The 71,571-nt window shown below is 36.6% G+C and overlaps 6 protein-coding genes, 1 long non-coding RNA gene and 1 other non-coding gene across 10 annotated transcripts; 5 read left to right on the top strand and 3 right to left on the bottom strand.

The window, feature by feature from the left end:
• Positions 1-11,726: 11,726 nt before the first annotated feature.
• LOC125581223 lies at positions 11,727-11,833 on the top strand. Its single transcript, XR_007318923.1, has one exon. It is a non-coding gene; the product is annotated as a small nucleolar RNA R71 (small nucleolar RNA).
• Positions 11,834-23,855: 12,022 nt separating this feature from the next.
• On the bottom strand, positions 23,856-24,587 carry LOC106373224 (protein ARABIDOPSIS THALIANA ANTHER 7-like). The gene is made up of 2 exons (XM_013813433.3): positions 24,263-24,587; positions 23,856-24,164 (listed from the first exon to the last, which is right to left on the bottom strand). The coding sequence occupies exons 1-2, from the start codon at positions 24,443-24,445 to the stop codon at positions 24,009-24,011; spliced, it is 339 nt and encodes a 112-aa protein (XP_013668887.2). The 5' UTR covers positions 24,446-24,587; the 3' UTR covers positions 23,856-24,008.
• A 1,385-nt stretch (positions 24,588-25,972) lies between these two features.
• On the top strand, positions 25,973-27,374 carry LOC106373223 (pollen-specific leucine-rich repeat extensin-like protein 3). Its single transcript, XM_013813432.3, has one exon. The coding sequence runs from the start codon at positions 26,051-26,053 to the stop codon at positions 27,221-27,223; it is 1,173 nt and encodes a 390-aa protein (XP_013668886.1). The 5' UTR covers positions 25,973-26,050; the 3' UTR covers positions 27,224-27,374.
• Positions 27,375-28,337: 963 nt separating this feature from the next.
• On the top strand, positions 28,338-29,380 carry LOC106376174 (early nodulin-like protein 2). The gene is made up of 2 exons (XM_013816236.3): positions 28,338-28,649; positions 28,766-29,380. Exons 1-2 carry the CDS (start codon positions 28,463-28,465, stop codon positions 29,209-29,211), a joined length of 633 nt encoding a protein of 210 aa, XP_013671690.1. The 5' UTR covers positions 28,338-28,462; the 3' UTR covers positions 29,212-29,380.
• A 13,209-nt stretch (positions 29,381-42,589) lies between these two features.
• Positions 42,590-44,260, top strand: LOC106376171. Of its 3 annotated transcripts, none has more exons than XR_002655153.2 (4): positions 42,590-42,882; positions 42,980-43,089; positions 43,226-43,423; positions 43,549-44,260. It is a non-coding gene; the product is annotated as an uncharacterized LOC106376171 (long non-coding RNA). The 3 variants fall into 3 exon arrangements; XR_001275416.3 differs by having other exon boundaries at positions 43,226-43,464; XR_001275417.3 differs by having other exon boundaries at positions 42,591-42,882; positions 43,226-43,313.
• A 2,840-nt stretch (positions 44,261-47,100) lies between these two features.
• On the bottom strand, positions 47,101-48,567 carry BNAC01G20890D. Its single transcript, XM_013816235.3, has 3 exons — positions 48,237-48,567; positions 47,896-48,121; positions 47,101-47,734 (listed from the first exon to the last, which is right to left on the bottom strand). The coding sequence occupies exons 1-3, from the start codon at positions 48,459-48,461 to the stop codon at positions 47,286-47,288; spliced, it is 900 nt and encodes a 299-aa protein (XP_013671689.1). The 5' UTR covers positions 48,462-48,567; the 3' UTR covers positions 47,101-47,285.
• Positions 48,568-60,265: 11,698 nt separating this feature from the next.
• LOC106373222 lies at positions 60,266-62,275 on the top strand. The gene is made up of 4 exons (XM_013813430.1): positions 60,266-60,308; positions 60,532-61,457; positions 61,691-61,857; positions 61,972-62,275. Exons 1-4 carry the CDS (start codon positions 60,266-60,268, stop codon positions 62,273-62,275), a joined length of 1,440 nt encoding a protein of 479 aa, XP_013668884.1.
• Positions 62,276-66,018: 3,743 nt separating this feature from the next.
• LOC125579847 lies at positions 66,019-67,243 on the bottom strand. The gene is made up of 3 exons (XM_048743720.1): positions 66,834-67,243; positions 66,188-66,773; positions 66,019-66,108 (listed from the first exon to the last, which is right to left on the bottom strand). The coding sequence occupies exons 1-3, from the start codon at positions 67,241-67,243 to the stop codon at positions 66,019-66,021; spliced, it is 1,086 nt and encodes a 361-aa protein (XP_048599677.1).
• Positions 67,244-71,571: the final 4,328 nt, after the last annotated feature.

Below are 71,571 nucleotides of genomic sequence, written 5' to 3'. Positions count from 1 at the left end.
AAGTTTCAGTTTTTATATCATTACATGCTAAAAGGAAAGTCAAAATCAACCACCAGCTAAAAGAGAAGCTGATTCCAAGTTAAGTGTTGGAGGTGGGTTACACACACTCATCAATGCCCGATCCAACTTATTTAAGTTCCATTAGCGGCCCAAAACTTGGAAAGCTAGCAGATAAAAGTAAGGAACGACATCTGACCAAGCGAGCTCGAGCCCATACTCTCGACAGGCGTGCTGACCGGTCAGAGAAGTACGGGCGATACAGTGATTCACATTAAATGCCTAGGGACGAAGTGAGCTGAACTCGCGTCGCAGCAAATATATGACCTCATTCTGACAAATACCTAATATCAGTGGCGGAGCTAGACATTCATTTTATAGGAGTCATAATTATTCTTCATAGCTAAGGGAATCATAGATGAGTTTTGAACTCAAGACATGGGAGTCAAAAAAAAATTTCTGACCAATTTACCACAGAAAAAACATTGGATGTAAGCCTAAAAGTTTAATTTTGTAAATTTCATAGGGGTCAGACTTACAAAGTGGCTCCGCCACTGCCTAATATATAATCTCATCACGAAGGACGGCGAGCTGTCTTTTGTCTTATCTGGAGTGTCTTTTGGCTATAAAATAAGACTTTTGCTAATCGAGCAAACGACAGACTTTTCTCCTGAGCGAGCAGAGAATAGAAAATACTTAAGTGATCTCAATACTTTTGTGAGAGCGAGCTCGATTCAAATATCGAATCATTTCACTTTTGTGACCCTTTTTTTTTACTTCGATTTATTTCTAATATAAACGAGATTTTCAACCCATTTTGTCTCTTAATAATTTCTTAAATATAAACCCGAACTCACTCTTAAACATCAAGACATAGAAGAACTAAAACGAGTCAAATCATATGGCCAAGCAACAAAAGGGTAGCCGGGAATAGACCAGATCAGATCAAGGAAATCTCACAGTAAAAAAAAGAATCAAATAGGTAATTAGTACCTTCATCTTATGGAGAATTATCTCTGCCTGCCACTCTAAGAAAAATTTGAGACGGTTCTTCTACGTGATGGTTGAGGTGAAACAAGAATGGAGACCGATGAAACAAAGCCGAAACATAGAGAGAGGAGAGAGAAACTTTTTCTCTCTTTAGTCTCTCCCATCCGTCGCTGATGTTAGGAGTTTTCAAGGCTCCTAATCAAATGTTATAGTATAAAGGATGTCAAACCAGATCTAAGTGATTCTAAAGCAAAGGGAATGCAAGATCATGCTTAATCTAAGTGCTATCAATTGGTGAGATGATTTTGAACTAGAATACTACTAAAATGTAATAAAGAACAAAGCTTTCCTTTCTTATGGAATGGAAGAACTCATGGGCTAAGAGAATTGACCTTGGGTGATCAAGTTTCAATCTAAAGGTGATATCTTTCAATCAATCTATTAACCTTAGATCTAGACACAATCCTAAACAAACTCTATCACTAGATGAATGCTCATTCACTAAGATAACTCAAGCATCAAATCTCTTTGGTTGAATATTATCTAAGCAATCATTAATTTCAAGCCTATTAGCCATCTTAACACCTTTAACATCAAATCTCTTTGGTAAAGAGTGTTAAAAGCATAGTAGAGCTGGTTCAGGTATTTCATCGAACACCTATCGGGTGTGAAATGCCTAAGGCTCAACTTTAGAGAGGCCAACTCTAAAATTGCATTAAAATCACTCTACTAGCAAGGAACAAGATGGATCAATACTAAAACACCTTAGATCTAGCTTAATCACCCTTAGTCTCCCTAACTCATGAATCCAAAGATGACTACTCACTAATCTTCATGATAAACCCAAGAATCAATGGTGATTTGGTGTTAATCATGATTAGTGATCAGGTTAAACAAGCAATCACAAAAGATAATGATCAAGATTAGATCTTTTTATCTAAGAGTTCTTTTTGATTAGATAGAAAACAAGATAAGTCCCAACTTTGGGATTACAAGAGTATTTATATGTCTTTGGTAAACCTAATGGTTCCCATTAAAAAGTCTAAAAAGCCCTTTAAAAACATTAAAATTCGACTAAGGATAAATCTCGACTCGGGTAGAGACGATCGGATCCGACCCGCGTCACTCTCCCCGTGTCGGACCGTCGTTACGCCTGTTGATCACGCGAGCGGGTACAGCATCCCGCGTCGTCGTCCCCACGTGATCCATGGATATATTCTCTTCGACAACGCGGGTAAGGGAACCCACGTCGCTCCACCCCGCGTTGTGGTGTCGTTACACCTGCTGATCACGCGAGCGGGTACAACATCCCGCGTCGTCGTCCCCGCGTGACCCATGGATGGTTTCTCTTCGACAATGCGGGTAAGGGAACCCGCGTCGCTACACCCCGTGTCGTGGTGTCGTCTCGCTTCTCCTTATTTGTGCGAGCAGGTACAGCATCCCGCGTCGCACTAGCCGCGTCGGAGCTCTCCGTCGTTTCATGTCAACGCGGGTTAGTGAACCTGCGTGGTACAGCCCGCGTTGCAATCATCTATACTCGACCAAACTTCACCCTTCGTCTCTTTTCGAACCACAATGCTTCTAAACACCTCCAATCACTCTATGAGATACTCCATTACCTGATTAAGACATATGAATGCAATATGGATTCTAAAGATGCTAAATTCCTAATCTATATGATCAATATGTGCAAATTGGAGACTTAAAATGATGCAAATATGCAAGATATCAACTCCCCCAAACTTGTTCTTTACTTGTCCTCAAGTGAACTTGCAAGAACTCATATAGGAGAGAGGTTTGAAGGTGGGAACTCATAGCCAAAAGTAACACTTCCTTGCACTCAAATTAACATCCTAAAGAAACATAGCAAATAGCATGAGCAACTCTCTTATTATACTCTAGCTTCTCTAGACCTATCCCTACTCTTATGCCTCTACACGAGTTGCAATACTCCTCAACTAACAAGTCCCTTCAACCAGCTCTCACATTGATTAACACACACACAGGGTGAATTCTCACAAATGGGCACATGATCTCAATCATTTGGCTAGGTAAGCAATGGTCTAATATGAATGAAAAGAGGGATTCAAATGTTTTCATTTCAAGGTGGTTATCACTCAAAAACAAGGAGCTTGATCATTATGAAAATTTATCTAAGATTAGAAGCAATTCATGCATACTTAGATTCATTCTCATCATTCTACCCCCTTTGTTATAAGTGATCACAAGTTCTACCTTTTTTATCATCATCTCAACACCAAAATAAACCCCTCACATCACTCACCCAATGAACAACTCTTTTTGACTCAACCACTATGGACTTTAATTCACTTTTTACAAGCTTTAACCCTTTCTCATTTCCTTCCCCACCTTCTCTTTGATTCTTTTTTTTTTTATAAGGGGGAAGGTTCTTCGTTACATAATCTAGAGCTTCATACTTTCCTTTTTGTCCCTAGAGTTTTCTTTTCTATTTATACTCTTTTGCTCATCTCTCTCATCTTTCTCACTCCCAAACCCAAGATATTGAAATTTGGAACACACAACCCCTCTCACCATCCCCAAATGCTAACTCATTGTGTTAGCAAGACATGAGAATAAACCTATGTCGCCTCCAATACTCTCAAGATTTTGCACATGACAAGCTATCAAAAGAGGCATCACTCATGCAATTTAATGTTTGGTCTCGACGAATGGTCAGGGTTGTAGGGTGTGGAGTGCCATTTGGGTTAACAGAGATTGGTATAAAGGAATAAGATAACCCAAATGTGTATGAGATCCATGATCAAGTATGCAAATGCCCATATGCAAGAGAGATTAAGTTCATTCAAGCCAAGTTCAGATTGGAGCTGATCTTAAGACAATGCCAATATCAAGCAAGCAAACAAGTTTCAAGAAGAGTTTTCAAGGCTCGAAGCGTGCAAGGCTTTCAAGAGATGCTTAAGCTACTTGATATGTTTAACTAGGGTGTCACTTTGAGTTCTAGACAAGAGTTACTTTACAAGTCATTTGAAATCATTGTTCCCAATGCAAGTGAATACAACCTATATGCTCTAGACTCAATCCTAAAAGTGCAAGTGATACAACTACATGTTTCTTTTTGTGTGTTTTCAAATTTTTCAAATTTTTTTTTGTTTTTTGTATGCATATATGTATGTACAATGCAATGTGTGAACCATTGGGTAAGCCTCCAAGACGTTGCTCAAAGTGGTAACGAGGAGGACCATAGAGGAGCTCAGAGTTTAAACCAGAAGTGTTTTCTTGGAACACATCACATCTATCTGCAGTCTTCTTCCTCTTGGGAGATCTCATAGGGCCTAGAGGACCATGGGGTCCAAGGAGGTGCTCTTCCCCAATATCAAAGCTAATAGCTCCTGGTCGCGTCAAGCGCGTGAGGTCCCAATTTGGGAGAAGCACTTCAACCTCCTTTGTAGACTGTAGGTAAGAGTAGACACAAGTTCCCTCGAACCTTCCACTGAAGTACTGAGCTTTCTTCAAGTAGCTTCCATCCATGAAAGCGGGACCAGTTGGATCATCTTCTAAGGGTATATCCTTGAACTTAAGCAATGGAGTTATCAAGCCACCAATTCCAATCTGAGGTTCCGAGTCACTCGTTGTCCAAGCCCACTCTTTGTAGTGGATGAGGCGCTTCACAAAGAATCCCACCATTCCAAAATTTTTGTAGAAATCAGTGCTGACAAGAGGCAACTGAGATGGGTGAACATAATGTTGGACGGTTTGGTGAAGAAGTTGTAGTTCCTCATCATTAACAGTGTATGGTTCTTTCCTTGGGAAAATGGTGTGGACAATCAACCGGTGGAGATAGCACACAGAAGGATGGCGAATGGAAGCGTTATTGTCGCGGCTGGCTTTGCGACCCTTCCCCGCCAACACCTTCCAAACCATTTTGGCAATGTTCTCCTCCTTAGTTGCATCATAAGGTATGGGGATGGATGATTCCTCCAAATCTTTAAGACCAAGTGCTTGTCCAATCTCCTTGAAGGTCATGTAGTAAACCTTCCCATGGATCTCGAATTTGATCTTTCCCCATCCTTGCCGCACATGTTTGGTGGTGTGAAAGGTGGCCTCTAACGATGCCAAGAACTGACATGACTCGTCTTCATAGGTAGGGTAGGCCATAGTGAAGAAGCTCTGCATGTTCATGTGATCCAACATTTGCTTAATGTCGTCACCTATCTCCAACTCTTTCATAATCTTGATATCCGCAAATCGAGTTGGAGGCCACAACACACCATTCTTCAAATGCCCATATAGCTCATCTTCAGTTGGTGTCTTGGTTCTATCCCTCTCAGTATCAACCTTCTTCCCTTTAGAAACTTTGGCTTTCTTGAGGGGAGCTTGGTCTCCTTCAGTGATGTCTTCATTTTCTTCCCCTTGAGAAAGAGCTATCCCCTTGTCCTTTGGCTCCTTAGACCTCTTGGAAGGGGCTGATCGTCTACCACTAGCATCTACTCCCTCGGCAGTTACAACCCGCTTGCCATCTCTCTTCTTTGCTGCCAAGGCTTGTTGCCTAGAAGTTCATCCCGTTGTAGATTCGGAGGTTAAAGGCTTCCCATTTCTAGCAGTCTCTTGCTTGGCAAGTTCTTGTTTCTCGGTCTCTATCTTGTGTTGATCATTTCTCCCCATTTGTGCCTGAAATTTTCAAACCTTAGAAAATGATAAGCAAATGGAAGTAGGAAACTTGATAATGCAAATGTGAATTCAATTCATGCTCGCTTAGTTTAAGCAAAACTATCACATTGCACACAAGTTATTGATATAAGGCCACAAGAGATGTATGTAAGCAAAGAATAAGGCTTTTGAGCAAAATTTAAGTATCAAATGAGTTCTTCAATCAGAAAGTTCTCTAATTAAGCTCTCAAACACCCTAACTAACCAAACCAAGCCAAAGTCATATGGAGTTATAGTAGTTTCGAAAAATCCCCAAATCTCATGAACCATATTTTTAAAAGTTCAAATTCAACTCAAATTCACCATAGAATCAACAACCCAACAGGATATATAAGCTTTCCCTAGTCTATTTCATAAGAATCAAGAAAGAGAAAGATCAAATTTCAAGTTCAAATTTCTAGGGCTCATGAGGCCTACGAAATTGATCTTTATGATACAATACCTTGCTTTGGATGAAAGGAAATGACAAGTTGAATCAAGAAAATAGACTACATGGGCGAAAGCTTGGATTCAGGAAGAAGAATGGAGTGATTTGGTGGAGAATTGAGTGAGATATGGGGTGATAAGGTGTGGGAGGTTTTGATGTTTTGTGAAAGAGAGATCGAGGAAAAGGAGAGAGAGACGCGGGTAGGGGATGTTTTAGGGTTGAACCGGTTCGGTGTGTCGGGTTGTCGGGTCGGGTCACTAGGTTTAAGGCTAGAAATCATACCTGAGCGGGTTTGGACCTGTCGACGCGGGTAGGAGGAACTCGTGCGACCCCGCGTCGTAATATCTCCGAATGCGTCTGGCGTACGAGTGGGTAGAGGAACCCGCGTGACTTCTCCCCGCGTCAAGCTATCGATGAGTTACGCGGGTAAGGGAACCCGCGTGCGCTCAACCCGCGTGAGATCTCCGTCACCGACCAAATTCGTGCGAGCGGGTAAGGGAACCCGCGTCGCTTAACCCGCGTTGGCTTCTCTCGAGCGCTCTCCAGCTCGCGTCACGCGGGTAAGCTATCCCGCGTGAGTTACTCTTTTTTTTTTGTAGTATTTACAAGGATAGACATGGGACTTCCTCCCAAGTGAGCTTGTTTTAAGTTTCTAGCTTGACTTTGTTTTCCTTTGGCTAGGCAGTGACGGGGTCGGAGAGTGAAACCGAGATTCCTTTCTCCTCCATTGTGTTTCCCATGTAGAGCTTAACCCTTTGTCCATTGACTGTGAAGTCTCCACCATTCCTGTCCCATAACACAACTGCCCCATATGGCCTAACTTCCTTGATCTTGAAAGGACCGGACCATCTTGACTTGAGCTTCCCGGGAAACAACTTCAGTCTAGAGTTGTAGAGAAGCACTTGATCTCCAACACTGAACTCTCTCTTCAAGATCTTCTTGTCATGAAAAGCTTTGGTTTTCTCCTTGTAAATCTTTGAGTTTTCAAAAACATCCAGTCTAATCTCATCAAGCTCATTGAGTTGGAGAAGTCTCTTCTCCTTGGCACTCTTGATGTCAAAATTCAGCAATTTAACAGCCCATAATGCCTTGTACTCAAGCTCAACTGGTAAATGACAAGCCTTTCCATATACAAGGTTGAAGGGTGTGGTTCCCAAAGGAGTCTTGTAAGCAATCCTATAAGCACAAAGTGCATCATCTAGCTTGATTGACCAATCCTTTCTTGTAGTTTTCTCCAAAATAGACTTGATTTCTCTGTTGGAGATCTCAACTTGACCATTTGTTTGAGGATGGTAAGAGGTTGCAACCTTATGCTTCACACCATTCTTCTTGAGAAGATTCTCAAACAGCTTGTTGATGAAATGAGATCTTAAATCACTGATCACAACTCTTGAAATTTCAAATCTTAGAAAGATGGTGCACTTGAACATCTTGATCACCACTCTAGAATCATTGGTGGGACTTTCTACAGCTTCCACCCACTTGGAGACATAGTCAACAGCTACAAAGATGTATTTATTGCCAAAAGATGATGGGAATGGTCCCATGAAATCAATACCTCACACATCAAACACCTCCACTTCTAGAATTGGGTTTTGAGGCATCTCATTCCTTTTGGTGATGTTCCTTCTCCTTTGGCATGAATCACACTTAGAGACAAAGTCTTGAGTGTCCTTGAACATATGAGGCCACCAAAACCCAGCTTGTAGCACATTTGAAACAGTCTTGAAAATGGTGAAATGACCTCCATAGGATGACCCATAACAATGTGTAAGGATCCCATCAACTTCTTCTTCAGCTACTACTCTTCTATAAAGTTGATCTCTACAGAGTATGTAGAGGTAATGCTCATCCCAATAGTATCTCTTCACATCTTTGTAGAACTTCTTCTTGGCATATCCTTCAATACCCATTGGCTCTCTTCCACAAGCTAAGTAGTTCACCAAATCAGCATAGCAAGGACCTTTCTCTTCATTTGCCTTCACCTCTTCAAGCTTCTTTCCAGTGTCAAAAACTGCTAGCACTGCTCTAATTGCCATGATTTGTTCTTCTGGAAGCCCTTCTTCAATGGGGATCCCACACTCAATCTTCAGTCTAGACAAGTGATCAGCTACACCATTCTCAACTCCTGGCTTGTCTTTGATCTCAAGGTAAAAATCTTGTAGCAACAAGATCCACCTCAACAGCCTTGGCTTAGCATCCTTCTTGGCCATGAGGTGTCTTAATGCAGCATGATCAGTGTAGACTATGACTTTTGACCCAACCAAATAGCTTCTGAACTTCTCAAAGGCATAGACAATGGCTAGCAGCTCCTTCTCAGTTGTAGCATACTTCATTTGGGCTTCATCTGGGCTTCATCAAGAGTTTTACTCGCATAGTAGATCACATGAGTCTTCTTGTCCTTCTTTTTGCCAAGAACATCTCCCACAGCATAGTCACTAGCATCACACATGATCTCAAAGGGGAGATTCCAATCTGGTGGCTTCATCTTCCACTAACCAGCTTGTTCTTCAACTTCTTGAATGCTTCTAGACATTCCCAATCAAAGTTGAATGCAGCTTCCTTGCATAGAAGCTTAGTCATTGTCCTAGCTATCATGGAGAAGTCTTTGATGAATCTTCTATAGAATCCAGCATGACCAAGGAAGCTTCTAATGTCTTTCACTGTCTTTGGTGGAGCTAATCCAACCATCACTTCAATCTTAGCCTTGTCTACCTCAATCCCTTTCTCTGAAATCTTGTGTCCAAGCATAATCCCTTCTTTAATCATGAAGTGACACTTTTCCCAGTTCAGTACAAGGTTGGTGTCTTCATATCGCTTTAGGACCCTGCTAAGATTGAACAAACAAGCAGAAAACGAAGATCCGTAGACAGAGAAGTCATCCATGAACACCTCCACAATATCTTCTATAAGACCAAAGAAAATAGACATCATGCACCTTTGGAAGGTGGCTGGAGCATTACATAACCCAAATGGCATCCTTCGATAAGCAAATGTATGATAACGGCATGTGAATGTTGTTTTCTCTTGATCATTTGGATGTATGGGTATTTGGAAGAACCCTGAATACCCATCAAGAAAACAATAATAGAGATGATTTGCAAGTCTCTCAAGCATTTGATCAATAAATGGCAATGGAAAATGATTTTTTCTAGATGTTGAGTTTAATTTTCTATAATCTATGCACATCCTATGTCATGTTATTGTACTTGTTGGAATTAGTTCATTCTTATCATTTTTAACCATAGTTATTCCACCCTTCTTTGGGACAACATGCACAGGAGACACTCATTTGCTATCCGAAATAGGATAGATTACTCCTGCATCTAGGAGTTTTAGAATCTCCTTCTTAACAACATCTTTCAAGTTGGGGTTCAACCTTCTTTGATGTTCTATCGAAGTCATAGATTCATCCTCTAGATGTATCTTATGCATGCATAAAGAAGGTGTAATATCATCTAGTGAGTAGCCTATTGCCTTTCTATACTTTTTAAGTTCATTCAAAATTTTAGACAATTCATTTTCATTCAGTTCACTACTCACTATGACAGGGTAAGTCTCATTAGGGCCAAGAAAAGCATACCTTACACCTTGGGGAAGAGGTTTAAGCTCCACTTTAGGCGCCTTGAGTTCACTCCAGTCCTCTTGATGACTGTCTTCGTGTTGAGTAGCTGAGGCAGCATGTTGAATCCCATGTGTAAGCTCCTCATTCTGATCCTCACCACCAATCCCCTTGTGAGAATCCAACACCTTCACATAGGCATCACTTTCCTTGTTCTCAATCACTTGGACCTCTGTTTCAATTGTTAAAGCATGTTGTAGAGGGTCTTCAAGTGCCAACTCCTCTAGAAGCTCATCAGCTAGAGCATCCATTTCATCTATGCAGAAAATTTGGTTCTGGATGGTTGGCCTCTTCATCACTTCATTGATGTCAAAGTGGAGGATGTTCCCTTTTCCAAGATGAAGATCAATCTTTCCTTGTCTAACATTCACAATAGCTCCTGTTGTGGCTAAGAATGGTCTTCCAAGGATCAAAGGGTCTTGGGCTTCCTCGCCCATCTCCAACACAACAAAACCAGTAGGGATCTCAAATTTACCAACCATCAAGGGAAGGTCTTCTAAGATACCAACAGGAATCTTCACTGATCTATCAGCCAACACCAAAGAGAGTCTACACTTCTTGTATTGAGTAAATCCAAGCTTCTTTGCAATAGACAAAGGCATCAAGCTGACACTAGCTCCAAGATCGCACAGACACCGCTCAAACACCATGGGTCCTAGAGCACAAGGTAAGGTGAAACATCCTGGATCCACTAGCTTCCTTGGAACATCTAACCTCTGGATAATGGCGCTGCACTCGTGGGTAAGGATCATCATGCCCTCCATCTCTTTCTTCTTTGCAGCTACAACATTTTTCAAGAATTTGCTGTACTGAGGGACCAACATGAAAGCATCAATGATGGGCATTGTGACCTGAACTTCACTCATTTGTTTCTCAAAGAGTGCCTTGTACTTCTCCAATAGCTGTCTTTTAAATCTTCCAAGGAATGACAGCTTTGGTTCATAGGGAGGAGGAACAAAAGAGAATTCCTTCGTTGGAGTAGTTGTTTCACTATGTTTCACTGTCCTCTTCTCCTCTCCAACCTTCTCTTTACCCTTAGCTTCAACAATCTTTTCCAGAATCTCTTCATCAACCTTCTCATCTACAGTCACCACTTTATCATCAATGTTGATGGCCACCTTCCCACCTTGTTTTTCACCATCCTTGGTGAGAACTCTTGAAGGCAACTCTCTACCACTCCGTAGGGTGATTACCTTCATTGTTTCCTAGGGATTTTGGTCTAGCTTTCCAGGTAATGACCCTTGTTGTCGAGTTGGCTGAGAGTACATAGAAGCAAACTGGTTCTCCAAATTACGGATCTTGTTGTTGAGCTCATTGTAGCTTCCATCAATCTTGGAGTGAATGTTCTTGAACTCATAGCCCATTGTTTTCTCACTCTTTGCCTGAAAATCCAAGAGTTTCTTGAACATTGCATCCACACTTGTATCTGAAGCTGGAGCTTATGAAGAACTTCTTTGAGCTTGAGTAGACTGATTGCTGTGATTGTTGAAACCATGAGGGATGTTTTGCCTCGGCTGATAGCTCCCTTGCTGAGTGTTCTGCTTTGGTTGGTATCCTCCTTGTTGGTTGTTGGAGTAAAACCTTTGCTCGTAGTTGTTGTACTGAAAGTTAGGTTCCTTCCAGTACCAAGTACCATTGTTGTTGATGAAGCATAGCTCTTTTTGGCCTTCCAAACCATCGACCTCATTGACCTTAGGAGGAACCTCTTGACTGGGACCGCCTACAAAGTTCATCTGCTCCTGTTTAGCTTGGTTGGAAAGAAGCAAATCCATCTTCTTTTGCAAGGACTTGATCTCTTTCTTTGTCTGCTGATCATCACTTCTGTTGACCCTATCATGCTCCTCACTGTAGACCGAGTCACTCTTGGCCATGTTCTCTACCAGCTCCTCTGCCACTTCCTCAGTTTTTCCCAAGAAGAAACCATTGCTGGCAGTATCAAGCCTGTTTCGGTACTGTGGTAGAGCTCCTCTATAGAAGGTGCTAAGCAAACTCTCCTTGCTGAAACCATGATGAGGGCATTGAGAACAGTAGCCCTTGAACCTCTCCTATGCTTCACTGAAGCTCTCTAGACCTTTCTGTTGAAACCCAGAGATTTCATTCCTGATCTTAGTTGTTCTTGAAGTAGAGAAGAACTTGTCTAGGAAAGCTCTCTTATACTTTTCCCAAGTAGTGACAGTGTCACTTGGGAGAGTCTTCTCCCACTGGTGTGCCTTGTCTCCCAAAGAGAAAGGGAACAGCTTTAACTTGAAAGCATCTTCAGAAACACCATTTGTCTTAGACAAGCCACAATATTTATCAAACTTGTACAAGTGATCAAAAGGGTCCTCAGCAGTAAGGCCATGATACTTGTTGTTCTCAATGGTGTTGAGCAGCCCTGACTTGATCTCAAAGTTGTTGTTTTCCACTGGTGGTGCTCTGATTCCCAACCTATGACCATTAATGTGAGGTTGATCATAGGCTCCAATGGCACAAGCTTGTCGCGGTGGATGTTGTGGCTGGCGCTGTGGTCTAAGGTGATCAGCTCTTGGATCATTTCCCTCTAGGGCATCACCATCTTGAGGCAGATTCTCCATATCAAATCCCAACCTTTGCAAGTGAGCCCGTTGCTCTTCTTCTCTTCTCTGTCTTGCAATCTCCCTCTAAAGTGCTCTAATGTCTTCCACTCTTGGAACTAGATTTGTTGCACCTCTGCTTCTTGTGATCATACACCTGAAATGCAAAAGGAGAAGAAGAAAGAGAAGCAATAACACAATTAAACAAAAATTGACTTAGTCTCAAGCAAGTGACTAAATCCTATGTCACAATCAACTTAGAATTTGGCAACGGCGCCAATTTGATGTTAGGAGTTTTCAAGGCTCCTAATCAAATGTTATAGTATAAAGGATGTCAAACCAGTTCTAAGTGATTCTAAAGCAAAGAGAATGCAAGACCATACTTAATCTAAGTGCTATCAATTGGTGAGATGATTTTGAACTAGAATACTACTAAAATGCAATAAAGAACAAAGCTTTCCTTTCTTATGGAATGTAAGAACTCATGGGCTAAGGGAATTGACCTTGGTGGATCAAGTTTCAATCTAAAGGTGGTATCTTTCAATTAATCTATTAACCTTAGACCTAGACACAATCCTAAACAAACTCTATCTCTAGATGAATGCTCATTCACTAAGATAACTCAAGCATCAAATCTCTTTGGTTGAATATTATCTAAGCAATCATTAATTTCAAGCCTATTAGCCATCTTAACACCTTTAACATCAAATCTCTTTGGTAAAGAGTGTTAAAAGCATAGTAGAGCTGGTTCAGACATTTCATCGAACACCTATCGGGTGTGAAATGCCTAAGGCTCAACTTTAGAGAGGCCAACTCTATAATTGCATGAAAAGCACTCTACTAGCAAAGAACAAGATGGATCTATACTAAAACACCTTAGATCTAGCTTAATCACCGTTAATCTCCCTAACCCATGAATCTAAAGATGGCTACTCACTAATCTTCATGATAAACCCAAGAATCAATGGTGATTTGGTGTTAATCATGATTAGTGATCAGGTTAAGCAAGCAATCACAAAAGATAATGATCAAGATTAGATCTTTTTACCAAAGAGTTCTTTTTGATTAGATAGAAAACAAGATAAGTCCCAACTTTGGGATTACAAGAGCATTTATATGTCTTTGGTAAACCTAATGGTTCCCATTAAAAAGTCTAAAAAGCCCTTTAAAAACATTAAAATTCGACTAAGGATAAATATCGACTCGGGTAGAGACGATCGGATCCAACCCGAGTCACTCTCCCCGCGTCGGACCGTCGTTACGCCTGCTGATCACTCGAGCGGGTACAGCATCCCGCGTCGTCGTCCCCGCGTGACCCATGGATGGTTTCTCTTCGACAACGCGGGTAAGGGAACCCGCGTCGCTACACCCCGCGTCGTGGTGTCGTCTCACTTCTCCTTCTTTGTGCGAGCGGGTACAGCATCCCGCGTCGCACTAGCCGCGTCGGAGCTCTCCGTCTTTTCATGTCAACGCGGGTTAGTGGACCAGCATGGTACAACCCGCGTTGCAATCATCTATACTCGACCAAACGTCACCCTTCGTCTCTTTTCGAACCACAATGCTTCTAAACACCTCCAATCACTCTATGAGATACTCCATTACCTGATTAAGACATATGAATGCAATATGGATTCTAAATATGCTAAATTCCTAATCTATATGATCAATATGTGCAAATTGGAGACTTAAAATGATGCAAATATGCAAGATATCAGTTGCCAAACCCTAAAAACCTCCGCCGTGCGCCACCATTCCAAGGGGACTGACGGTACCTTTTACCGTTCGTCCCCCCCCCCTCGGTTTGTTTTCGTCTCAACCACTTCCACTGACTCTATAAACCGTCGTCATCTCCTTCTTGTCGCGTGTCTCTGGATCTCTGCTCTTTGGCAGATCTAATCGGAAGTGGTGGTGCGTATCACCCTTCTCTGGAGCACGAACGAGGCGGTGACAGATTGAGAACCTCAGTGGCCTTGCTTTCTCTCCCCTTACAGGCTGTCAGCGTCATATCTGTGTAGATCTGAACTCCAAGACGGTGACTTCAAAGCGTCGCTGCCTTCCTTTCACCTTCCACTACAAGAAAACAGGACCTTAACGACTACAGTATTAGTAGCCTATTGGTCGTAATATAGGCTTTACGACCAAAAAGCTTCGAAAAATGATTGGTCGTTAGAAGCTGGTCGTAAATAATTATTCGAGGCACATTGGTCATAAAGTTACGACTAAAGACTTTAGTCGTAAAGCAGATGTAAATGTACGACTAAGTAAATTGGTCGTAAGTTCAACGTAAAAGTATTAGTCATACATGTGACGCATATTTACGTCTCGCAAATTAGATGTATATAGGTCGTAAACTTACGACCAATTTGCTTCTATGTCGATGTTTATTTGTCGTAATATAACGACTACTTTACATCGACGTTAGATGTTCATTGGTCGTAAATTGAGCCTTTTATTTATTTATTTTAGAATTTTGTATTTGATTACGAATTTAATATATTAATTAAAATCAAATATTCAAATTTATTTTGATTTTAATTTTTAAAATTTGATAAATTTAAAAGAAAATTTCTAACATTCAGAAACATAATAGTATCCATAATATAAAACATTCATAATACTAATTAACTAAAACAAAAAAAAACTAAGTGTTAAGGTTTATTTCGTTGAAGAGGCCGGAGCTATGCTCATCCGCACGTCGCTCTAAATCTGCCTGCTCTGCCGGAGTGGGCTCGGGGACAAAGCTCGGACGTAGAGACTGCCACCTAGAGGCAAGAGCCGAGTTGATGTTTGGGGTTGTCTCTATCATCAAATCGAAAATATTTGCCATAAATGCAAATTTGTCCCTGTGGTCAGCTATGACTTCTTTGGCCGCAGTCAAATCCCTACGGAGAGAAGATTCTTCTTCCATTCTTGCAGCGTGTTCAGCTCTTGCCCTCGGGACATCGTTGACATACCTGATCGCGATAATACGTTCCCTTTTCTTCGGGGCAACCATCAATTAATAAATAGATATTTAATTAGTACATATGTAAAACTAACTTAAAGAATAAAAAATGTAAATAAACATATATATTTAAGAGATCAAATTTTTAACTTGCTCAAAAATTTTGTCTTGTTCGACGGTGGACAGCTGGACCGTGCACCTTCCGGATTTTGTTGCGACAACTGAGTCTGGACCTCCTGGATGTGAGCCTTAACAGTGTTGTAGATCGTCTCTGCTCGAGGATGCGAGAAGGTGCCATCAGAATGCTGGTGTGTCGTCTTGTAAATTCGGGCCAGAGATGGTGGTGCTCCTTCTTGGGCAGCCTGTATAAAAAAAAATTAAATTAAACTCACGCATTAAATAAATAGTCAATTAATATATATTTAATAAAAATTAAGAAAGATCGAAGACTTACAATTTGTAGTGCCCTCCCAGCGTGTGGAATCTGTCCGGAAGTATGAGGTACTGGCAGGTTACCATAATCATCACGGGTCAACCGAGCCGTAGAGCAAGTGAGAGACCTCTGAACTGACTTCGGCAAATTCCAATAAGCCTTCAAGCCCTTCCAAACGTCATTGTTGAGGTATTCTTCTTTTGCGTCGTCCCCCAAAACCCTCCACTTCTCCTTCCAATCACCAACAATGTTCTTTAGGCGAGCCATCGCCTTTTTTAGAACTCTTCCTTACCTTTTCGTTAACAGCAATGGACCAATTCCATATTTGCTACAATAAAAAAAAAATTAAATAAATAATTATTTTTAAAATAAAATAAAAAATGATATTTAAAACTATCAGCGAATCACTTGAACCAAGTCCTCCGAATGTGGTCAGGTGTAAGAGACCAGTTCGGATGCGCTTCTCGGATGTTTGTCCTGATGATATCTCCAACGCTATGTCCCACACAATTGTCCGTCGAAAACCTACAAAATTTGAAAGAATACATATATTTAGAGCAATTGTATTATTAGTATATTTAAATGTAATTAAAACTTTAATAAATTAAAAATTACCAGTAAGTGTGGGGTGGTCGATCTGGGTTGATGATTCGTAAACCTACTCGTCCCGGCATTTGGAGAAGGTCTTCCACTGTATATCTTGCATATGGTGAATTTGGTGGCACCATCAAATCTGGATTAACAAATGCATGAGCCGGAGCAGCTGCGGGAGCCGGAGCTGCTGCAGGAGCCGGAGCAGCTTCGGGTGCGGTGGACTGCTGCTGAGGATGGTGTGGAGGATGATGCTGCTCATTCCAAGGCTGCTGTGGAGGCTCATCATACTGGGGAGAGAATTGAGCAGGGTCATCGAACCGCGGATAGTAAGCTTCAGGGTCATATGCCTGTGGAGGCACATACATATCGGCATATTGGCTATCAGGCACATTCTCTTGGCCGGATGAAGTGCCGGAAGTAGAAGCCGATGGATCCGACTGTGGAAGAAAGTTACTCGCGTAAGAGTTTCTAGGCGTAAGGTTCCTAATTCTCTGTCTACCGCTAACCATAGCAATATCGTCAATCTGAAAAAACTAATATCGTCAATCTGAAAAAACAAACATAAAAAATACATGGTTATAAACAATTCAAATTTATTATATAAAAATAATCTAAACCTATTCTAATTTGATCATAATCTAACTCCATCCTAATATAATTCCATCCTAAACTAATTCCAAACCTAAACTAATTCCAAACCTAAACTAACTAACCACCTAAATCTTAAAAAAAAAATACCTAGAGAGAGATGGGAGGTCGTTGTTAGAGAGAGGGTAATGAGCAATTAAATGGCTTCGCGAGGTCTACGTATATACAGAGTTTTGCTGTTAATCATAAATTCGTTGTAAATGTACGACCAATGAGAGACGAGTAGTCGTAAATAAGTCGTAAGTTTACGACTAATGGGGGACCAAGATTAATAACGACCAATGAGAGACTACTTTTTTTACGACCAATCAGATACTAGTGGTCGTAAATAAGTCGTACATTTACGACCAATAAGGGACGCAGTCTTTACGACTAATTAGGGACTACCGTTGAAAATTTGAATAAAAAAAGAAGAGAAGAAAGATACCTAGAAACACAGGTGGAAAGAGACAAAGCGAAACCTACGTAAAACATACGTAAGTCTCGCCTTGTCTCCAACTACATGTTTTCTAGGATCTTTCTTCTCCTTCTTTTTTTATTCAAATCTTTTTGATTTGATGAGGAAATTGGTTTGGAATTGTGTTTGATTTGGGGAGCAAAGTGGTGAGCTTTTATAGGAAACTGTCGGAGGCTTTACGACTAATAAGCGTCGTCTCGTTTTCATTTAGTCGTAAATTAGAAATAGGTAACGACTAATTAGCTTCGTTATCTTTTAGACTAGTTGTAACGGAGCCGTAATTTTCGACTACTTAGCTTCGATACCTTTTATATTAGTCGTAAATTAGTAGTAGTTAACGACTACTTAGCTTCGTTATCTTTTAGACTAGTCGTCAGAGAGTAGTAATTTACGACTACTTAGCTTCGTTATCTTTTAGACTAGTCATAAGAGAGTCGTAATTTACGACTAATTAGCTTCGAATTTTGTTTTAACCCTAAAACCGAAACCCCAAACCCCAAATCACAAACATCATAAGTTATACACTTCCAAACCCCAAACCACAAACCTCAAACATCCTAATTGAACAAACATGATCGGATAAGTTATATAAATATTATATGTAATACAAAGTGTTTAATAATACAATAGAAACTCGATCACTCATCATCATAAACATCATCCACTTCATCGTTTTCTTCAAATTCATCTTCGTGGGCTTCGTCTGTTGCATCGTCTGGAATTTCTTCATATCCCTGGTTGTATGGATCAAGAAGTAAGATATCATTTGTAGCTTGCTCTGGTACTTCTATTTCATTTACGGTATCTTCTTGTAAAGGTGGTTGTTCATCAGTCAAGACTCGACCCCGAGGTGTAAATTGTCTAATCCTCGGATATGGAATAAAATAAACTTGGTCTGCTTGAGATGCCAATATGTAGGGTTCAAATTTGTTGCACCTCCGTGTAGCATTTATATCAACAACTCCAAACTTACTATACTGAACACCTCTATTGACGGTGGGGTCAAACCAGTCACATTTGAAGAGAACGCATTTCAGCTTCACCAGGCCGGGGAACTCTACTTCGATGATCTCTTCTAAGATTCCATAGAAATCAGTTTCACCTTTAACACATACTCCATAGTTCATTGTTGCTCGCCGACTTCCATATCCGTAAGTGTGAAAAGTATAGCCTCGTGTGAAATACATTGATTCTGTGGTGACCTTAGCGACCGGACCTTGTATCATTTCGTGAAACCACTGAGGATAGAATAGATCATCATAATCAACCTGGATCATCAACATATATATATATATATATATATATATATAACTTCATAATCAACCTTAAATATTATATTGTGATGTGTATACCTTCGTTTTCAACCACTTCACAAAATGTTGGTCTTTCCTTTTGTTGAGATCATTGGTTGATATCTCTGGTATAGCTTTTTCGACTTGAGCAACGAAATCGATGTTTTATGCCAATATATATATCATTAAAGAGTACTATATATATATATATTTATATATATATGTGTATGTGATAAAAATATGTAACGGCCAAAGTAATTTTAATTACCTTTCAAATGCCTCAATCTCCTCGCAGTTAAGAAGTATATATGTGTGGGCACTGTGAGCATCTTCTTCACTCGACCACCAAACTTCTTTCAATTTCCCACCTAGATGTCCAATCTGACAGAATATGTCTGGAACATCTTCAACAATATATGTCGGCATAACACCACCATCATCATATCTGCTCGAAGTCATTTTCCGTGTTCGGACTTGGGACCCTAAGTAGTACGACATGAAGTGAGATGTTTCCTCATTCAAACTCCCAGCAACTATTGAACCTTCCACCCTAGCCATATTTTTGGCTTTCCCTTTCAAATATTTCATGGCTCGCTCGTAAGGATACATCCATCCGTTATGAACAAGTCCACGAAGCAATGCCTCGTACGGAAGGTGGACAACTAAATGTTCCATGACGTCAAAAAATGACGGAGGAAAAATCTTCTCCAAGTTGCACATCAAGATCGGGATATTCTCATCAAGTTTTCTGACGACATCTACAGTTAAGGTGCGTGCGCTAAGATCTCTGAAAAAATTTCCGATGCCTGCAAATGTACAAGCCAACGTAAGATACGTTTCATAAGTTTTTTTTCCAAGAAGAAGTAATAATAGCTTTATTTGTTACTTGCAAGTGCCTCGTGAACATTTTTTGGAAGCAACTCCGCAAATGCAAATGGTAGAAGTCGTTGCATAAACACATGACAATCATGGCTCTTCATCCCTGAAAACTTATGTCCCTGCTGATCAACACATCTTGATAGATTTGGAACATATCCATCAGAAAACTTCACATCTGATGCCACCCACTTGAACAACGCTGCTTTTGCTTCCGCTGACAATCTGAAAATGGGAACCGGAATTTTCCCATCGTTTCTAATATGCAGTTCAATCCTAGAAAATAATGCAGGCAAATCCAACCTTGAGTTCTTGTTATCTTCTGTCTTCCCGGGGACGTTCAACAATGTATTGATGATGTTGTCAAAGAAGTTCTTCTCTATATGCATCACATCAAGATTGTGGCGTAGAAGTATATTTTTCCAATATGGAAGTTCCCAAAATATACTCTTCTTGTGCCAATTATGTTGTGTCCCGTAACCAGCAGACATATTTGCAGTAGTATGCCAATTACCCCCTTTCTTGACTGTGTCTTGTGCATCATAGTAATCAATATCCTTCTCGATTTCCTCTCCAGATAAATATGGCGGAACGGTGTCTTGTACAACCCTTTTTGACCGAAACAATTTCTTGTTCCTTCAGTACGGATGATTAATGGGAAGAAATCTCAGGTGACAATCAAACCAGGACGTCTTCCTACCATTTTTCAGCTGAAATGCGTATGTGCTTCCCATACAATAAGGACAAGATAGCCTTTCATGCGTCGTCCAACCTGACAACATCCCGTATGCAGGAAAGTCACTAATGGTCCACAAAAGAATTGCTCGCATTGTAAAGTTTGTTTTCGTTGAACAATCATATGTCTGCACGCCTGTTGACCATAATTCCTTCAATTCTTCTATCAAAGGCTGTAGAAAAATATCAAGGGACCTCTTCGGATGCTTTGGCCCAGGTATCAATATACTCATGAAAAGCAATTCCTTTCCCATACACATCTCTGGTGGAAGGTTGTATGGCGTTAAGAAAACTGGCCAAAGCGAATATTGTCTTCCAGACATTCCAAATGGACTAAAGCCATCTGTGAAGAGCCCAAGATAAACGTTGCGGGGGTTGCTTGCAAAATCAGGGTACACCGAATTCAAGTGTTTCCACGTTTTTGCATCAGAGGGATGATTGATCTCGCCTTCCTTCTAAGTATGTTTTGCATGCCATCTCATCGCTGCTGCCGTCTTTTCAGATTGATATAATCTCTTCAGTCTATCCTTGATAGGTAAGTACCACATCCGCTGGTACGGCACCCTATTCCGCCCACGTCCTTGCGGTTTATATCGTGGCTTCTTGCAAAATTTACATTTTAACAATTCTGCATTTTCTCCCTAATATATCATACAGTTGTCTATACACACATCAATCATCTCCAAAGGTAAACCAAGGCTATGAACCAGTTTTTGAATCTCATAATAAGATTCAGCACACTGATTATCTTCAGGCAAATACTCTTTAAACAACGCAGCCCATGCATCCATACAAACTTCAGGTAAGTTATGATCAGTTTTGATATTCATCATCCTAGCTGCCAATGATAATTTAGAAAGACCTTCTCTACAACCTTCATAAATTGGCTCATTAGCTGCTGCTAGCATCTCATAAAATCTTTTTGCATCCAAATTAGGTCCCTCTACATTTTATACCTCCTCTATTACTGATCTTGTTTCACGAAATGCATATGTAACCATATCATGCATCCTATCATGATCTACCATATGATCCTCTTGAAGGTTAAAACTTTCAGAAGGTAAATGTGGTTCCTCTCTGTTACGAACATTTTCAACCTGATTACTACTACTAGCTTCATTCCTATTATCAGCTTCTCCGTGGTTAAACCAGATATAGTAATGTGGAGTAAATCCTCTATTTACTATATGTTTCCAAACCGTTTCACTAGCAGCAAACTTGGTATTGTTGCATTTACGACAGGGACAAAACATTTTACTCGTTTCTAGTGTGAGAGACGTCTGTACGGCGTGGTATATGAACATCTCTGCTCCGTTGAGAAATTCTTCTGTTACTCTTCCGCTTGAATCTTTATGCGCATACATCCAACTCCAAAGCTCATAGATATTTCTAGACATTTTTTTTTTTACTCTTTCTCTTTTTTTTTGTGCATCTTAAGAATGAGGGAGAAGATCATATTTATAGGGAAATTTCAATTTTGGGTTTACAACGAATTTACGTTTGACACCAATGTGCAACTGCATTCCTCGTAAATTGGTCCTTAATCAGATGGTACAGCGTCGATGTTTCTTAGTCGTATATTTACGACTACTTTACGACTACATGAAAGTGTAGTCATAAACGAGAAGTTAATTTACGACCAATTTGCGACGAAAACTATTAGTAGCAAAATTACGTCTAAGTTACGACGAACATTCAGGTAGTCGTAACTTAGTCGTAAAGTCGAAAGTAATTTACAACTACACATTTGTAGTCGTAAATCGTAGTCGTTACTCCCACGTTTTCGTGTAGTGTTCGTTCTTGCCTCCTGACGTCTCAATAAGGTGATGATTCAAGGCTTGTAGAGCCTCTCCTCAGGGACTCTGTTTCCTTCGAGAAAGGCGGAGCGGTGGTTCTCCGCCGAGAGCCTCTTACCTTTACTTCTAGCATTTGCAACCATGGTAATCTTCTAGAATGGCTTTGGTCTCTGTGTTTATGCTTCTAGTGGTTGGATTCTAGTGTTCTTTGAGGACAGAACCAGGGTGCTCCCTTGAGGTCGGAACGTTAGAGATGAAGCCGTCTCCTAGATGTGCCTGCTTGTGAGGAGTCCTTGGGATCCTCCCGTTCGTCAACTCCCTCTTCATGCTCCGGGTTGTGTTGCTTCTAGGCAGTTTAGATGTTGGTGCTATCTTGTGTCGCGTGGCCGGTTCAGGGGAGCTAATCTACCGCCTGTGCTTGTAAGGTATCGTGTTTCATTGTCAGCAATAACATCTCGGCTTGCTTAGGAGGGTTTTACCCGTGTGGTTGTTGGTCTGATTTCAACGAAGCCCACCTCAGCTAGCACCAGAGTGGTAGACCAGGCCCTCCGTGTCGCAGCTCAAGAGAACCTCTGTGTTTGGCATCGGCAAATTCGGATCTGTTCAGTTTTCTCCTCCATCCATCAGTTGCTCCAAGGATTAGGAAGGCATGTATGGGAACGTATGCAGCTGCAAGAGATAAAAATGTAGCTCTAAGGTATGTTAGTTTACAGATGAAACTTAGTAGCTTTGTGATTCAATGAGTTTTTTTTATCTTTTTTGCGGCTCCTTGAATCGGAAATGCTTCCGAGCAGATCAGATTACAAGATTTTTGTAATCAAACTTTCATTACGTTTTAATGATATTTACATCTTTAGCAAAAAAAAAAGAACGGAGACCGAGAGGGGTTTATGAAGAAAATGGTTTTGACTTTTGATGTAAGAAAATGTGAACTAGTACTAGCAGGTGACTCTGTAACAGTATCGCCAGCGTCGTCCAATGGCAACGCGTTCTCTCCAACTGACTTTTCTTCTTTGTTTTAGTAAACGATATCGTTTCTCTTATACTTTGTAACCATGTTAAGTGTTCTTTTTTATATCTACTATAATAGAAACTCTATAAATTAATACCTAAAAATTATGAATTCGATAAATTAATAAAATTTTATGGTTTCAAATTGGACCGATGTAAGATATGACATAATTCGATAAACTAATAGATAATAATAATTAGAAAAATATTTGGTAAATATATGGTCTCACTAAAATCATAAATTAATAATTACTACATATATAAATTTTATATATACATATAAATTTTTATCTCTAATTTTATTTTTAGTTTTATCGAATGACGTATGAAGGTGAATTTATATTATATGATATGTATTCATCATATATAAAGTATATACATAATCTAATAAGAATAATTAGAATTTAAATCTATAAACTCTGACCAATATATAATATCATGAATAGAATATTTTTATTTTTATGCACCAAATTTTTTTTAAAATTAAATAAATAAAAAATATTTTTTTAAAATTAATAATTTTATAAATTAATAAATTTTCATAATTCCAACATTATTAATTAATAGAGTTTTTACTGTAATTAGAACTTAGTGTAGTGTACTCGCATACGTCACTGTGATGGAAACTCGGATCGATCAATTTCTCTCTTTTTTGCACAATACGGATTGATCAATTTCTCAAAACTTGAGTTATCCCAAGATTTAAATGAATTTTCATTGGATTGTCAAGATGATAAAGATCTATATGATCAATCACACACACATAAACGAGGGGCCAAGGAGTTGGTGATCTGTCTAATCAAGGCTTTGCTATTAAAGTTAGTGATTAGTTTTGAATCCCTCTTTCTTGATTAATCACACACATCTAACTAGAAACTCAAATCACATAAACTAAGAGATATGATCTTTCATAAGATTCATCACAATATATATTTAGAGAGAGATCTATAAGACATTCACATGTGATTCATATTTGGTTACATTCGGGCTTGGATCTTGGTCGCATCTTACACATCTTATTTTCCAAGTTACCTCTAACTCCATGCATTCACACGGTTTACCTACCCGTCCCTTCTCCTTCTTCTTCTCCAGTCCCTGCAACTACATGCAAAAACACGGGACCCACCGGTTCATTACGGTGAAAAATCGGAAAAACAAAAACAAAAGAAAAAAACGAGTTACAAGAATCAATTAATTACAGCAACTGGAGACGTGAGCTTGAGGACGTTATTCAAGTGGCTCACTCCCCTACAGTACTGTGGAGAAGGTTGGATAGACATTCCCTCAATGAAGCTTTCGAACATGTCCCTACACAGCTCTTCGTCATTCCTTGAAACCGCTGACGTGATTAAGGCCATGAGCAATAAAGTACGATGCATCATTAGTTTATTTGCAGCCAAAGAAATTCGATGATCTGTGCTTCGTCAAAATTTCATCTCTATATAATAATATAATGATTAATTAGTTTTATAATATACGATGGTAATTGATTTAAAGAATCATGCAACCCTCGTGCTCCCGTCGTAAGTATTCATGCAAATTGTATAGGTTAATTTGTTAGACCTGACATGTCTTTATATTATTTTTCTCACTTCATTTTTTAAGCGGTACTTGGCCTTAAATTCATGCAATACTCTGTGAAGTTGTCTTTTTATCTTAGTTATGTGACGTCTTGCCAACAAAAGTAAATTACAAAGAAACTATTGGATTAACACTGTTAGTTTATGCTTATATGTTTTTGTTTCCATTTGATAAAGACATAAATTAAAGAACAAAACTTAGTTCACCCCAAGGGGGTGAACCTTTAAATTCACTTCATCCTTTATATGACCAATCAAAGTAATACATAAATTATTAATTAAAAAATATTAAATTGAATAAAAAATAGCTACAAAAAAATAAAAACGTTAATTTTAATGATGCTAATGCTTCCAGCGAAACCCTAAACCCTAAATCTTAAATTCTAAATCCTATACCCTAAATTTTAAACCCAAATCCAAACCCCTAAACCCAAATCTTAGACCCTTAAACCCAAAAACAGACTATAAACCTAAACTATATACCCTAAACCAAAGTCTTAGACCCTAAACTCAAACCGTAAACCTTAACCCAAACCCTATAGCATCTAAGTTTGGGGTTTGGGTTTAGGGTTTACCGTTTGGGTTTTAGGTCTAGGATTTGGGTTTAGGGTATAGGTTTTGGGTTTAGGATTTACGGTTTGGGTTTAGGATTTACCGTTTGGACTTATGGTTAAGGTTTTGGGTTTAGGGTATATAATTTGGGTTTAAAGTTTACGGTTTGGGTTTAGGGTCTAGGACTTGGGTTTAGGGTCTAGAGTTTAGGTTTATAGTCTAGTTTTTGGGTTTAGGGTATATAATTTGGGTTTAGGATCAAGGATTAGGATTTAAGGTATAGGGTTTGGGTTTAGGGGTTTGGATTTGAGTTTAGAATTTAGGGTGTAGTGTTTAGAATTTAAGATTTAGGGTTTAGGGTTTAACTAGAAGCGGCGTCGTTAAAATTAGCATTTTTATTTTTTATAGTTATTTTTTATTTAATTTAATGTTTTTTAATTAATAATCTATGTGTGACTTTGATTAGTTCTAAAAGATGTGGTGAATTTAAAGGTTCACCTTAGTGGGTGAACCTAAGTTCTGTCTTAAATTAAAACCATTTAGGTAATAACTTAATATCATAGCAGCTTATGTTAAAGCTTGAAATATCAAAGATTAGTTTCCTTGGGTTGTAAGCGAGTGAGTGCTATAATTATAATCCTAAGATTTTGGTCTTCAAGTGTCAGCCTCAGATCCCACTTAAACCACTTCAGATAGCTACAAGTAAGGAGTTGAGTCCTTTTCCTTGATTGAGCTTATGCCACTACTTAATTCATCCTCTCTGCAATCCTTGCTCCAAAGACTGAAACTTCTAAAATGTTCTCTCTATATAAATCGTTATTCACTCCAAACAAAGGATCCATAACTTGATTTCCAATGGCTCTTTCTATTACATTCCATGCCCTTACCTCACTTCTTCTCTTTCATGTCTCTTTCGTATCAACCGCAACGCACACCCCTCACCACCACGCAAGTCACTCCTCAAACCATCTTCAGAAAGCGTATCGTGCACTTCAAGCATGGAAGAAGGTCATATATTCGGATCCAAAGAACTTGACAGGAGACTGGGTCGGTCCTTCAGTCTGCAGCTACACTGGCATCTTCTGTGCCCCATCCCCTTCCGACCCAAACACTCTAGTTGTCGCTGGAATCGATCTCAACCACGGAGACATCGCTGGTTTCCTCCCCGAACCCATTGGCCTTCTCTCTGACCTCGCTCTCATCCATCTCAACAGCAACCGTTTCTGCGGCATCCTTCCTCGTTCATTGTCCCAACTATCATTACTCTATGAGCTAGACCTCAGCAACAACCGCTTCGTAGGCCCTTTTCCAGATGTTGTCCTCTCTCTCCCTTCTCTAAAGTACCTCGACCTTCGTTACAACGAGTTCGAAGGTCCTTTGCCTCCGAAACTCTTCAGCAACCCTCTCGACGCCATTTTCGTGAACAACAACAGGTTAACAAGCCTCATACCCAGAGACTTCACTGGAACAACCGCCTCTGTTGTCGTCTTTGCCAACAATGATTTCAGCGGTTGTCTGCCTCCAACCATAGCTCACTTTGCAGATACTTTAGAAGAGCTTCTCCTAATCAACTCAAGCTTGTCCGGGTGTCTACCTCCAGAAGTTGGGTATCTCTACAAGCTAAGAGTCCTTGACATGAGCTACAACAGTTTAGTTGGTCCTGTGCCTTACAGTCTCGCTGGGCTTGGCCATCTTGAGCTGCTGAATCTGGACCATAACATGTTCACTGGCGCTGTCCCTCTTGGAGTCTGCGTTCTGCCTAGCCTGCAGAACCTTACCGTCTCTGATAACTATTTCTCTGAAGAAGAAGGCATCTGCAGGAACCTTACTTCCAGAGGAATAGTCTTTGACGATAGCAATAACTGTCTGCCTGACAAACCCCACCAACGGAGCCACAAAGTCTGTGAAGATGTACTTGACCACCCTGTAGACTGCTATGACCATGAATGCTCAGCCGTGGCTCCTCAGGCGTCTCCGTTTGCTGCAGGACCTTCCCTTGCTCCTGCTCCTGCTCCAACCTACACATAGGGATTCAAAGAAAATGGAGGAACAAGAAATGTGAGGAAGATTGGGTTGTGGGTGAAAGAATATTCACTAAGAGTGTAACATTATACAGTTTAAACAGAAAAGAGTGTCTATCCGTCTTTACTAAAAGAACCAGCACCACCTGTTTCATATTGTTTGACATACAGCTAAAACATCCCACAACTATTTGACAAAAGATTCAATTAGAAAGCATGGTTCCACAAAGGCCAAGCAATTATCACAGAGCTTCAATATAGTCAATGGTGGGCATTTCACTAAAGTGTGATCAGCTCAATAGTGATAAGAAGATAAATCTAAAGCACAAACCTGGTCGCTCCATTATCGAGTTTTGAACTCTGATCCCAAAACCCCTAGAGGTTCCAGCTTTTCCATCTCACAACTTCTAGTGAAACTAGGGTTTGGGTTTTCTTCAGACTGTAGAGGAAGCAGTAGAAGATTGTTGGCTGTATCAGAAGCTAAATATACGTGGCTGAAGAATATTTTGAAGCTTCACAATTAGCTCCTCTCTAAGCTAGGCATACTGAAGAAAGCATCCATCCACTTATAGAAATAGTTGGGCTTTAAAGGTAGAGGATGAAATGTGTTATGTTACGTTGACAAAAAAAAGAAAGAAATGTGTTATGTTACATGAAAATAGTAAAAAGTTTATTCTAATATTGTCCAACTAGTTGGGCTGTAAATATAGAGGATAAAATCTTTAAAGCCTTTCTTTTAACATTCTTGATCATTTACAAAAGCACATTAGTTTTTTAATTATTTTGAACTCCTAGTTGGTTTTTTAGGCTTTTAGCTCATTTGTATACTTTCTGTCCAGAGTTAATACCTCTTTTTTCTTATATAAAATGAAGACAATACGTTACGCAAGTTATTTTTTAAAAAAAAATTGAATTTCACCTTTATATTAAATGACTGACAAATTAGAAGATCTAGTTTCAAATGGTTGTTTGTGATTTGCGGAGGGAGTAAATAAAAAGTGTGAAAAGAAGAGAGATGGCCGTTAAGTCCATTGCATGTTAAAACGTGTGAAGAAAACAAGAGAGGAGCAAAACTTGAAACGCTTCTTATTAATTTTGCATATTCTCTAGAGAGTCGAAGTTGATGCAGCCAAAAGTTAACGGCTATGACTTCTCTACTTTCACTATAAATACGCATACAAGCACTGAAGAGCAACACACATTTCAAGAGACTGATTTATTTGAGGTCTAGTCAAAGTTTGGAGAGATGGGTTTGATCAAAAGGTTTGATGCTTATTTGATGACTGTGATGTTAGTGAGTTTGGGGTTTGCAATTGGGTTTTCAAATGGGTACAAGTTCTATGTTGGTGGGAGAGATGGTTGGGTCCTTACTCCATCCGAGGACTATTCTCATTGGTCTTATCGAAGCCGGTTTCAGGTCAATGACACTCTTTGTAAGTCTCTCTCTCTCTCTCCTCTTCTATATACACATTCATGTGTTAATGTCATAATAGTAACATCATAATTCATGATACTATATATCAACTAATTCGACTTTTGATTTTGCTAGATTTTAAGTACCCTAAGGGGAAAGATTCAGTGTTGGAGGTGAGTGAAGAAGAATTCAACACATGCAACACTACTCACCCAATAACCTCCCTCACGGACGGAGACTCTCTCTATGTTCTTAGCCGCTCAGGTCCGTTCTTTTTTGTCAGCGGCAACTCAGAAAATTGTCTCAAAGGTCAGAAGCTACCCGTCAAGGTCATGTCCACCGCCCACCACAGCCACAGTCCTCGTCAGCCATCTCCATCGCCCTCACCGTCATCGACTCTGTCTCCAAGCCATCAGGCTTTGTCATCTCCTGCGCCTTCTCCGAGAGTGGTTCTTTCTGAATCTGAAGCTCTTGCTCCGGCTCCAGGACCAGCGAAAGCTCACAATTCGGCCGGTTTGGTGAGTCCTAGGGGGGTCTCTCTAGGATTGGTTCTCGTGGTTATTATAAGTTTCATGGTTTAGAGTTATAATGGTGAGGGTAATAAATCCTCCATAATTGAGTTTGATATTATTGTTCCTTGTGCCATCTTATTAATTGTGTTTGAACTTTGTTATGTTTGTCCTTTTTTGTCATGTTTTTTCATGTCTCGTGTTTTTCTTTACTAATCAAAGTTTGTATTTATATTAAAAAGAGCAAGTGTTTGTTTTGTGTCTAGCATGATCATTCTAATTAGCTAGGCATGGGCATTCAGTGGCCATCTTATTAATTGTGTTTGAACTTTGTTATGTTTGTCCTTTTTTGTTATGTTTTTTCATGTCTCGTGTTTTTCTTTACTAATCAAAGTTGGTATTTATATTAAAAAGAGCATGTATTTGTTTTGTATCTAGATATGATCATTCTAATTAGCTAGGAATGGGCATTCAGTGGCCCATTCGGATTTCGGGTCGGGTGCAATCGGGTGTTGGGTTTTCGGTGTTCCAAAAATCAGCCCCATTCGGATCTTTTAAAAGTTCGGGTCGATTTCGGTTCGGATTTTGTCGGGTTCGGTTCGGGCTTAGTACCATACCAAAGAACCGGTTGAACCTGATATACTATTCGGGTTTCGGATTTTAATCGGGTTTTGGGTTAAGAAACACTAAATTGTACTTGGTTAGACACAAATTACTTACTAATTTTATTGTATTTGACAATGTTCTTGAACTTTGAAGCATTATATTTGTTCCTTACATTCGTGAGCTAAGGAATAATCTTGTACTCTTGTAGTCTTGTGCATCAACTCATATACTCTTGTAGTCTTGTACAAGACAACGAAACAAACGTAAACAACTCATATACTCTTGTAGTCTTGACTCGTACAAGACAACGAAACAAACGTAAACGTATACGTAAAAATCAAACATATAACATCAACTCAGAAATTATAGTTATAACGAAACAGAAACAACGAAACACAAACGTAAAAACCAAACATATAACTTTATTGAAACTAAAACCAAATAAAGGTCACAATTATTGAAATGAAAACCAAACAAGATTCATGATCCAAAACCACTCAAAAGCCAACATTATTCAATGAAATGATAAAACTTTTAAACTTGAAACTTCAATCTTCAACCTCGACCATCAAACTTTAAAACCGAGATTTCAATCACCAAGGTTGTGAGCCTCAAACTCTAACAAAAGAACAACAAACGAATGAATGAATAAGATAACCCATATACAAATTTTAACGAAGAGAGCTTAAGTTGAAGAAACGTACCTTTCTCAAGTTTATCAAGCTGTTCAACATCAGCAAGAATTTGTTCATTTGTGATGATGCTTTCACTAAGTTTAATATCAGCATGCATCCATCGCTCACTACACAGAAGGACCTCTATAATGAAGTGAGTTAAGCAACTCCTGTGCGGCTCTAATATTCTGCCACTTGTTGCTAAATGCACTTTCTAAAGCTACAGATGAAACCTGCATAGCAAGGAGATCTCTGGCCATTTCTGCAAGAACCGGATACTTGATTTTGTGTACTTTCCACCATGATAGAATGTTAAACTAGATTTCCAGTAAGAGTTTAGGAGTCTCAACAGCTTTTTTTAAGTAAACCTCAAGTTCATCCCTTGTGTCTTCACCTTTTTCAGTTACAAGTTCCTTGTACACATCATCCATCCTTTCATAGCCAAAATCATCAACTACCAATTCCATTCTTTCTGATGCTTGCTCCTGAGACTCTGGAACAGGGACACTAGGCGCTTGAGTTGACTGTGCTGGTTGCCCAATTTGAAACGCAAGTTCTACTCCTTGAACATGCGTTGGAGAAGATCACTCATTGATCCTAGCATTTCTTTAGCCTCAAAACTGTCTTTCCCATACAGTTTCTCAAAACATAGCTTAGCAAAATGCATCTTATTCCTAAGATCAAGACTGTCGCTAGGATCAACATTTTATTAACACCCTTGATACCTTCCCAGTACTTCAAAAACTTCTTCAACATATATGATGCTGTCAACTTCAACTCAGAGTCTAAGCTATTAGCTAAACCAGTGAGATTTCTCTCAATTGTCATTATCTCACCATAGCATTTGTATGCATTGACCTTAGATGAGGCAGAGACAATCAAAGTGTTGTTGTAGAAGATGACCAAAAATCGAATCAGCTTCTCAACACCACTCCAGTCGCTAGCAGCAGGTGGTCCACACCTCTTAACCTCATTTTCTACTTCCAAAAAGTAGTCATTGTACAGCCTATCATCTGCTTCCATCCTATCAAATGCTACCTTAAACTGTAATGCTCTAGATAGCATAAGAAAAGTTGAATTCCACCTAGTCTTTATATCCAGAGGCAAGCTACCACGAGTCATCTTACCAGTTGTGACTCTTTGATCAAAAGAATTTAGCCTACTGGTAGAAGACCGAACATACCGAACAACATTCATGATAGCTAACACATTATCGCATAAATCACGCAAACCCTCTTTAGCAACCAAATTTATAATATGAGCAGCACACCTCATGTGTAAATAATTTCCATCTAAGACTAGAGCATCAGGGCTAATTGAGCTAAAGACCCTATGGAACCTCCCAATAGCAGACGTATTGGCAGTTGCATTATCTACCGTGATGCAGAACAGTTTCTCAATTCCCAGTCTTGTAAACAGTCTAAAAGAACACTAGCAATGGTCTGACCTTTATGATCAATGACATACTTGAAGCCAATGATTAACTTCTTCAGCTGCCACGATTCGTCAATGAAATGTGTTGTGATAACCATGTAACTTGCACCTGATATGCATGAAACACATAATTAAAAAGTATGTATGAAAGCGTCTGAAGTATGAATTGTATTGACGTCTGTATTACCTGTCACTTGAGCTACCCAAATATCAGTGGTAAGGGAAACCCTTTGTTTGCTTGTGCAGAGTAAGTTCTACTTTCTTCTTCACAAACATCCCCACAATGTTCCTGGTTGCATTCCTTCTTAAGTGAGGCTTCCAGAGGTTAACCTTGCAATTTAAAAGAATAAACTTGTAAGTAAATTGAGATGAATTTAAAACGAAAATTACAAATGCAAAATTATACAAGGTCTACCTTATCGCAGAAGTGTTTCGAAGCTGTACTTTCAATGAATGAAAGTGGCAACTCTTCTAACACCAGCAATTCATTACGGGCTTCTTTGAAAACTGTCTCAGAAACTTTAGATGGCTTCAGATTTCTTTCACTACCAATCTGTTGTTGATTCTTTCTCTGACCAGTTAACCATGATTGGTGTTCTTTGCAGATTTGCAGATGCTGCTTCAGGTTAGAAGTTCATGACTTGGATGGACATCAAAAGATCTTGTGGCAATGGTGACAAATACACTTGTCTCGAGTCTCCTTGGTTCTGGTGAAATGCTCCCACACACGAGACCTTGTCACAACCAGCTTCTTCACCTTACTCGCCTGAGAGGCTTCTCCAGATGTTGCATTTGCATAAGCACTTGTCTCTTGGTACTCTTGGTCTTCACATTGCATTTCAACATCAGTTTGTTGGTTATTGAAAGATGAGGATGTCATCTGCAAGAAAAAAAGAATTAAAACCAATCAAACTAACATCGCAATATATGAAAACAATAGAAGAACTAACATCACTTTGTTTTCAAAACATTCATATTATTAAGAAGAACTAAGTTTTGTCTGGTTTTCACGAAGCGTGTAATGAATTGGTGAAGAACAAGAAGAAGAAAACACTACAAGAACTGAAGAACTAACATCACACGCATTACGACTTATTACACACACAAGTTTAAGAACTAAACGACAATTCAAGTTTCATGTCAAATTCTTTTCAGATTAAGAATAAAAGGAACAAGACTTAACCTGAATAGATCACCAACAATATTATCTACCCAAAATCTAGAATTGAAAAATAAAGATACATGAATAATGCATCAAGTATTTAGAAGCAAGCTAAGCACCTCGGTTTGATTACTTTCTGCCTAAAGAGGTAGATTGACTTGTCAAGTCTAAGGATTCGCAGAGACATATATAGTAGCTGGAATAAGGGTTTCAAGTTCGAATTGACGATAGAATCATTGAGGATATTTTATTTTCGGGTTATGGAAAGGATTTCAGATAGCATATATGGAAGTTGAGATTTCGGAAAGGTTTGGTTGAGATTTTCGCAGAGAATCTTGGTGTGTCTATTATTGATTCGTAAATAAAAGAAAAGGGGCTAGGGTTGAGTTTCTATCTGGTTTCAGTGGTGATCAATCGGTTATCGGGTTATTACCTGATCCGACCCGACACCCATTATAACTCAAAACATGAACCGTATGGTTTACTAAGAAGATCCGAAAGCGAACCATGTCGGTTGACCGGGTTCGATTCGGTTGTTCGGTTGTCGGATTTATTGCCCAGGTCTATAATTAGCTATCCTTAGTAAACGATTAGAATAAGACCAGTTTTATATCAAAGACGTTAATCAATCCACTTTAAGATAACCGAGGTAAACATTTAACAAAATATAGAGAAAGAACAGGGATAAGTACAGATAAAATACCATTAAACCCCCATTTGTAAAAACTCAAATCAGTACCCAATCATTCATTCTTTCCACGGCTTTTCCTCAACTATTGATGATGAACTATATCTTGCATAGACGGTGGAGAAGAGGGGAGAGAACAACAATGACGGGATTTGATTTGAGAAGCATGTGCTTTCGGCCATGTTTACAATAACTACAACTTCGGCCGCCCATTTAACTATATCTCTTGTAGCTTAGGCATGGGCATTCGGGTACCACTTCAGGTATGGATACTATCCATTCGGGTATCGGTTTTTCGCATTTTGAAAAATGGTCCCATTCGGGTAAAAAAACCGGGTCGGGTTCGAATCAGATTTTCCTGGATCCGGGTGGGTTCGGGTTTTATCCGAAGTAACCAAACTACTCGATTTAATTCGAGTATTTTATATCCAAATTACTCAAACTTATCTAAAATAACTTAAAACCTAAAAATACAAAATTTATATAGCTCAAATTAGTTATTTTTTTGTCTAAAAGTAACCATATACATAATGTTATTTGAGTATTTTTATCCAAAACATCTATTTTTATCTATAAATATTTAAAATAACTAATATATTTGATTTATAATTTTAATTTTAGGTATTAATACTATTATAAATATAATTTAAAATAATATTTTATATTTATATTTATATGTTTGGATATGTTCGGATACTTATTCGGTTCTCGGTACGGATCGGGTTCGGTTTCGGTTTTTCGGATTTTTGAAAAATGGTCTCATTCGAATATTTAGGCAGGATCCGACCGGATCGGGTACCTTATTTTTCGGGTCGGTTCGGGTAAATACTTCGGGTATGGATATTATGTCCAGCCCTAACATAAATATTCAGAGAAGCGAAGAGATTGATTTTTTTAAGCTTTTTCACAGTTTTTGTTATCTTTATAGTTGTGGGGTTTCGCCCCAAAATATTCCACAGCCGGGCCTGGCCGCAAGATATATCAGCTACAGCGCGTTGAAGAAGAATAATGTACCTGTAAACGACGTAGTCGTTCCTATTATAGCTGTGGAAAGGCAAAAGCTAATCCATACAGACGAGGTTTCAGCGTCATTACACGTTACGGATTAGCAAGCTGATAAAACAATGACAAATGTACCATTTCATGTCGCTAGGTTCGGTTGCTTGTCAGTTGTCACCGTGAGAGACTTTCATACATATGGATAGATAGGTGTTTACTAAATTTTTCTTTTTTTTGCTAAATTGTAAATATCATCTCTTATTAAAACAAAAACATTGTGTTGTGCCTATCTTTTATTTTGTAAGTTCTTTAAATTTTTTTTTGGTAAAATTGTAAGTTTTTAAATTAAATACATATTTCTACTTTTATAGTTAAACCTACATTAAATCACTAAGGGTAATTCTTCTAAATAGACCATTTTCAAGTTTTGATCACAAAAATAGACCACAAGGAGTAAAATGACCAAAATATTTAATTTAATAGGTAAAATGACCATAATAACCTAGATATGTAAGAAAATAATAAAAAAAAATTATAGTTTTAGATTATATGTTTTCAAATTCGAACCTTTTTATAATTTTTTTTATATAAATTTGTTTTTTTTATAAATAAAAAAATCAAATTTTCTTTTTGTAATTCGAAAATACTTTTTGAAACTATTTTTAAAATTTTTATTTTCAAATTTTTAATATTTATTTCGTATTTTATAAAATTTTAAATCTCAATTCCAAATTTTCACCCCTCAACTCTAATCCCTAAGATTTGGATTAGTTAATATTTACCTCTTTAATGAAACATTTTGGTCATTTTGATTCTTAGGATCTATATTTGTGACATAACCTTTTTTAGTGTTATCCTAGGGTATTTTCCAATCACTAATATTCATTTATTTATACTACTATTCATGTTTCTAAACAATATACTCTTTTATTTATATTCATGTTTCCAAGCAACAATATAATTAATCTTGTATTCAAACAATAGAAAATATTAGATTTCATCCTTTTAATAATTTCTATCTATTTTATTAAAATAGAAACATTGTGTTTGACGTAACTTTTATTTTGTAAGTTTTTAAATTAAATATATTTTTTCTACTTTATAGTTAAACCTATATTAAATCACTAATATTATTTCCTTTATACTATTATCAATGTTTCCAAACAATATACTATTTTCTTTATACTACTATATAAGTTTCCAAACAATACTATAATAATCTTGTGACCAAACAATATAAAATATTATTTTTCATCTTTTTAATAATTTCTATCAATTTTCTTTCACATTATTTAGATAAATTAAATAATTTTAAAAGTCAAATAATTTATAAAACAGCGAAAATAAATAGAACATATTTTTACATGTTTAAATACAATAAAAATTCAATCAATAATAAATCAATTAAATTAATGGACTTTTTTATTTATATTCCTAAGTAATAGTGATGTCATTTATTTAAGTAACATGATAATTCAATAATAGCTATTACATAATATATATATATATATATATATAAAACGTTATACATAGTACAATAAATATAATAACAAAACTAATTATGAAAAATGTTCAAATATATGTAATCTAAAGAAAAATGCTTAAACTAATTGTTAATAAGAAAATTAAACTGATTATAATACAAACCAAATTATTAACAAAATAAATAACACAAAACACTTATAATAAAATTAATTAAACTATATAAAAGGAGTAATATGATCCACACATATTTATAGTTCTTAATTATTTTATATCTAACATTTTCTCTATCAAAAGTGTGTAGAAATGTCATAATTTTATAAAATTGCAAAACATTTAACTTTATTTTGGATTAAAGGTGACAAATTATGAAACTATAACAATCCAATTGGATTACATATCGGTCATCCATCGGTTCAATCGGTTAGTCTCAGGTTTTGGTGATTTTGTTTTTAAATATGGATATTTTAAAAACCTAAACAGAATTATCTGATCACCGGATTAACCGGTTTGACTGCAGGTTCTGTTCGAACAAAAAATCTCTTATTTAAATACATAAAATTCTTACAAATAAACAAAAATTTTGTTAAGTTATTAATAAATTTTTCGCTTGCAAAGCGCGGATCAAGATATGGTTAAAATAAAATGAAATGTTTGTGTTTAGCCAGTAAAGACTTTTGCAAACTGGTTTCTTAGCAAAAATCTCCTATATATTAATCATGGAGCATTACAACATGTTTTCGTAGACACGTGTCATCACGAGAATAATTTTAAAATTCTTAAAAAAATAAGTTGGTCCATAAAAACTTATAATATGCTTTTTATTAAATTAACCATCAAATTAATTATTAATGTACCAAAGAATATTTTTTTTTCCTTAAATAAAAGCTACAGAATTACCTAATAAGGTTAACATATATATAACAATTAATGATTATGAATAATACATATTTGATAACAATTTTTGTATCATCTCTTTTTTTGTTTAATTTTATATTATAAAAAGAAATTAAACAATCATATTAAAGATATAATAAAAATTATATTTTTTTATTATATGTTATATTTTGAATTTTTAAAAACGACTATAAATTACTAAAAATGGTAACAGTTCCACATTGAAAATTTTGTGATCAATGGTTTTACTTTTTTCTGTTCAAGCAAGATACAAATGATCATATATCGTAGGGGTGAGTGTTCAGATACACGTTCGGGTTCGTATCAGGTATTTAGGATTTTTGGATATTTCAGTATAAAGGTATAGAACATGTTCGGGTATTTCTACACTTCGGGTCCGGTTCGGGTATTTTATGTTTGGGTTCAGATATTTTGGGTCGGGTTTGGATATCGAAATTTTGAAGAAAAATTTAATAAATTATTCATTATTTTTTTTGTATTTAAAATATATTTTTAACTTAACTGGTTTATTAATTTTCAAAAGATTAATCTTTTAATAGGTTTGGAGATAAAACTTTAAGAACAGATAACCACTAATTTAGTTGTTGTTTCGTAATTTTAGATGCAACGTTTATTAATGCAACAAACAAGAGCTTGATATGAATTTTAAGTGAGTAGCAAATGATTTTTTCTATAATTATATGTATATTATCTAATTTTGAGAAATGTGCATCATTAATATAATTTTTTTGAATAAAATGAGAGGAGTAAACTAGAAATGTAGGGTTAAGTATACTTATGTTTGGTTATCTTTGATATCATTCGGGTTTGGATATTATCCGTTCGTGTTCGGATATTACCCGTTTGTTTCTAGATTTCCAATTTCTCTGAATTCAATAACCTTTCGGTATTTTGCTACTTCGGATCGGATTCAGATACGGGTTCGGGTATCGATTAAAATGTCCAACCTTAATAAATTGTATGAATATGAAGTTTCATTAATAGATGTTCATTATATATATATATATATATATATATATATATATTAATATCATTTGAAATAAATTCTGTACTATATACAAATATATAAATATGTTAATTTTAAAATTTCGAGTGAAAAATTATTGAGATCTTAATATTTTAATTTTGAAATTTGTATTGAAAACTCTCACATTAAAAATTGTGATTAATGGTTTAAATTTTTCTTACAGCAAATATACAAATGTTAAAAAATAATATGAGTAGAAAGTGTCAGTAGTAAATAATTATATTAAAATATATTATATATCTATGTCAATATCAATAAATTTTAATTTATATCATATAGAGTAAATAAAATGATTGTTTTGATTTATTTACCAAAAACGTGATTGTAAATTAATAAATGATATTGGTTTTAATTTATGTGATTACTCTAACGTATATACATTTATGTATACAAATTTATTTTTAAAATAGATGGTTTCTGATATCTTATTTCATTATGAGAATCCGAGAAACACACTTCTTCAAATCGAAGTGATTTTTAATATTGGAAGCACTATATATATATATATTATTTCATTCAGACTAAATAATTTAGTCTTGATTTTTATTTCTAAATTTGTTTTAATGAAATATCATGACAAAATCTCAATCACCTCCTTTTGAATTTATTCGAAGAATGAGAGATTTGATCATTCGTCTAACATTGTTTCTCCATAATATCCTATCTAACTATTATAATTGTAAGAATGAGAGATTTGAACAATTTATTATAAGCTTTCTGGTTTATCATTTTAAATCAAACAAATTTAAGTTTATACATAATTTACATATACTAGAATGGTAAAGTATTATATATATTTTTATCTGTATACTCTTAAGTAACTAATCCTCAAAGGCCTATGCTAATAAAATAAGTAATTTGTTTTGTTGTTCTTATTAGATGATTTTTAGACCAAACTGATGAATATATACTAGACAGACATTTATATTTAGCGTCTACACTTATATTTTATAATAGCTTGATAAATTATATATAAACACTAACCTTTTAATATAGTCTGCCGGTGAGTTTTTTCAAACTTTTGATTCTAAGATATGTATCTAGAGTGGAACTACTTTTTAGTGATGTCCATCTTTTTTAATTGACACTTATGTAATTCACCGAATTCATAGAAGAAGTTAAAAAAAAAACTAAACTCATATCAATGCAACAAAGACGAGAACGAAAGCACACTTTTATAGTGGTAGAAAATGAAATCACTTATGGAAAATCAATATTAAACAAATCGAGAGCTGAAAACCCAATTCTCTTTCGTCATTATTCAATTGATGTTGCCTATTTGGTTTTGGTGAGTTGTATCACCCACAATAATTAATGTTTTGTGCATATGAAGTCTTAAAAATAATTAAAATAATATGTAATACGTTAATACTTCAACAACGATGATACATTTAACAACATTTGTATTTATAATTTTATAGTCGATAAAGATTGTAGTGTTGCAAAATGTTAAAACCATTTAATAAACAAGCATTATTATAAAAACTCACCCCGCACATGCGCGCAGATTATCATGTAGTTAAATATAAAACAAGAAAGTCAGCAGATGGTGGATCGGATAGAAGTTCATCTAATCCACAGAGCCATTAGGCCTGAAAATCTCCTCTTGTGCTGTCTGGCAGCGATTGTGTTTCGGATGTCTCTATCTAAGTGCTTACTAAATTCTTTTTCTTTGGTTTTTGTTTAGTTTCTTCTAATTCCACTTGTTCTGCCGAATTGTTTACTAGTCAGATCTCATCTCCTGTATATTAATCAAGAAATATTACTACTTCTTTTTGTAACCACGTATCATTATTAGGATAATTCTTAGAATCATTAAAAAAATAAGTTGGTCCATCTAATTATATAATAAACTTTTTATTAAGCTAACCATAAATTTATTATTAATTTTCTTTATTATTTCCTAAAATAAAAGTTACAGGATTTTCTAATGTGACTAAAGCATATAAGGCAATTAATGATTTTGAATAATAAAATATTTGATAAAAATTAGTGTATCTTCTATCATTTTTGTTTAATTTTAAACTATTAAAATAAATTAAACAATCACAATAACAATATAATAAAAATTTAGATTTTTCTATATATTTTATATTTTAAATTTTTAAAAACGACTATAAATTACTAAAACTGTTAAAAGTCTCACATTAAAATTTTGTGATTCATGGCTTAAAATTTTTGTTATGACAAAATACAAATGATTACAAAATCATATAAGTAAAATGTCTAATTTAATTAATTATTAAGATTAAATATATATATATATATATATATATCATTTTAAATTAAACTATAAACCCTATAATATACATAAACATTTTAGTTTCAAAATTTACTTTGAACAAATTTTTTGATAAAAGCTTTGAACGAACACTGACAACTTAATTTTTTAAAAATATATACACTACTAAGACTATTAATCTCAAAATAAAATTTTTGTTACCAATAATTTAAAGTTTGAATTATTAAAGGTACAAATGATCAAAAACACCGTATGAGTACAAAGTATCATTTAATAGACATTATTATTAAAAATATTTTATGTATGTTAATATCATTTAAATTTAACTACACATCCTATCAAATAGAAAAAAAATATTGTTTGGATTAATAAAATTGATTTAATTTAAGAGAAATTTTCGAAATATGACTCACAACTTGATTTTAAATACAAACCTATACCCAAACTTGAATCAAATGCAAAACTAACCTAAAATGTCTTGCGAAAATACAGCCAGCACTTTGTAACCAAACAAAAAAACAGAAGTCATTTTTACGAATATAGCCCTAGTAAGTCGTCTGAGTCGTCTGAGATGCTAGAAGTCTTCTAGACGACTTTCAAGTAAGTCTTCTGGTGTAGCTGATCTCAAAAATAATTTATAAATTTTTTAAAAATATTTTGATAAGCGAAAATTTAAAATCATGTAATTATAAACAGTTTTAAGTGATATAAATTAAAATATAACAAAATTAATTTTTTTTAAACATAGATGAGGGTAGGTAGTGAATTATGGTATTCTTTGGTCTAGGGTTTGGCAACATATGTTGGAGTATTGTATGTATTCTTAGGATTAGATTTTAGAAAGCTTGAATTTTTTTTTTAAATTAAATTTTTACCTGTAAGTGTTTATTTTTGTGTATAGTAAACACTTTTGAAGTTTAATTTGATTTATGAAGTGTTTAGTTAGTTAATTAAGTTTAGAGGTTTTGTTTAGGGTCTAGACGACTTCCATGGAAGTCGTCTGGTGAATAATTTTAGCTGGACGACTTACATGTAAGTCGTCCAAATATTCCCGCCTAAAATATTTTTTAAAATTATTTTCCCTCTCAAATAAATTAAACTAGACGACTTACTTGTAAGTCGTCTGAGAAATCTTCTATTTTAGTTTCCCAATTTTAGATATGTATTTTTGTGTGTTCTATAAAGATAGATTTATCTAATCTTCCACTCATTTTCTCTGTTTTTAAGTCATTTGAACGTTTTTGGATATGCAGATTTTTCAGATATGGATTTGGATATACAGGTTTTTCAGATCTGGAAGACTTCTGAGACGACTTACCTGTTAGTCGTCTAAAATATAATGCGCTAGACAACTTCCAGGAATTCTTCCAGACGACTTCCAGGAAGTCGTCTGGACTTCTTGGAAGTCTTCTGACGAAGTCTCCCTTTCATAACAGATCTGAGCGTTTTGGTAAATTTTTATGTTTGATTTTTCTTCATTTGGTAGCTTCATGTTGTATAAAAGTCTTATTTTTTTCCCAAACTAAAACTCTCCAAACCCAATCTAACCTCTTTGACTTGAAAACACCAAACTTTATTTGAATTTTTCAGTTTTGTATCATGTCTTTCTCACGAGTCTATCTTTTTTTTGTAGGTTTTTAATCAGATGGTTCTCATCTTCCACTCATTTAAAGGCAGATCTGTTAATTTTAGATATGTATTTTTGTGTGTTCTATAAAGGTAGATTTATCTAATCTTCCACTCATTTTCTCTGTGTTTAAGTCATTTGAACGTTTTTTTATATGCAGGTTTTTCAGATCTGGATTTGATATGCAGGTTTTTCAGATATGGAAGACTTCTGGGACGACTTACCTGTTAGTCGTCTAAAATATAATGCGCTAGACGACTTCCAGGAAGTCTTCCATATGACTTCCAAGACTTCCTGGAAGTCGTCTAACGAAGTCTTTTTCCATATCAAGTGGAGTCCATGCTTGTCTTTGTAGATGAATGATTTATAATAATTTTGTTTGTGGTATGTTTTGTGATTTGCATGTCTACTCTTTTAGTAGTGAATTTTTTGTAAAATCAGTAATAATGTTTCCCATGATATAATACATGTGCTAACAATGTGTTTACACATTTACAAATCAATGAAATAATAAACTTCAATAGCTTTTCTCTTATTTTTGGATCTCTCATATGCAATAAGACCATCCGCAAGGGGGGATTATAATGAATCCTTAACACATACTCCTAAGCAATTACGATTAGAATAATAATATAACGCCTAAATAAGCTACGGAGGAGTCCGCAATTAAGGATTAAAATCAGTCTGTCCTTGTTGACGTGGAATCTCCGTTCAAGCCTGACGTCCTCAAAGGCAAGGTAGCTCTCATCACCGGAGGCGGATCCGGAATCGGTTTCGAGATCTCTTCTCAGTTCGGCAAACATGGAGCTTCCGTCGCCATCATGGGACGCAGGAAACAAGTCCTCGACGCCGCCGTCTCTGATCTCCGATCCCTCGGGATTCAGGTAACCTTTCAGAGAGGATTTTCGTTTTTTGATTTGGGATTGAATAGTATTCGATTGCTTGTTGAATTGCTTGTTCTCTTTGGAATGTATCTCCAAGGCTATTGGATTGGAAGGTGACGTTCAATTGGGCTTTGCGTGTCTATTCACGACATAGGATCAGTGGAAGGAGGTTTTGTTTTACCCGGTGATGGTGCTGCCACCTATAAGGTACATTTCAACTTACGCATCTTTTTCTCATCTTCTTCTTCATTGCACATTGTTACCATCACTGTTTGACACATCAACGTCTATTGCAGTTTCTGCAGTGTATTGAGTTACATCTTTTCTTGTGATTGTTTTGTAGGTAGGTTTTAGAATTGTAGTGTTTCGTCCATTCGTTGGTGAAGTCATTGCTGCAAGGTTCAAAGAATCTGATTCCAATGGATTGCGCTGTGAGTACTACTACTGTTGTGCATAATGATTACTTATACGTTTCAAGAACATCAGCTGTCCACCTGTTCCAACTGAGCGAGGAGATGATGCAAATCCTTTTGCTCCTATGGTGGTCACTAGAAGTTCTCATTCTCTGAAGCTATCTTACTTGTATTAGCATATAAATAACGAAACTAGTCGTATAAAGCCTCCTAATTTCTCCTACTGAAGCTATTCCACTTGTGAAATGGGCAGGGGACTTTTGATGATGATGGTTTGGGCCCTGTTTCTTGGTGGGAAGGTTCTACTTCTAATGAGAATCATGAAGATGATGATGATACCTGAACCAAACTTCAATCTCCAAATGTAAGACTTCAGGTTCTTAAACTAGTATGTTTTTCTTAACATAGGAAGTTGGAATTAGACTCCTTTCCCATGATTCTAGGATTAGATTCCTTAATTTTGATTTTATCTGTCTATGGAAAAAATATTTTTCTTATATATATGTGCAACTCTTTTGCCCTGCTCTCATGGACTTGAGGAACACTACCCTCAGAACTATGCGAGTGTCCTTAGCCAACCAAGTATACCAAGAAGACCAGCATCAAGTACCTTCGATTTTCTCTCAAGCCCTACGAATCAAAAGGTTAAAAAGTGTTAGCTTCTTACGCTCATAGCAATCAACAAGTCTCTATTACACTTGTCTCACCAATGTCAGCAGCTACACGATGAGCACACATCACTCCTGAGACAAGATTCAGAAAATTCAAGAGTTGTGTTTTATTCCTAAGAACTCCATATTGGAGAACACCATTGGAGATAGAATTTTGATTACGGTCCTTAATTATTCAAAAAAAATTTAGTTTAATAATGCTAAGGACTTTAATGGTGGTAACACTATTGGAGATGCTCTAATAAACTCCAATGGTCTTCTTCTCATCTTAATAAACAAGAATGTTGGTAGCTTCATATTGATACAACATTTTAAGAAGCATTTTAACCATTCTTCCAACTCATAACAATAATTATCATTAGTTTCTATAACAATAATACTTAAGAGATGGAAACAAACAATAGTAAATAGTCAAAGCATATAACAATTCGAGACTACTTCCATGTAAGTCTCTGCATTGACCAGAAGACTTCCATGTAAGTCGTCTACAGTCAGACGTACTTCATGCGTTTTAGTTATCTCGAGCAAATTCCGAACTTGTCTATCACTTGTAACATGAATAGGAGGAAGGTCTGGAGCCATCTGTTGTAATGAGTAGGATAACTCCACAGACTCTGTGTTCATGTCCAGGTTATAATCTTCTTGAGTCATTGCAACAAGATCAGCATGTGTCAAACCTTCACTCAAAAATAACATTCTCGCTCCTTTGAAATGATCAACCACAAAATTCCAACATTCATCTTTCAACAACCATTCTCCATACACTGCATGTAACTGACGCATCATCTGAAAAAGTCAAAATAAAACACATAAGCAAACAAAGAACAAAGAAAACGAAAGTTTATTAAAGATCGACGCGGATGACTTCAATCTAAGTCTTCAATGCGACTAAAATATAAGTCGTCTGGTCAACGCAGATGTTATTTTTACAATTGACTTTGAAATCTGTTATTTCAAACGACTGAAAAATAAGTCGTCTACTTTTGTTTGGTTAAAAACAAAACTCCAAAAAAGCTAGAAGACTTACATTTCAGTCGTCATAGGTTAGTTTTGCATTTGACTGGATTATTTTAGAAATTTGACTTTCCTGGACGACTTACATTTCAGTCGACTGGTGAAAAATTGAAATATCAATATTTTATTAAAAATCGACGACTTACAATTAAGTCGTCATAGGTTAGTTTTGCAATTGAAAAATAAAACTTCAATATTTAATTATATATAGACGACTTACAATTCAGTCGTCTGTCCGACGACTTACATGTAAGTCGTCCAGGATTTACGAGGTTTGACCAAAATCTCGGAATAAAATCATGGACGACTTACATGTAACTCGTCGGGCGGACGACTGAATTGTAAGTTGTCTAGGTATAATTAGATATTGAAGTTTTTTTTTCAATGGCAAAAATAACCTACGACGGTAAGTCGTCGGGTTTTAATAAAATATTGATATTTCAATTTTCCACCAGACGACTGAAAAATAAGTTTTCCACGAAAGTCAAAATTCCGACAAAATCCAGTCAAATGCAAAATTAACCTATAGAGATTTTTTTGTAACCAAACAAAAGCAGACGACTTATATTTCAGTCGTCTCAGAAAACAGATTTCAAAGTCAATTGCAAAAATAACCTCTGCATTGACCATATCTGGGAAGTCGTTTGGAAGAACATATCTGGAAAAAAACTCTATTTCATACCTTAAATTGGTGAGATAACTTCCTTAGCACACATAAGGCTTTTCCCAAGCATACATAATCTCAAACGAAAGTGATCCACCCAGAATCGTTAGCTTCTATGACTCTATGAACCATAAAAAATGTAGAATCAAAATCTTTTGTTTTTTTAGCTGAATGTGGAGAGAAAGTGAGAGAGATGTTGTGTTTAGTTCATAAGAATGGAGAAAGAAGAAGGGTAAATCGATTTTGGGAGCATTAAGAGCTTCAAATTGGTTGTTCATGGTGGTTGGGGTATTGATGACAATGGCAATCTTGTAATTACTTGAAGATGATGAGGGTGAGAGAGTAAAAATGTTAGTTTCGAAAATTAAAAAAAAAAAAAATTGATGGCATTTTCGTGAATTATATGAACTTGTGGGGTGAATATGGCAAAACTAATTTCCAAAAAAAAAAAGTTAGTTTTGTGTTTGACTTTGAGTTTTAAGTCAATTTTGCAAAAAGCCGCCCTTACTTTAATTATATATGTAATAGTTACTGATTTTGATTATTCAATATATATTTATTATTTCATAATATGCAAAAATATATAATACATAAAATAATCTTTATATATAATGTTCATTCCACGTAATGGATCTTAACCTAGTGTGTTTTTATTTATCTTTACTTTATTTTATTCATGTTTTGTACATGTTCTAAGAGCAACCACAATGGTGGGATTGTGTTTCAAGTCCCTTAGCATTTTTAATTAAACTTTTATCTTAAGGGACCTAAGCTAAGGGACTAAGTGGATTATTAGTGGGACAAATCATACAATCGAACCATGTAAATCAATAAACTTTATTTTATTCCAAACCCTAGAATCTATCCATTTCATCTATGAGTTGAAGACCGTACCTTGCCAAGATTGGGACGATTCGCCGAGGATTTGGAGAGGAAAGAAGCTTGCGTACAGGACCGGAATCGAACGGAAGTGGATTGAGATTTCGAAGCTGCGACCTCTCGCTTGAAAGCTGCGACCTTTCGATTTGCAAAAACACGCCGACGGAGACTCCTGTGGAAGAGAGAAGACGCAGGTGGAGTGAGGAGATCAGGTCGTCGCTTTCGTTTGGAAAGGATCGATCTTCGATTCAATGCTTCAGTTCGTCGCCATCGACCTCTCCTTTTTTGATTTTCGATTTCAATTTCCCGAATGCGAATGAGCCGAAACCACCGTCCCTTCTTCGTTTTCATCGCCCAATAACGTGATGCCACGTCTCCTTCGGGACGAGCCCGATTGTTCCTTACTTACGGCCCGTCCCACCCATTTTAATTTCATTTGAATTATTTTCGGCCCAATAAAAAAGAAGGGACGGGCCAAAGCACGCCCGATGCAGATGGCCTAAAGTGACTCTTACAAAGCCGTGTTGACTATATAGACAGACCACAATCAAATGAACATTAGAATACGATGATATCATTTTTATGTAAACAGTAGATTTTTTTATTTTATTAATATAACGGTGTGTATACAATGGGTTCAAGAAGTTGCCCTGTTTGGGCACACTAAATCTCGGTCAGACAATTCCACGCAAACTCAATACAAAACTCATTTCACATAATCTCCCCCTAACTTATTTATCATACCGTACGTCTTATATATAATCATACGACCGCTACGGCGGCCGGACGGCCCATTCCGGCGGATACGTTTTCAAAAATACCATAATTCAGCATAGAAACTCTCTGTTTAGCTTTGGCAATCATATCCTCCTCCTCAGTCTCCGTCTTAGTCTCAGCAACCAGCCTCATAGATTTTCTCTCGCAGGTACCGAGCCATTTGGCTTGCATATACTTGTGTTTTCTCCAAGGACCCATGTGCATTTTCTTGTCTTTCATGCACTTTTTCGCAGCCATGCACAATATTTTTATTAGTGTTCTTAGCCTCTCTGTTTTCCCCACGTACACTTCAGGTAATATTCCAACGAGTCGCTTGTACTCCTCACTACCCCTCGCCATCTCAAACTCAGCCCTGAAAGATAGCTCGATCACCACACGGATCTCGACTTTCTTCGATCCCGATTGGTCCACAATTTCCAAATATTCATGCTCACCTAATGTTTTCAATAAATAAACATCATGGTTAGTCCAACTATTAAAATATTGACAACTTGCTTCATACATTATAGTATATATTTAGATTATCTTCTTTGATTAGTAAACTATGTTATGGATAATTTCAAAATTAACTTAAAATGGGATTAATTTGTTATACCTGCAGGGATTTCATGATTGCTTCTCCATTTGGATTTACAGCTGACGCAATCATAGCCGGCCTCTCGGAGACGGCGAGCCACTTCGCCGCGTAAACAGCTACGGCAACCGCCGGCCACGGGTCTCCGGCAGACACATTGCGTGCCTTCTGATCTCACTTCTTTCAACGCTTGTTTCGCTGCTTGTCGAATCTTTGTCTCAATTGAACTTGTCCTATACAGTGTCGCCTACACATTACAGATTTTTACCAAAACAAAATTAATGATATCCCACGTAAAAAAATGTAACGTCTATCAAAGAAGAGATAATAATTTTAGAGTTTATAACTAATATAAAAATTACCTGGAGAAGTTGTTCTTGTTCAAGCCAAAAGGTTTTGTTCTCATCGGAATTGCAACCGGCTGCATCGTTTTCTGCATAGGAATCTTCACCTGCGGCGAAGCTACCGGTGTCAGGGTAAACCTCCGGTGAATGGTTTCCTCCGTCGAGGAAACCAAATAAAACATCGTCGGAGCTAGCCATGCCGTCTAGAAACTTCATTATGTCATCGGAATCTTGACGATCCATTGCTTTAAGGAAGAAGAGAGATAGAGATAGGGAGAGAAAGATGAAAAATGTTTTATTTTCTCTAATTGTTCCTTTTGTTTCTTTTTGGTGTGAAGAAAAATAGGATTAAACATGAAGGATATATATAGTACTGAAGCCTATGTGGGACCCACCCAAGGGGTTGGAGAAGCAGCTACAAGGCGCCGCGAACTAGTGCTTCGAATGCTATGTTGTTTTTTGTAAGAAGCTGACGTGTCGTATAATGATTGGGTGAACAGTGGATCTAATGGCTAAAGACAGCTAGTTCCTATGTCAGCATGGTCCAACCACGAGAACTCCGCATTACAGATTCGGATATACTCGATCCCTAATAATGTAAACGTTTCAATTATTATTACTTTTTAATAAAACTATTATCTGTTGTTAAATTAAGTCGGTACTTTTTTAGAAATAGACGAAAATTAGTATTAAAATCCATTTGTTAATGGATTTTTCGAAATACTGCTAGTTTTCTTAACCTAACTGTAGTCAGATTAACTGAAAATAGATAAAGCGTGTCGAGTTTGATTCTAGATAATTATAACGATGTTTACGATGGTATAAGTCATGGCTTAATGCATTAACAACTAACTAACACGTCTTAGAAGATACTATAATACTACATGATAACCGCGCCGGTGTTAATTTTTTTTATATTTATGTTCGTTTACTAAATGGTTTTAATATTTTGCAACACTACCATCTTTATCGATTGCAAAATGACAATACAAATGTTAGTCTCTTAAAAGTATCATCGTTGTTAGAGTTAACATATTATAGTTTATTTTACTTATTTTTAAGACTTCATATACACAAAAGAAAATTAAGTTTTACGGCTGACACAAATCACCAAAATCAGATATGCAACATCGATTGTAAAATTACAAAAATGATTAGGTTTTCTGCTCTCGATTTGTTTACTATTGACATTTACAACTTCTATAAAATTGAGCTTTCGTTCTCATTTCTTTTACACTGCTATGAGTTTTGTTTCTATTTTTAACTTTTTTTGTGAATTCGGTAAATTACATAAGTGTCAATTTAAAAAGATGGGGATCTGTAAAAATTAGTTCCACTCCAAATACATATCTAAAAATCATAATTTTTAAGAAAATCACCGGCAAACTCTATTCACATGTTAGTGCTCAAATTTAATATATCAAGTTGTTATAAAATATAAGTGCAGACTCGAAATATAAATGTATGTCTAGTATATACTAATCAGTTTGATAGTTAGTTTAATAAAAAATATAATATATATATATATATACCAACTTATCTTTTAAAAGATTCTAAAAATTATTATAGTAATAACACATGGATACAACGCTCGAGTATTAATATATAGGGATATCTGTCTCGAAAACTTCTTACGAAACTTATGAACGTTATATTTTCAAGAAATAAGTTACCATATTTCCTATAATGCGTACACGGTGTCTTTATAAAAATGGAGTTTTGTTACTTGACATCAATAAAATTAACCATTTTGTATGATTGAATTTTATATCCATTGTCCATTCTCCACTTTTCTCCGTAAAAATCAGATGTATATCTATTGCAATGCGATTTAAAAAGTACAATTATTAAATTATTGGAAAGCGCTCGGTAGAAACCATCCTGATCTTGAAAAACGGGACCCACGTGCCAGAAATCAGACAAAGACAAAGACATCTACGTGGAGGATAGCCATATACGTGTTCTTTTGTCCTAAACGCTTATCCCAGCTGCTTACATGGAGCCTCCTTGTCCAGCCACCAAAAAAAAAAGTGATTTTAGGAAATTGGCTGAAAGTTAGAAAAGTTATTAGGAAACATATAATTATCCATTTCAATTTGATCCTGTTTTCTAATTTTTATTTGACAAAATTCACTAAAATTAATGTATACAAAATTTAGCGTGAATGTATACATTTACAAATATAATTGTTTTGAGTTTCCAAGTTTTCTTGTTTGAAAAAGAATTTACAAGTTGTTTTTTGGTAATCAAAGTTATTCTAATCTTGTATCATGTAGTGCATATGCTTTACTATATTTACAGAAAGAAAACAATATTTTGATCTAACTAATGCATCTGCATGTCCGGAACCTTTTTCGCATATACTACAATGATTTAACTGACTAAAGATACTTTTGGATATGTCGAAATGCTTAATCGGTTGTCAGATAATTAAACACGTTAAGCGTATTATTATTACACAACAAATGGTATCTGCTTAAGTTTGGCAGGAAGGATTGGCAAATGTGGTAATAGAGTTAAATCAAATTTTCTATATACATTAAGAAGTCTATAAAACTCTAGGCAGAGTTTGATATATAATTTTTAGTTCTAGACAGATGTTTTCTCTGATCATTCACATGAAAATGTTTTTTTTTTTTTTTTTGCTAAATATTCACATGAAAATGTTGAACAGTCTGAACAGATCATATCATACGAGAGGTTAAACAAAGAAAAAGGAAAAATGATTTGGCTTAAGTAGAATATTCCGCAATTTTTCAAGAAGGATTTGGGGAGGCTCGGAATATTCTTGAATAAGCGTCACGTAGTAGCAGCATGTGGACCAGCTCATCGAGTCAAGGTAAACACTAAACAGTTAGAACATTTGTTGTTGTTTTAGTACACTAGACAAAGTAGATGTGAAATGTGCAAATAATGTAATCATGCATATCGTCGTTTCTTAATCAATTGGTCGGTACAACTTATGTCTGAATTTTTTTAATATTGTAATATACGTAAATCTAGTGAAAATATGAATAGCGTATAACCTTTGGTACCAGTGGTTAAACATGTTGGATTACAAAAATATAATTGAAAAATATAATTGAACTATTTTTTGAAAATAAGTTTACTATTTTTAAAAAACATGTATAAAACTGTGTACAGGCACATTGGTATGAGTATATAGATTATGTGCTAATCTCAGATTAGGTTGGGCAAAAAAACCGGATCCGAAGAACCAAACCGAACCCGATCCGAAAAAGTAGTACTGAATCCAAATCGAAATTGATTAAATATTCAAACGGGTTCAAAATTTTGGTATTTAAAGAACCGAAACCAAACCCAACCCGAACCGAAATATCTCGGGTACCCGAATGTAACTGAAATAGATTTATATACCTAAATATTTTACTTATTTTTAGATTAAATATATATTAAAAGCATCTAAAATATATAAGATACTTTTAAGTTGTCTAAAATACTTGAAAATATACATAAATAGTCAAAAGTAAATATCTAAAATAGCTAAAATATATTCAAAACATCAAAATACTTGAAATATCTATTGATTTTCTATCCAAATATTCAAATCAAACCAATTTATATGTTAATTTTAGGTATTTTGACATATATTATACAAATTTATATGTAATATATTTTTTGGTTTTATAGATTTTGAGAAATTTTAAGCATATAATGAATATAAAAAATTTAAAAAATAATTTAAATGGGTTATCTGGATCCGAACCAAACCCGCTAAGATCCGAACCGAACCCGAACCAACATTTAAAAATACTTGAATGAAGCTGAAATCTTTAAATCTGAAACCCGAATAGATATCTGAACGCTAACCTCTATCTTAGATACACAAAAACAAGAGTAAACTCATTTAGCAATTAATTCCCTTTATCCCTTAGAGCATGATTATTGAAAGGTTTTTAAGGTGAGGTTCTTAACGGAATATAAGAACCCGTCTCTTAACTTTTAACTAAAAAAGCTAAGAACCAGCTCTTAAATAAGAGTTTTAAGAGACGGTTCTTAACTTTTTAAATTAAAAGTTAAGAGATGGGTTCTTATATTCCGGTAAAAATTCCAGCTAAGAACTTTCCAATAATCATGCTCTTAGACACACGTTGGAAGCATGTCGTCATTCATTCTCAAGTCGATGGGCACCGGACTCTCAAGTGGTTTTTTCGCCCATTGGTGGGTTCTTTACTTTAGTGAATTATTCTGTTTTATTGGAACCATCCAGAGGTGTTCTTTGATATCTTATTTTTTGGTAGACAGACTTGCATATATGTCTTCGAGATATATGGTTGTTACCATGATAATACTATTGTATTCTTATATCCAGTGTACCAGGCTAACTTGTTGTCTCCTAAAACTGACTTAACTAAGGGCATCTTCAAAATAAATTCTAGAATTTCAAATATATAATTTTTTGTTCTAAAAAAAGAAGTTTAAAACTTTAAACTTGAAATTTAAAGAGTGAAATATTCACTATTCAAAACTTAAAATTTGAAGTTTCTTCTTTTTATTTGCATTTTACAATTAATTATACATCATTTTATGATTCTTAAATATTTTTTCGTCTCTCGTTTTAATCCTTTTTTATATCTCATAAATATTTCATTTTTGTATTTAATTCAAGTTTTGCACATAAAATTAAATAATATTTATAATATTTTAAAATTAAAATTAGACAACAAGAATATTACAAAAAAACTTAATAAAAAAACATTTTAAGAGGTACATGTAGATATATCTGCTACACAAATTTAAATATTACAACAACACTAGTAGTCTAACAAATTTGCTACTGAACCTCTAAAATCTCCAAAATATTGTGCAAACAAATTTTTCGTAACCGAAGATGGAACATTACGGATATAATTTTATGGAATAATATGGTATTTTGCATAATATTTAATTATGTATTTTTGTTTATAATTTTATATTTTAGTGTACAATTTTATTAATTAATACTTATGTAATATATTTTATATATGTGTTAGTTATTTATAAATTTTTATGGATTTATATTAATTATGACAAATATAAAGACCATAATGTAAAACACAAATAATTTTGGAGTTAAATTTGAAATTTTACATTTGGAGAGAAACATTTTGAAACTTTAAATATAGAGTTTTGCAAATTTCAAAACATAGAGTCGTTTTGGAGATGCTGTGAACGTTGCTCTTTTTAATACTATACAACATAGATACAAATATTTAATATCATAATATTTTACTCGTTTTGCATATATACATTAATATGACTACAACCGACGCAGACACATGTTTTTGGTGTATAAAATGAGAGTTAAAAAGTAAAATTGAATAAATGCTGGTAAAAGCTGTCGCATGTTTTATCTCTATATAGTTTTGTGCTATCGTGTGTGATTACAATCAAGCATATGTTTTGATATTTGTACATCAATTACGTACAAGTTAAATTAGTTCCTCCACGAAATTTACACATTCGCATTACCAGTGTACCGATCGTTATCATTGTCTAGATTCAAATATCTAATTACTAATTAGGAAATGTATACATTTCATTAGTATTAGAAGTACATCAGAGATTGGACATGTGCAACATATACTACTATATATCAAATTTTGTCACCATCATCAGTTATATTAACTATTATATTTGGACGAGGGATAGAGAGCCCTGGCTAGGAGTGGATCCCAAGAGACCAAAGAGAAAAAAAAAGCAAGAGCATCTCCGAAAAAAATTCTATAACTTAAAATATAAAATTTTTTGCCTTTTAAAAAAAAAACTTAAAAACTTCAAATTTAGAGTTTTAAAAAGTGATTCACTATTCAAAACTCTAAATTTGAAGTTTCATCTTTTTATTTGTATCTTGGTCCTTATAATTAATTATACATCACATTTATGATTCTTAAGTATTTTTTCATTCATAGTTTTAATCTTTAAAACTTTTGTATATTTTAAATATTTCAAATTTGTTTTTATAAATTAAAATTTTACACATAAAAGTTTTTTTTAATTAAAATAAGATTTATAATATTTTAAAAGTAGAATTAGTCAATAAGAATATTACAATAGAAACTTAATAATTATTTTTTAAGAAGATATATACATGAAGACATAATTATTACACAAATTTAAATATTACAACAACACTAATAGTCTAGTAAATTTTCTCCAGAACTTCTAAGATATTTTTCAAACAAATTTTGTATAACCGAAAATGGATCATTAATTAAATAATTTTATGTAATAATGTGGTATTTTCTTGTAGTTTAATATTAATTATGTATTTCTATTTATAATTTTATATTTTAGTGTAAGATTTTATTAATTAATATTACTATAATATTTTTATATATATGCGAGTTATCTACAAAACTTTTATGGATTTATATTAATTATGACAAATATAAAGAGCATATTGTAAATTACAAATAATTTTGAAATTAAATTTGAAATTTTACTTTTAGAAAAAAACACCTTGAAACTTCAAATATTGCAAGCTTTATAATAGAGAGTCTTTTTGGAAATGCTCTAGATGAAACTATATATCGTTTCATCATATTTTAACTTGTGTGGTTGAATTTGAATTATATACAAACGTTGATTTGTGTTCAACAAAAAAAAAAAATACAAACGTTGATTTATCATAGCTTTTGAAATGGATGGTTTCTGATCTAGATGCATTAATAATTACGGAGCACTTGTAAAATGGCCATTAAATTTCTCTTATTGATCAGTTGTGTATTTGACAAGCAAATTGAAACAGGTAATTAATTGCTAAAAATCATTCACACTATTAGGTCTAATACTACAAAAGGCTAAAGGTTAGGTTTTTGTTTTGAAACGCAACTAAAGGTTAGGTATCATATACTTATACTATCATAAATTATAATTATGTCAATTGTTGTGTGCATGCCCTGATTTCTCCATATTGCTAGTTTAAGCTTTTTTTCTCTAACACAAATACGTCTCTATGAATAAAATCATTTGTGATGGATATATAAATACCGATAAGATAACCTTTCTTTTTCTTTTTACAATAACGCTAACCTAATAAACCTAAACAGAGAGATAGAAGAGTTCCATGATAAAAGTCGAGGTCTAAATCTATTAAAATACTAGTATATTATACGTAAATATATGAAAATGTGACAAACTAGTCACTAACCGTCGTTTTGTTTTAAAAACCTCGCCGTTTATATATTTTGCTACTATTAAACTCTCTACTTAAAAAAAAAAAAAACTCTCTACTTTTATAATTTTTGTATACAAAGAGAAAGCCGAGTTCAGTAATCCAACATGCAATCGATAAGAAGAAACATAAAACATGTAAAATCCAGTAGCAACCCTTGTTATAAAACGCGAAGGGAAAATTTCGACGAGCAATAACATTATCATTTAGTAATATAAGACCATGGTTATCGCAAGGTATCCTTAATTTTTTTTTTTTTTGTGTTTTCTAAAAAATAAAATAAAAATAAATCAATCACGGACCGCTACGTGTTAGTGGTGCCCGCAAACAGTACATTATTTGGTGATTTTGGGGAGTGATTTTTAAATTTTTGTGGAATCTACGTGTCAGTGGAGCCTACATTTCGTCAAAAAATCTTCCTAAAAATCTTGGGATGTTCATGCTCTAACTAGTACTTGTTACAAAAAAAAAAAAAAAAGTAGTCTCAGACTTATAGGCTCCTTCTGTTCTTCCGCATACTTAATTTTTTTAATAGAAGTTCTTCCACGGACTATTTATTCATTGTTTTTTTTTTTTTTTTGGTAATCCAGGGTTCTCCGCTTCGCGGATCATTTCCTGGGTTCGGTTAGGCAGCGGGCCGGCTTCACCCGGGAGGGTATGTCCTGAGCCCGAAGGCCCAGTACCCGCTTCGTGACATGGATGAGCAGTTCGCCTCTGGCTGGCGTCGAACCCAGAAACATGACAATTGGCCCCCCAAAACTCTAACCAGTAGAGCTGACTCATCCCGTCAATTATTTATTCATTGTTGTCCGCTAATTCTAAATATCACAAGTTCACAAAAAATAGCCAACACAATATCAACATATGATACACACTCAATCGACTCAAGTCTTGTTTTCTGCTCTTAGCTTTAACAAAAAAAAAAAAAAAAAGACAGAGAGATTTAAACTACTACTATTAATTTACGTTTTAGAACTCATATTCGTGGTCGTGGATTTAAAAGATGAATTAAGAAAGAGTGGGATAAGAAGGAATCAAAGTTGGAATATCTTTTTCATAAATTCGTTTGTCTCCCATCATTAGGACTGATGGGAGATTCCCATCTAAAATTAAAATTCTTAAACACTAATCCAAAAAATCTGTAGATATTTTATTTGTCTTTGTAAAGAAACAATAATTAAATCACAATCCACCATCAATCTGATATCCAACCAAAAACAATTAAAGTGTTGAATCTGTTGATAAAGTTCCGTTTCTTAAGCGTTTCCAAAAATTACCTATAAAGTGTCATTTATATCAATACACTAAGTCAATTTGCAAATGATCATACAAATTCAATTCATTTTGGATGTGATAGTATAATAACCTCACTATCAAAAAAACATATTTTAGTAACTGGAATTTTGTGTAAAACGTAAGAATCAAAACTTAAATAGATCTTTCATCTGTGTCTATATAATAAGACAACAAATTTTTCATCACAGCTGCACAGGTGGTACAAAAATTAAATCTAGTACATTTACTGCTTCTTTAGGCTCTTTAATGAAGAAAAAGGGAGAAGGCGAAAAGGGGCCAATTAAGACGAAGACTAATGTAAGATTATTTAATTGCAATAGTATCATCAATTATGTCCAATGATCACAATTACTGCTTCTTGATGCCAAAACTATGTGCTATATGGAAAGATGTTTAGCAAATTTAACGAATATGAAAAGATCAAGACTAAGGTAGATGAAATACTCTCTACAAACAAACAAAAACTTGTAATACTTCGAATGCAATATGTCAATATGTAGGAAATTATTCAGAAAACCAAAAATTGTGAACTTAAGTTACTTAACTTGCATCCTTCCTAGTTACGGCTACGATAATGGATGAGGTAGCAGTAAATTAAAAAGTATATCTTTATGTCACCTGCTTCGTATTTTCCCTGTACGACCACGGCTTGGTAAAACAATGAGCAACTTAGTAATGGGTCGTGATCTAAAATCCCACCAAACAAAAATTTCATCAAACTAAATCTTGTACTTGCCCAAAAAAAAAAATCTGGTACTTACATTTTAATCTCTTCAACTAACCTTGTATTAAAACGTTTCAATCGACGGAGAAGAGACTAATTGAGTAACTTTGACGATCATGAGAACATAATAATATTGATATTTAGATTTGATTAAAAACTTTAAACACTTGCAACTTGAGATGACTTTCTCTTAGGCAAAAAAAAACACTTGAGATGATTTTCTATTAGTTAATCATAAGCAAACAAAAACATTCCTTTCAACTTTTGTTTTGTTTTGATAAAGAAAAACGACATGCTTTTCAACCATCAAGTAGTGTTAGATATTTCTTATAATAAGATGATAGCCGGAATCCAATTCGTCTATAGTAAAGAGACTTTTGATTGTATGTTTACATAAGCGTATCTGTAAACAAGATTATCATCTGAGAGACACTTGTTCCATGTATTAAATTAATACCTTTTTGCAGCTGGGTACCATTTTACAGGATTAGTTTAATTTCTGTTTAAGCAACTCGCTTTATCCTTCATGCGTCATTTATAAGGTGCATGTGCATCTACCATGTCTAAACTGCACCCAAAAGATAGAAATTGTTAAATGCAAATAGAAATTTGGCCACTGTGGATAATAATCATAGAAACATTGGTTGTATTGAAAAACATGTATATTTATCTTTTTCACTATGGTTTTAATCATGATGATCATTGTGGTTGTGGATGTGGATGGTAACGCTTAACTTAGAATTTGGGTCGAGATCTCCTCATATAATATTAAACTAGATCTCGATCCGCGCAACCGCGCGGATTTTTGTTTTCATTTATTTTTATATAAATATTTTGTTTTCAATTCTAAATTGGTATATATTATAATATATATGTGTCTATCAATTTTTAAAACATAATAAGTTTACGATATATTTTTCATTGAATAGATTGTTTCAAACTTTTACATGTATTTGTATCTTCTTCAATATATATTTTCGGATTATTATTTCATTATTAAAATCGTAACTATATATATATAAATTAGTAAAATATAGTTTTATTGTCATATTCAAAAATATTGTAACATTTCACAAATTTATAAATTTTTTAAAAAATTAAACTTTTCGCTTCATAGATTTATATTATCGAGTAAATAATTAAACATAGTTTTTGTTTAATTTTTAAAATAAACTATATAGTTTAAAATTTGTTTTCATTGGTTTAAGGTAGTAAAGATTAATCATTGTTAGATAATATGATTTTTGTTATTTAAAAAAAAAATCTTTATAATTTTAAAAGTTAACATCGACAAATATTTAAATAATTAACATATGGAGGTATAGTATTACAACATTAAATTATATCTATTTAATTTATACTATATATAAATCTAATGTATCATCTATTGTTTAAATCCAATTATTGATAGTCCAATAAAAATTACCGGTAGATCCAAAATTTAAATGATAAGATTAGAGATTAAATGTAACATGATTTTTTAGGAATGTGTCTATTAAGTCTATTTTTTAAAAAACATACATGAATCAAAATTGTGACTTCTGTTTTAATATAAACATGGATTTTAATAAGATTTAGCCGTATTGTAAGACGAACATGTCTGAATTGATGCAAGTAGTTTTTAAACCCAAACCGGAACCTAACGAAGAACGTCGCCCAACTTATAGAATTTCGAGGTCTTAACCAACGGCCCAAATTCAGAGAATGGGTGGTACTTTATCAATACTTTAATTATGGCGCCTCCAGCTAGTTCAAAGATTCCGTTGGCCCAAAAGGAAGTGCTTTGAAAGAACAAAAAAATAACCAAAGTTAAAAAATGCACCAGCCGTACATCGAACCCGGGTCTGTACCGTGGCAGAGTACTATTCTACCACTAGACCACTGGTGCTTCTTTGGCAAAAGAAGATAGTATATACTTTAGTACAAAAGCAATAGGTCATATAGGCTAAGAGTGTATGTGTATATACACTTCCATTGTACATATTTATTATGCTAATGAAAACAATTTGGTTAATCTCAGTTTTTAACATGGTATCAAAACATTGATTTCGATTCAACTTTTTTTCTTCATTATTCATTTTTCTTGATCTAGATTCATCAACTTAGCTAACCAGAAATCAGCAATCAGCTACTCTCGCATTCATATATTTGTCAAGCAACACATTGTTTGACTTAATTCTATGCATTATACTTATAATAATCACCTAGCTCTGAGTTTAAAGAAAGCCAGTCGATATAATATCCATATCGCATAGGTGTAAACATAATCCCAAGAAGTCTATTAATTTCCATATGAATTGTCGAAAAGCTCTGTGTACACGCCTGTTACTCCCCCAGTGCAATGTCCCCATCACCCTACATAAGCCATCAAAGTCTCTTGGAGTTAAATAATAGTCTTGTTATCGTGCTTGTCCACATTTATTGGATATGATGAACTTATCGGTCAAAGATGGAGTTATTAACGGATATGGTCACATTGTGTGAATTTATTACATGGGAGAGCACTTAATGCTACTGAAGTACTTTATTACGGTTGAAGACTCTGCTGCCCTTCCAAAAGCGTAACCAATCGTGGGTATTTGGGTAATTGCGTTTTTACTATCTGGTTGGGCTGGTTTGTCATTTGAAATTCGAAAATAATAGGGGTGAGCAGTGTGGGCGCGAACCGAAAGTTAATTTAGTTTTTGTATTTACCTTTGGGCCCGTGTTCTTTTATTATGGGAGTTGCGGTTATTTTTTTTTACATTGTTTCGTCTGTAAAAGTAAAACGCGAAGGCGAAGACGGAGAAAGGCGACGACTTGGTTTCTCGGCGGCGGGCGGTGTAACTCTGTTCCGAAATCTAGACAGCGATGTCGGCGCGAAAGAAGAGGGTTGGAAAGTCGGCGGGGAAAGGTGAGTTTTGTTATAAGCCGCCACTTCGATTTAAGGGATTAGGGTTTTTGATTTGAGAAGATTTCGCCGTTTTTTGGATTTTTACGGTCTCTTGTTACTAATAGGCGAATATGTGTTTATGGGTTTGGTCGCTTTGTTTATTTTAAGGTTGTTTCGACCTGGCACTTGTTTTGCATCTTCTAACCGTGTGGTCTCAGTGTTTTGCTTTTTTGGCTTATTGTAGGGATTGCGCATCCAGAAGAGGTTGTGGGGAATCAGAGGTTACCATCTTGTTTATTTGCGACTGACAGATATACGAGCAAACGCTTCAATTTGAATGCTTCGCTGGAGTATCTTCTACAGGTTAGGGATGTTTTAAAAGGGACCGACGAAATGGAGAGGCTGCTTGGGTCTTGCTTCGGAGTTCTATTTAGGTTGCCAGTGAGGAGGTTTGCTTTCTCTGCGAAGTTAGTACACGGTTTGCTAACGAGGCAGCTTGTAACAAAGAAAAGGTTAGAGTTGTGGCCTGTCTTTGGAGGTGACCCTTTGAGATTTTCATTGGCCGAATTTGGGCATGTGACGGGTCTTCCTTGTGGAGAGTTTGAAGAGGGGTACGTGGTTGATGAGAAGGCACGGCCAGCGAAAGGAGATTATGTTTTCTGGGACAGGCTTTTTGGTGGAGGGAGACGTGATATAACCATCGAAGAAGTGGTTGCAATGGTTGCAGGTGATAAGGAGATGCCACCTGTTCGGAGGCTGAAGTTGTGTTTGATAATCATAGTTGATGGAGTTTTGCTGGCTACAAATCAGACACCGAAGCCGTCTGTGAAGCATGTGAAGCGACTTGAGAAGCTCGATAAATTCCTTTCATTTCAGTGGGGGCGGGAGTCTTTTCGGTGGACTATAAGCAGCATGATTCCTCCGGTTAAGGTGATCGGTAAATGCGACGACCCGAATGGTGTATTTTGTAGGAAGCTTCGCCAGGAGACCAAAGTCCTGGCCGGTTTCTCGTGGGCACTGCAGCTGTGGGCATTTGAAGCGATACCTGGCTTACTTGCTCGCCTTGGGGGGAACGACGAGCAGACATTGCTGACTTATGATGGGGATAAGCTTCCTCAACACACGGGGCTGGGCTTGGTGGATGTCCTAGATGCTGAGCATGACCCAAAGGTTAGTGCGGAGATAAACGTTTTTGGTTGGTTGCTCGTTCTTTGATGTTGGATAACATTTGTAAATTGCACGTCTATACGAACGAAAACGAAGTACAAAATGGATAGTTTGCAGTAACGTACATGTATACTAAATAATTGGATAACATTTGAGTTTGTACATATGTACTTATCTTTGTTTAGGGTATTTTTATGGACAATTATGTTAATGGATATATGTTTGATTGGTTACAGCTTACGGTGCAGCCGATGTATGAACCTGGGGAGGATAAAGAGGACGGTTGGGGGGAGTTTGACAGTGAGATATTCGACAGGAAAGTGGCTTACATGGTAGGCTTAGTGAAGGCTTGGCACAAATTCAGCAAAGGCGAATGGGTGGGTGGTGATGCAGACGAGCCACTGTACGATCACGAAGAAGCAACAAAGGACAAGAAAAGGAAGCAATCCGGGGGCCCAAGCAGAGAACAAGAAGGTCTTGCGCTGAAACAATGAAGGCTTAGCAGATTCTTTAGCAGGAAAGTGGCTGGCAGAGGATATGAGGTTGCGGAATTGCAGGCAAAAGTTGAAAAACTAAGCCAAGCGTTTGCAAGTTTGGAGAAGGTAGTTGGTAAGCAGGCCAGGATTTTGAAGAAACTCTTGGCAAAGAGGAAAGGAAAGTTTTCTAACCGTAAATTGAGTGGTGTCGGATGGAAGAGGAGGGAGGCCGGCTGTGTGGGCACTGGTCGAAAACCATTGTTTGAAGGAAGCCCGCCAGCGGGTTCTGATAGTAGCAGCGATGAGGATAGGACCGACCGTATGAATGAGACCGCTCCCGGGTAGGATGGCACAGATTTTGGAGGGGATGGAACCGGATTTGGTGACAGACCCGTCTGGCAAGAAGGAAGAAGATGTTGTTCCTCCAGAAACGGAAAACATCAGGGGTGTTGACAAAAGGGGTGCAATGGTCTTCTTTGGCAGCGGGAGTAACACTTTCTACATAACTGAAGATGAGGTATGGAATAACAAAGCCTTAGTTGGGGAGGGAGTTGTATCAAATGCTCACCCACTGTCATATGTTAATCAGGATGATGATGTTGGGTCCTTAAGAGGAAATGAAGGGGATGGTGTAGCTAGTGGCACTGATAGGCATGGGCATTCGGAGTCTCAATCGGGTTTCGGTTGAGTCCAATCGGGTTTTGGTTTTTCGGGTTTATCAAAATCAGCCTCATTCAGGTTATATGAAAATTCGGTTCGGGCCCGGTTCGGGTTCTATCGGGGTTAGTAAATCTTCAAAGAACCGGTACAACCCGATGTACTTTCGGGTTCGGGTCCCAATCGGTTCTTCGGTTTAAATGTACCTGATTCATATCTACTTTGTAACCAAAAAGTATGTAAAATCGGTTCTTCGGTTTTAAAATACTTGATTTGTACCTATTTTGTAACCAAAACATAAATAAAGTGAACATCAAATGTGATCATTCAAAATCAAGTGAAAGGTAAACATAGTTATTGATCGAAAGAAAACCAAATAAATGAAAGCATAAAACGAAAACCAAGTTCTCATGAAATGAAAACATTATTCAATGAAAACAAAACCAAAATCTATAAACTTCAACCTTCAACCGCCACCTTCAACCATCAATTTTCATATAATAGATAATTATTTTAGATATTCAATATATTTTGAATACATATTAGGAAATGAGATCATGTTTGGTACAAGTTCTTTTTAGAAATTTTGTATGTTTCGGGTTCTATCGGGTATCCATTTAGGTTCGGGTTCGGTTCGGATAATATCCATAACCCGAAATACCATAAAACAAGATCCATTCGGTATTTATGCCGGGTTCGGATCGGTTCAGATTCATTTTTATCGGATCGGGTTCAGTTCGAATTTTCGGGTTCGGTTTATTTGCCCAGCCCTAGGCACTGAAGTGGTAAGTTGATTGTTTTTAAGGTCATGGTTGGAGTGTTTTCCCTTTTAATTATGTGTTTTTTTTTTGTCAAGATTTTGGTGAACTAAATAAACTTGTGGGAGTGATCACACGGGATGCTTTGATTACTTCCCCCGAGAAGAAGGTGAGCTGGGTTATTTGGTCAGGGGTTTACTTGTAGAAAGAGATGACAGTGCGATAACTGTGTTTGTAGGTGTGTGAGGACCAGACAGCAGGAGAGGAGCATGAATCTATGGAGGAGACGGCTGCAGAAGCCAAGGGTGATGTGGGAGAAACGGAGGTTGAGAAGGTAAAATAGATGTTTCGGTTGTACAGGTTGACATGATTGTGTACATGTGTACGTAGACAAATGGCAAAACATTTGGTGGATGATTAAATGACGTTTGTGTACTTGTGATGCAGGCGACAATCAATGAGGACAAGGATGAAGCCGTAGAGAAGGAAGCTGTGTGGAGGGACGTTATGAGGAGAAGGAGGATGATGTAAGTGAACTTATGGGGGGGTTGTACTTCTCTTCGGTGGGTTAAATTTGTTTAGGGCTACCAATTGCAGGTTGTTGAAGATTCTGGTGGGAGCGAAGGATTAGAAAATGAAGCTGATGAGGAGAAGGGAGATGTTGCGCAAAATGCATAACTCTATTTTGCGTTGTACAGTTGATTGGCTATACAAGTGTACAAAGTTGCTTAGGTAGCGTAATGGACACAGCGATCTAGTTGTACATGTGGATAAGGTCAAATACTTGTACAAGTGTACATTGAGAGGTTTATGTTGATGAGGTTTTAACTGAAATGTGTTTGGGTGTTGCTATGCTGAAGGTGGCTGCAGCTGATGGGGTTAAAGGTGGGAGCGAGGATGAGAGTGATGAGGAGAAGATGTTGGCAAGAGAGGAAACTATGGTGGAGTTAAGTGATTCTTCTCCATGCCCATGGAGTGAGAAGCATAAGCTAGTTGAGAGGGAAGCGGACTTAGCGGCCCTTTTGTTGGCTAAGGAACGATTTACGATGGATATACTCATTCCGGAGGTTGAGGATCCTGATTATGCTTTCTTCGAAAGTGTTTTGGTTGCGAATCCAAAAGTGTAAATAACATATCTTTCTGATTTGATAGTGGTATGATGTGGCTAATTTGTCTGTGTCTTCTTGCAGGCTCCATCTCAATACAGGGAATTACAATCTGGATAATCAGTTTTTCCTGGACTTGGCGGCTCCTCGGAAATGGGTGTCAACAGAGGTATATTATTTTTGTTGCGGCTATTTGAGAAATGTTTGGTAAATGATTTTGTTGATTTGTTGCAGCATATGGAAGCATTGGTTGACTACGTTGGGCTAAGACATGACGAAAGGCTGAAACAGCAGCAATACCTTTTCCTTAAGCCATGGTTTGTAGCCCATCTGCAAGGAAAATAGTGATCTTTCAATGCTGCAAAGTTCAACAAAGGAAGGGTGGTTGGTGATGGTAGGCTGTCATCCTTCTTAACAAAGGAACGAAAGAAATGGGGAGAGGATGTGGACACGTTGTACACTCCTATGATTTGGAATGGGAACCATTGGGCTGGGATGTGCATAAGTTTGACTGATTGGAGGGTCCTGGTGCTGGATCCTAACCCCAAACTGAAGGATATGGCAGCAGTGAGTGGTTTGTTGGATTCAGTAGCACAGATGCTTCCGTATTTGGTGGAGAAGGTATGTCCACCACCAACGGAAGGGGCATACAGTTTGGAACCTTTCGTAGTGGAAAGAATGGGGGGAGTTATGAGAATAGGCAGAGTGGTGATTGTGGGCCTGGGGCAATAAAGTTCATGGAGCTCCATGCTTTAGGAAACCCACACCCAAGGATGGATGGCTTGACGGATGAGCTAGTGGACCTGATGAGGAAGCAGTTTGCCATGGACCTGTACAAGGACTGGGTTGTTCCTCTGTACATGGGTGCTAAGATGAACTGAAAAGCTTGGTTTGTGTTCTGGTTTTATGCAGTACGGATTTTCGTAGGTTTTATTTTGTGTTTTTGGTTGTATGATATGGACGTGTAAGGGTACGCGTTGGATTTATATAATTATGTTGGATTTATATATTTATGATATGGATGTTGGCTTTATATAATTTTGTTGGATTTAGGTAACTATATCAGAATTGTACATGTGGATAACGTTTAGACAGCTAAACCCTATGCAGTTTGTAGTAGCAATCTAATCGAGGTACTTAGTTTGGCTTAGGGTGCGGGCTGGTCTTCCTTGCTAATCTAAATATGAGAAGCTCCTTGTAATAGCAGACAAATTCAATATGGTAGCTTGTTTGGGCTGGTACGTTCTAGGTTGTACATGTATTAACAGGTGTAAGTGCTTATTCAGGTTATCCAGATGGATTCTATGGTAACTGGTATGTGTGTACATATGGTAGATATCCAGGTGGACATGAGGTCGTTTTGAGTTGTACATATGGTAGACCCTGTATGAACAAAGTAATGCGCAGAGTAGAAGATAAATAGTGGAAGTTGTAGCCAACGCAAAACACCGAATACATGTTCAATTGTTATTACATGCCAAAAAACCAAAAACACAAAAAGGATCCTATCTAGGGGTGAATGCGCTATCCAAAAGGAAATTTCCGGTGGATATAGGATTCACCACAGTCAGATGGGGACAATGCAGTTGGTTCGGTTGTGACCGGTACGGCCACAGCGCCCACATTTGTTTGGAATAAGTTTTTTCTTCTTAGGGGGCTGCAAGAAAAAGCAAAGGGTATTATATGAGTGAAAGGTAAGGATTGATGCAATAGCAAGGATAAGATAGAGAAATTACTGGGATCTCTCCTGTTGATGCAACACGCTTATCTTTGGGGCGTCCAGATGGACGGCGAGTCTGGGGGGGGAGCATTGTGATCGAATCAGGTACAGGGAGATCTCCCAAGGGGGCTTCAGGGTATATGACTCCTGCATAGGTGTCGATCCATGACTGTGTCTTGTAGCAATCTCCAAAAGGTTGGGCATAGGGAAGACCGATGTAGTCAGCAGCTAACAGGGCATGGCCGCAAGGGATTTTGAGTTTCTGGAACACTTGGCAAGTACAGACTTTTGTTTCCAGAGAGACAGTGTTGGCATGACCGAAAAGTCCCCTAACTTGATAGCTCCAATCGGTGATGTTTGCTATCTTGCTGCCTTTAGTGAGCCTAATATGTGTCTGCATCACCTTCTCAACCTCCGGTGTGACAAACCCCCGACATTTAGCTGATTTTGTTCTTCTCGCAGAGAACCAGCGAGTTAACATTCGCTGAATAAACATGAACAGCTCGATGATAGGTGAAGATCTGGACTTGGTAAGAGCATTGTTGAGCTGCTCAGCAATGTTGCTGGTAAGAAGATTGTAACGATTGTCGGGGAAGTAAGTCCTAGACCATTTTTACGTACCAATGCCTTCCAGGTAGGTGGCGCACGCTGCATTGGCTTGCCTGATCTTCCCAAAACAGAGATCGAAATCTTTGCGGCGGTAAGAGAATACAGCCTCACAAACCATCTTTGCTAAGCCTTTGTTCTTGTATCGCGAAACAACATTCCGCATCAAATGGACAATGCAGGCTCCGTGACGGGACTTGGGGAAGACTTCTCGCATGGCTTTTAGAATGGAAGAATATCGGTCTGAGATAATGGAGAGGGCAGTAGAGTCAGCAATTATCCTTTCAACCTTAGCAAGAAACCAGGTCCATGTGTTCTGGGACTCACCATCTACCACCGCGAAAGCCAAAGGGAAGACTTGGAAGTTTGCGTCTTGACCGCTGGCAGTGAGTAGTACCCCTTTGTATTTGTCGGATAGATGAGTCCCATCAATAATGAGGACAGGGCGAAGACGGCGGAACCCCATAATAGATGCACCAAAAGAGAGGAAGGCATAGAGGAAGCGTGTGTTACCTTCAATATCCTGCTCAGTATCTATAGCAGTAACAATGTCGGGATTGGTAGCTTTCAAACGCTCAAAATAGTATCATCAATAGCTTGTCCTTTTGCCCTGTGGCATTTCATATAGGAAGCAGAGATGCGGAGATCTTCCAAAAGAATTTGCTGCAGCTGCATAGATTTAGGACCGTTGGTGGGTTCGCTGTAGCGGGAACGGTAAACATGTGCAATAACTTTTGAAGTGGCCTTTTTTCCTGTAAAGGTTGCGGGTATCGATAGTGCAGCAGTGATTAAGCTATGCCTTTTTGATAGTGTAGTAGCCACAGTTTGTAAGCTCTTTCGCTAGTATGCGCCAATCGCAATGAGTATCATAACAGCTTAGAACAAAGGAACACCTGGTGGTGCGGGATTGCCTAAAATGAAACTGCTGAATGATTGCGTAGATAGCAAGGCCAATTTGACAGTCCTGCTTTGTTGCGTAGAGTTTTCTAACAAATGGTTTGTCATCACTGTCGTCGAGATTCAAGTCAGGCACATCTTCGGCTTCGTATGAAAGGTCATCGAAGAGTGGGGGGTGTCAAATTCCTCGTCACTGATCTCTGAGTGTGGCCTAGTCTCGCGCACCGGAGGGGGGATGGGGGGAGGCTGGGGGGAATTGGTGGACGATGGTGGTTGCGTACATCTGGACGTAGAAGGTGGTTGTACAGGTGGACGATTGTGTTGTACGCCTGTCGCACTGCTTGAGCCCGGTGTACAGGTGTACGTCGACGGTGTGGTGTTTGTACACCTGAACGCGGAGGGATGATGTACGGGTGAGCCTCTTGATGGAATGTCCTGAGTTGTCCCCGTGTACAAAGGATTGGGTAGTACATGTGGAAAACTGTGAACGCCGGTTTCTTTAGGTTCAGACTTCCAATTGGAAGTGCTGGTCCCCTGAATGATGTGTGGAGCAGTTTTTATGATTTTAGAGAATATAGTAGGTATTGAGAGATTAAAGGTAGATTAGAGAAGGTTAATGGGAGATTTGTAGAGAGATTAGGTAGTAATCATGTTTAAGAGTATTTAAGAATCATCATGAACAAGAGAGAGAATCTAGAGAGATAATCCCATACTTCTTAATTATTAATCTGATCAGAGTTTACAATATATATGAGGAGACAACAATAGGATGAGGGTTTCATAAAGTAGCACTATTACAAGAGATAAGGTTTGCTTTAATTCAAACCATCCAATGAGCTTCTTCCTTGTGCATAAAGCTCCTTTTGCTTTATCCAGCTCTTCTCCAACCTGTCACACGCGCCTCCTCTTCTCTTGCAACGGACTGATGCCTTAGCTAAGGGAATAGGACTTCTCTTCTTCTTCTTCCAAAGTTACCCGGGTAACTAGTATAACTAGTATACTAGTAAGTTACTCGGGTAACTAGTATTACTATGGCCTCTTCATCATACTCAACTCCCTATGTCTTTCTCTTCCTATATATTGGTCTCATCTCAACACTCCCCCTCAAGCTCAGCTTTGTGAAAGTCTAAGCTTGGATAGCCATGAGATCTTCCTCATTAAAAACCTCACCAAGGAAAACCCATTGGGACAAAACCTTGATGAGGGAAAAAGAGTAAAGACCTCATGACTTAGGGGATCAGCTCATTCTCTTCCCAAGATATATGAGTCCTAATCTGATGTGAATGGACTCCATAGTCTTTTGTCTTGCAGCCTTGGTGAACACATCTGCCAACTGATCTTCACTTCTTGTATAACATGGCAAGATCACTCCCAAGACTATCATCTGCCTCACCTTGTGGCAATATACTTCAATGTGCTTCGTCCTCTCATGAAACACTGAGTTTGTAGCAATGTGAATAGCTGCTTGATTGTCACAATGCATAGTCATTGGTGTTGCTTGCTCAATCTCCAAGTGCCTAAGAATCCCTTTGATCCATACCAACTCGTTGGTAAGCTTTAGCATAGCTCTATACTCAACTTCAGCACTAGAGCATGATACATCCTTCAAGAGATCCAATGCATACTTCCTTTAAGAGATAAATAACCCTTCCTTGGATCTGCACAGCTCAATCCCAAGAAAATACTTCATCTCTCCCAAATCCTTTATATCAAATACTGATTTCAGAAACTCCTTGGTGGCTCGGATTCCTTCCTTATCACTGCATGTTATGTTGATGTCATCCACATACACAAGCGAAACAATAATACCTGATGGAGTATTGAGAGTAAAGAGAGTGTGATCAAGCTCGGACTTCCTGAAGCCTCTACCATTCAATGTTGTGATTAGCTTATTGTACCATGCTCTAGGTGATTGTTTCAATCCGTAGATGGCTTTCTTCAGCTTAAGAACATTTCCTGGCTTCACCATTCCTTCAAGACCCGGAGGTGGTGGCATATAGACTTCATCTTCTAGCTCTCCTTGGAGGAAAGCATTCTTCACATCCATTTGCCAAAGATCCCACCCAAGGTTGGTTGCAACTGATAGTACAATCCTAATGGTATGAAGCTTTGCAACAGGTGCAAAAGTATCAATGTAATCCTCTCCATAGGTTTGTGTGAAACTTCTTGCTACCAGCCTTGTCTTACGCCTATCAATCTTCCCATTAGGTAAGTACTTGATGGTGAAGATCCACTTGCATGACACAGCTCTCTTCCCCTTAGGCAACTCGCTCTCATACCATGTATCATTTCTAATCATGGCATCAGCCTCATCATTGACTGAATCTCTCCACTCTTGAATCAGCATTGCTTCTTCATAGCTTCTTGGCACATAGCTTTCATCTAAGCTTACCATAAAGGAGTAGTGCTCTTCGGGAAACTCAGCAAAGGAGCACACAGCTTGGGAAGGATGTTCCACAGCCTGGGCATTGTATAATACTCTTGTGTTTACCCAGTTTCTTGTGTTTGCCCAATCGGAAGCATCTCTCCTTACTCGTGTGCTTCTTCTCAAATGAACTTCTACTTGTTCCTCAACAGCTTCCTCTTGTAGCTGGATTTCCTCTCCAGCTTTCTGACCTTCATTCTGAACTTCTCTTAATGATTCATCTCCACTTTGGACAGGAGAATCTGAGCCTTGATCTTATAGACCTCCAGCTTCTTCTGAGCCTTGATCTTTTAACCCTTCAGCTTCAGATTCACTTCCCCCCTCATGTTCAAAGTGGGTTGGTTCTTCAGCGGCCACTTGAGTAGGCTCTCCACGCCTGCTCTGATCCTGGGACACGCCAATACCGAGTTCTTCTAGTATGTTTCTCAAACTAGCAGCTCTATCTGATGGTTGAGAAAGCTCTTCAAGCTCCTCCCAATTCTTCTCTTCATAATACCTTTTATCTTCCATGAATTTCACATCCCTAGACACCAAGACTCTTCTAGCAGTGGGATCAAAACACTTGTATCCCTTTTGAGATGCGGAATATCCAATAAGCATAGCCTTGGTGCTCTTTGCTTCAAGTTTGTTTCTCATCTCTCTTGGCACCAGTACATAGCACACACACCCAGATGTCCTCAAGTGATCTAGAACTGGTCGACTCTTGTTGAGTACCTCAAATAGAGACTGATCCTCTAGGATTTTGGTTGGTATCCTGTTGATTAGATAGCAAGCAGTCATCACAGCATCACTCCAAAATCTCTTAGGGACACTCTTGTGGAACATCATTGAACGGGTCACTTCCATGAGGTGTCGGTTCTTCCTTTCAGCAACTCCATTCTGTTGTGGAGTGTAAGGACAGCTAGTCTGATGTAGAATCCCATGTTGAGCTAGGTGATCTTTGAATGCATGGCCTATGTATTCCCCACCATTATCTGACCTGAAAATCTTAATCTTTGCATGATAATGGTTAGTAACATAGCTTTGAAAAATTTTAAATGCATCAAGAACCCTATCTTTTGTTTTGATGAGTGTTAACTAGGTGTAATTGGATTTTTCATCAATGAATGTGACATAATACTTATAATCATCCCTAGATAAACAAGGCGCAGTCGAAACATCAGAGTGAATCAAATCAAAGCAATTCTCATAAATAGTGGATGATCTTTGAAACACTGTCCTACAATGTTTGCCCAAAATACATGCCTCACAATCATTATTTTAAAACATTGCACCTTGTAACATAATGCTTAAGGCCCTAACATGTGGATGTCCAAGTCTAGCATGCTACAATGCATCTTCACTTAAGGAAGAAACAAAACTAAAAGAGAAACAAGAACTAGAGATGGGACTAAGATCTTCAAGCATATAAAGGTCTCCTTTGGTTGCTCCTTGCCCAATCAACTTACTTCTTTTAATATCCTGAAACTTAA

The sequence above is a fragment of the Brassica napus genome, chromosome C1 (genome assembly GCF_020379485.1).
Source record: "Brassica napus cultivar Da-Ae chromosome C1, Da-Ae, whole genome shotgun sequence".
Taxonomy (NCBI): domain Eukaryota; kingdom Viridiplantae; phylum Streptophyta; class Magnoliopsida; order Brassicales; family Brassicaceae; genus Brassica; species Brassica napus.
This window is presented reverse-complemented; position numbering and strand designations above follow the sequence as displayed.

Excerpts from the sequence above, each read along its gene's own strand:
- LOC106373223 (XM_013813432.3), top strand. The coding sequence starts at position 26,051 with ATGGCTCTTTCTATTACATTCCATGCCCTTACCTCACTTCTTCTCTTT.
- LOC106373222 (XM_013813430.1), top strand. The coding sequence starts at position 60,266 with ATGTCGGCGCGAAAGAAGAGGGTTGGAAAGTCGGCGGGGAAAG. Across the intron at positions 60,309-60,531 it reads TGGAAAGTCGGCGGGGAAAG|GGATTGCGCATCCAGAAGAG; the intron begins GTGAGTTTTGTT and ends GGCTTATTGTAG. Across the intron at positions 61,858-61,971 it reads GGTGATGCAGACGAGCCACT|GAAAGTGGCTGGCAGAGGAT; the intron begins GTACGATCACGA and ends ATTCTTTAGCAG.
- BNAC01G20890D (XM_013816235.3), bottom strand. The coding sequence starts at position 48,461 with ATGGATCGTCAAGATTCCGATGACATAATGAAGTTTCTAGACGGCATG. Across the intron at positions 48,122-48,236 it reads AACAAGAACAACTTCTCCAG|GCGACACTGTATAGGACAAG; the intron begins GTAATTTTTATA and ends TGTAATGTGTAG. Across the intron at positions 47,735-47,895 it reads CAATCATGAAATCCCTGCAG|GTGAGCATGAATATTTGGAA; the intron begins GTATAACAAATT and ends TGAAAACATTAG.
- LOC106373224 (XM_013813433.3), bottom strand. The coding sequence starts at position 24,445 with ATGATGCATCGTACTTTATTGCTCATGGCCTTAATCACGTCAGCGGTT. Across the intron at positions 24,165-24,262 it reads AGCTCACGTCTCCAGTTGCT|TTGCAGGGACTGGAGAAGAA; the intron begins GTAATTAATTGA and ends TTTTGCATGTAG.
- LOC106376174 (XM_013816236.3), top strand. The coding sequence starts at position 28,463 with ATGGGTTTGATCAAAAGGTTTGATGCTTATTTGATGACTGTGATGTTA. Across the intron at positions 28,650-28,765 it reads TCAGGTCAATGACACTCTTT|ATTTTAAGTACCCTAAGGGG; the intron begins GTAAGTCTCTCT and ends TGATTTTGCTAG.
- LOC125579847 (XM_048743720.1), bottom strand. The coding sequence starts at position 67,243 with ATGGGGTTCCGCCGTCTTCGCCCTGTCCTCATTATTGATGGGACTCAT. Across the intron at positions 66,774-66,833 it reads CTCTGTTTTGGGAAGATCAG|GACTTACTTCCCCGACAATC; the intron begins GCAAGCCAATGC and ends AAAATGGTCTAG. Across the intron at positions 66,109-66,187 it reads CATCAACAGGAGAGATCCCA|CCCCCTAAGAAGAAAAAACT; the intron begins GTAATTTCTCTA and ends TTTTTCTTGCAG.